Here is a 72,089-nt window from a genome sequence, read left to right on the forward strand (position 1 = left end):
GTTCTTAGGCATTGTCATTCTTGGTGCACGATGAGAGATAAAATGAGGAATAGGCAATTTGTACGTTTCCCATAGATGACGCCAATATCATGTTGTCCAATCCGAGGTGTTTTGAATTGAGGACGCAGTTAGATAGTCCTGCTAACTAGATGAGATTGAGGTGGAAGGACAAAGATGTGCACTAAGGTAATATGCAATCACGAGGGTCAGTTGTTCCCCAAGTAGGCACTTTAAACCTTAAGTCAGTAAGAAATGGGATATCGTTCGGAATGATCTGAAGAGAACAAGCTAGTCCGAACCAGGGTAACTACAAAAGATGCCAAGCTAGGTTGAGAGTAAAAGTCCTTTACCTTGAGGGGACATGCCTTTATATAATCAAGCATTCATATCGTAGTTGGATAAGGTTCGTTAGGGTTACCGGGTTGAGGTTGCCTACCGAGATTCCCAAGAGGTTCCCATTTCCTCGGTAGGGCGTGTTTCCTTGTCTACATAGAACTCTATCTCCTTGGCATCTTCCCGTGACACAACCACATTGAGTGGTGTTGATGTATTTTGATGAAATAGGCCATGAAGACTGATACATGATGACTTTGGCTAGCTTAGACACCACCCAAACACACATATGAATGTTTCTTTATTTATAGACTGAATGCAACCGTGGTGACTGCAATCGTGAAGGTGGCATGGGTTCTGCAAGGTAAGAGAGCAGGTACAGATATTGAGAGTCCTTCGTCAACCAATGCTGAAATCTATGATGAAGAACCCAGTGAAAGGTCAGAAGAGAACCAAGGTGACAAGGGGAATCACTCTAATGCCCAACCTTCACCCTATGTCACAAAATCCATTTTCCTAAAAGACTGAAGAAGCAGCAGACTGAATAGCAATTTTCCAAATTTTTTAATATTTTTAAGAAGCTGCAAATCAATATTCCTTTTGCTGAGGTTCATGCCCAAATGCCTCAATATGCTAAATTTTTGAAGGAGATCATCAATAATAAGAGGAGATGGGAGGATGAACAAACTGTCCTATTGACTAAAATGTGCAATTCAATCATCACCAACAAAATGCCTACCAAATTGAAAGACTCAGGGAGTTTTACAACTCCATGTGTTGTTGGTAGCATTGAGTTTCATAAGTGTTTGTGTGATTTAGGTGATAGCATTAATTTGATGCCTTTGTCTATTTTTAGGAAACTTGGTCTGGGAGAAGTAAAACCTACCTTGATGACTTTGTAGCTGGCATATCATTCCATCAAGAAACCTCATGGTGTGGTTGAGGATGTATTTGTGAAAGTGGACAAGTTTATAATTCCTGTGAACTTTGTTGTGCTCAATTTTGAGGAGGATTGTGATTGCACTTTGATCCTTGGCAGACCGTTTCTAAACACAGGGAAGGCCTTGGTTGATGTGTATGAAGGAAAGTTGACCATTCGAATTGGTGATGACAAAATGGAGTTTAACATGTCCAAGGCTATGAAATATCCTATAGAGGAAGAACTTTGTTTGAGAACTGATGTGTGAGAGAAGTATGTTAAGTTAGTGAGGTAGAATGAGATTTTGAAGATGATGCTGTGGATGGAAATGCTTGTGACACTGAATTTGTTGCTACACCTGAATTACTGGTAAGAAGTGCTAAACCCACTCCTCCTTTTATTGAGTAGCCCCTTAAGCTTGATTTGAAACTTTTACCATCACATTTGAGGTATGCATTCTTGCGAGATGATAATACCTTGCCTATTATTATCTCAAACAAACTATCAAATAAGTAGGAACAAAAACTGTTAAATGTGGTAAGGCATAGGATTAAGGCTTTAGGTTGGCAAATTTCTGACATAAAGGGTATTAGCCCTTCTATTGTGATGCACGGGATTCACATGGAGAACGGATTTCATGCCACAGCTGAGAGGCAAAGAAGATTGAACCCGCACATGAAGTAGTGAAGAAAGAAATTGTCAAGCTTCTTGACGTAGGTATTATCTATGCTATTTCTGATAGTTCTTGGGTCAGTCTTGTTTAGTGTGTACCCAAGAAAAGTGGTATGATGGTTGTGAAAAATGAAGATGGTGAGTTTATTTCTAAGCGGGTAGTTGATGGATGGCGTGTGTATTGATTACCGCAAGTTGAATGCTACAACAAGGAATGGTCATTTCTCTTTTATTGACCTAATGTTGGAAAGAATTGCAGGTCATGCCTATTATTGCTTTTTGGATGGCTATTCTGGATATAACCAGATCTCTATTTTTCCAGAGGATCAAGAAAAGACCACTTTTACATGCCCATATGGCACTTTTGCTTATAGGCGAATGCCTTTCGGGTTGTGTAATGCACCAGCTACCTTTCAGAGGTGTATGATGACCATCTTCTCTGACATGATTGAAGACATAATGGAGGTAATCATGGATGACTTTTCCGTTTTTGGTGATTCATTTGATCTATGTTTGGCTAACCTTGACAGGGTTCTTAAAAGATGTGAGGAGACTAACCTAGTTCTAAACTGGGAGAAGTGCCACTTTATAGTGGAGGAAGGCATAATTTTGGGCCACAAAATTTACAACAAAGGTATAGAGGTTGCCAGAGCTAAAACAGAGATCATTGAAAAGTTTCCACCTCTTACATCGGTAAAAGGAGTAAGGGGTTTTCTTGGCCATGCGGGTTTTTATAGGTGTTTCATTAAAGATTTCTCACCTATTGCTAAACCTCTTACTAAATTGTTGATTAAAGATGTCCCTTTTGAGTTTGATGATGCATGTTTGAATGCTTTTCATAGGTTAAAATCAGCTTTAGTATCTGCACCAATCATCTCACCACCGGACTGGTCTTTGCCTTTTAAGGTTATGTGTGATGCGAGTGATCAAGCTATTGGAGCCATGTTAGGGCAAAGGAAGGACAAGAAGATGCATGTTGTGTATTACGCAAACAAGACTTTGACGGATGCCCAGCTCAATTACACAACCACTGAGAAGGAGATGTTAGCAGTGGTGTTTGCAATGGACAAATTCATATCATATCTGCTCGACTCTAAAGTAATAATTTATACTGACCATGCTACTCTCAAGTACTTTTTTGACAAGAAGGATGCAAAGCCATGACTCATCCGCTAGATTTTACTCCTTCAAGAATTTGATATTGAGATCAGAGATAAGAAAGGATCAGAGAATGTTGTAGCTGATCACTTGTCTAGGTTGGAGGGTGCTGAGAAGAGAGAGGATGAGCCTGAGATCAATGAGAACTTCCCAGATGAACTCCTTCTAGCTATCCAACATTTGAGTGCACCCTGGTATGCGGATTTGGAAAATTATTTGGCTTGTGATATTGTGCCACCAGATTTTTCTTATCAGTAGAAAAAGCGATTTTTGTCGGAAGTTAAGCATTACTTGTGGGGAGATCCTTACCTTTACAAGATTTGTGGTGATAATATCATTAGGAGATGTGTGTCCAAGGAGGAGATGCTTGACATTCTTACTCATTGCCATGACTCAGCATATGGTGGTCATTTTGGTGCAACAAAGACAACTGCTAAGGTTCTAGAGAGTGGTTTCTTTTGGCCTACATAATTTCAAGACTCTAGAGAGTTGTTGCTAGATGTGATCGCTGTCAGTGAGTAGGAAATATCTCCAAGGGAAATGAGATGCCATTGACTTCTATTCAAGAGATCAAACTTTTTGATGTGTGGGGAGTTGACTTCATGGGCCCTTTTCCATCTTCACATGGGAACCGTTACATTTTGGTGGGAGTGGATTATGTCTCCAAGTGGGTTGAAGTGGTTGCATCACCCACCAATGATGTTAGGGTAGTGATTAAATTCTCGAAGAAGCTTTTCTCGAGATTTGGAGTCCCTAGAGCTATCATTAGTGATGAAGGTTCCCACTTCTACAACAAATAGTTTGATTCTCTCCTCAAGAAATATAATGTCTATCATAGGGTGGCTACATCCTCTCACCCCTAGACTAGTGGGAAAGTTGAGGTATCTAATAGGGAACTTAAGAAGATTCTGGAGAAGACTGTCAATGGGTCAAGGAAAGACTGGGCTGAAAAACTAGATGATGCTCTATGGGCATATCGGATTGCTTACAAAACCCCTATTGGTATGCCCCCTTATAGGTTGATTTATGACAAGGCGTATCACCTTCCTATCGAGTTGGAACACCAGGCCTTTTGGGAAATTAAGGCACTGAACTTCGATATGAAGACTACAGGTGAAAAGAGAATGTTACAACTTAATGTGTTAGATGAGATTAGAATGTAGGCATATGAGAATGCCTATACAAGGAGAGGACGAATAGGGTGGCTACATCCTATCACCCCCAGACTATTGGGCAAGTCGTGGTATCTAATAGGGAACTTAAGAAGATTCTGGAGAACACTGTCAATGGGTCAAGGAAAGACTGGGCTGGAAAACTAGATGATGCTCTATGGGCGTATCGGACTGCTTACAAAACCCCTATTGGTATGTCCCCTTATAGGTTGATTTATGGCAAGGCGTGTCACCTTCCTATTGAGTTGGAACACTAGGCCTTTTGGGCAATTAAGGCACTGAACTTTGATATGAAGACTACATGTGAAAAGAGAATGTTACAACTTAACGTGTTAGATGAGATTAGACTGCAGGCATATGAGAATGCCTATACAAGGAGAGGACGAAAAGATGGCACGATGCGCATATTGTTCGGAAGGACTTCTAGGTAGGTAATTTGGTTTTGTTGTTTAACTCTCATTTGAAATTGTTTCCAAGAAAGCTGAAGTCAAGATGTAGTGGACCGTTCACAGTCACTCAGACATTTTCTCATGGTGCTCTTGAATTGGAAAACTCGAAAGGAGAGCGTTTTAAGGTGAATGGTCACCATTGCAAACCATACTTTCAGGGTGAAGTGCTTAGAGAAAGGGAGATAGTGTCCCTTATTGAGCTCGTTTGATATTGCCATGTAGGGACAATTCCATTCTTAAGTGTGGGGAGGGGGGGATTAGGTGTGATGTTTAATTAATTACAACAGTCTTTTTCTTTTGAATTTCTCTGTTCTAGGCAAAGTTTTTGCAGAAATTGTGTGAACTATGCTTGGTATTAATGGTGTTAATCTTTTTGAGAGTCAATGAAAGAATGCTACTCATGCTATTTTAGGACATATCAAGTTAAAGGAATTTAGGTTGAATTTACTAAGTTGTAATGCAAAGTGCATAAATTTAGGAAGTCAATTTGGTGTGTATGATACTTTTGAGATGTGGATTAATGGGTAATTCAGCAAGGTAGCTCATGAATGAAATTACATTTACTCCTTTGGATGCTACTCATTGCAACTGTAATGGAAGTCGCCTTATTTAATTCTGAGTCATGATTTAAGGTCAATTAAATTAAAATGTGTCTACTCCAATGTTTTTGGTTGCTTAGTAATCGTGAATTTTCATCACAAATATCGATTTTTGCGTAAAATGGCAACTAAGAATAAGAGTATGCAAAATTCTATGTTTATTATATGTTGAGTAACCAGGTGCATTTGTTATCCACATTTGTATTTGCGTCAAAAGGCATATTAATAACTTAGGAAACAATAAAATGCCCCACAAGTGGTGTGTTGAAAAGCTTAAGTGTGGGGGTTCTTGCAAAAAAAAGGGGGGGGGGGGCGCTGACCTCAATGATCTCATGTGTTTGTTGGTGACTCCATTTTATTTAGTTGGTAAAATCCATGGCATTTGAATTTGCATTTGTAATTTCATTTGTTGACAATCTAGTTGAGTTGCTTATTATGAAGTGTTTATAAAGTGTTCATATACTCGTATTGATGTCTCTTGAATTTTTTGAATTTACATTGTGAGTTGGTGATTCATCCTGGATTTAGTTGACTTGTGTGCTCTTAACTAAAACATGGGCAGTGCATTAGTGAGACTCTTGTGATTAACATAGTGAACCGATCATAATTGTATTTAATATGATTTTTGCAAAGATTTTGCTTGACTTGTGTCTTTGTTACTTGGGGACAAGTAATAGTTCAAGTGTGGGGGAATTTGATGAGAATGAAAATTATCATACTTTTATCCCTTAATTTGTAATCTTTTATACTTATTTAGTGCCTAAATAGACTCATTATTCTTATATTTCGATTTAGGACACGAAATGAGGCGTTAAGTGGAAAACAAGGCTAATCGGGTAATTCTGGATAATTTCAACACCGTGTGGTAATTTGGGCATAATGCTCTCATTTGGACTCTGATTGAGATGATTCAAGATGCGTTGGAAAAATAAGGAAAAGTTATACAACTTTCATGTTTTTAGTTTTGATAGATACGGATTGTATCAAAGTCAAAATTAGGCCCGAATTTTCTACAACCAGACTGCTGACGTGCTGGAGCAATTCCTTAGCCTACAAGCTTTCATCCGGAAATTCACCACTCTTCCACTTACACGAGAACAAAGTCTTATCTGAGAAGAAGGATATAAAAAGAGGAGAAAAATAGGAGATAAGGATTCGAACCCCTAAAAGAAAATTGAAGAATGACTGCTGGAGAGAAGAGAAGGCTGCTGAAAGTGAATTGGAAAAGGATCACCGCAAGGAAATTGAAGATTGATTGCAAAGATTCATAAGTTATCTTCCTCTTTGGTTTTGCAATTTGGTAACCTAGATTAGATTAGGGTTCTTGAGGTTTCTCTATTGAATTTTTCTTCTTTCTTTCTTTTATGCAAACCATAATGAGTTTTAATTTTGATTTGTAATTAAACTTGAGCAGATCCGATTGAGTGTGTTTTATTCTTGGGGTTCTTGATTAGGGTTTCAATTTATAGAATAATTTTGGCCGAATTGTTCTTGCATCTTGGATTACTTGAATTTCTTGAGAAAGAGTTTAGGTAATCAGATCATCTAATCAAGAAACGGACTGCATGCATCTTAGACATAATTTGCATGGTTCGGTTGGCAATCATTCATACCTAAATTGATGACCTGCGAATTCTTTGTTCTTAATGCATCTTTGGTGACTAAATTTCTGATAGAGATGTAGGAATTTTCATTCAGAGATAGAGTGGGCTGCACTCGAGAGAGGCTGCTCATAATTTAGGGTTTTGCCAACCCAAGATTGAATTCACATCGGTTGGACAGCTTCAAGATTTGTTTGCTAAATCGGTTCTATCAATGCTTGTATGCAGTACTCTTCGTATCATTGAAAGTGGTTTGATCCGAAATTAATTAGGGTGGTTTGCTTGTTTTTAATTACATCATGAGTGGGTAGGTTTCTATTGTTAGGGATTAATACTTAATCATGTATTGATTTTCAGTCATTAGTAAAATCGATGAGGTTCTTGCTATATTGTGTTATTTGTACTGATTACTTATCATTGATTGATCACCATGGATTCATTCTTTAATCAAGATTATGCATCGAAAGATGATAATCAAGGTGGAACTAATAACACTTGTTCAGCCAATAATTAGGTAGAGATATCATTTGTTGGTAGGATTTCCTTAAAGGTGTATTAACAGCTGGTGTTTATGCAAAGAGGAATTCAATTGAGAGAATGGGAATTCCTTGATTGTAATTCCATTTAATTAAACATAGGTTTAACTAATCGACTATTGAGAAAGATCGCCTAGTGCTTTTAGGAAACACCTTGGAATATAATAGCCCTCGTAAGATTTTATTAGTATTGAATATTGATGATTGTGATAGGATTAATCCCTAACAACTTTGTTATTGATTTCGTTCAAGTTCTTATTTTTGTCATTTAATTTCCTTAATCAGTAGTGCTAGTATAAATTCCTTAATTCGCAACCCAATTGATTATCGCTTTAAACAAGTTGATAAGAAATTAATAGGTGGCTAAATAATTCATTCCTTGTGGGAACGATTCTGTACTCCTTACTATATTACTTGCACGGCTCCGTACTCTTGCGGATAGTGGTCAGGACTGAACAGTAAAAACCCCTTTTTTAATAGCACCAGCTCCATATCCAACCAGGTAATGCAAAAATGGCATTTTTGTTGCCCCCCTTCTTTTCTGCTTGAAGCATTTGGAATTGGCATGTGTTTGTTATTTGAGGCTATTTATAGTTGAAACGAGCATACCTTAAGAAAATATAAGAGGTTATTTTGTAAAAACACCAAATTGGCTTTCTTACTCTAGGGGTTAAAGTATAAATCATTTTACTTGAAAGTGACTCATATCCCATGTGACAATAGAATATTTCACCAATATGCATTGATCAATCCAAAACACGTTTTGAGTTCATGATGGTAACAAACACAATCCTAATGGGTTTGTGTGGTGGCTGAGATGCGCAGGGCCTTAGATAAATAAAGAGATGTGTTCATTGATCAATTGAGTTATTGAGTCATTGGCTCCTTGTATAATTAAATTAGTGTCTACAGCTCAACAATGTCATAAGTACAAGCAAGTACCAATGTACATGTATAGAAATAGTAGTGCTGGAAGAAACAAAAACAAAAAGTTAGTAGGGCTTCCCCATTTTACTTTAATGAGTTATTTCACCCAAAAGAATGGAGAAGATTGGGTTGTAAGATAGTTATTATGAAATAAGTGAAAGATAAATAATAGAAAGTGTTATTTACTAAAATACCCTTATAATTTGCAACGGATTTAATGAATCTTTCATTAGATAATAGTGGAAAATGATAGTGTTGACCCTAATGTTCAATTAAATAAATTTAACTAAAAGAAAATAGAAATAAAATACCATTTTTGCCCTTAATAAGACACGAACAACTACTCTATTAGCTATATTTGGCCAATTTTGTTTTCTGTATATAAAAGTGTTAAAGGTATATTTGGAATAAAAAATCATGGGCCTAATGGCAAAACAAACACTCCTTAATGAAAGGTTGATTAAGTAAATAAGTTCTAAAATATATGGGATGTTTTAGTAAAATGAAAACTATAAGGTAGGTTTAAGTAAATACATAAAATTATAAGGTGTGTTCTAGTAAATGACACTAATAGAAAGACATAAGAGTATACAATTATTTTATATACCACTTTTAATAATTTTTTTATAATACAAAAATAACAATAATTAATTTCAGTTAGGTTTATTCATCAAACTTATTAAACCGACCAACCCGATCAACTCGACTCAAGTTGGTCTGTTTTCTAGTATTTTATGTCGGCTTTGGTTAAAAAAATTCCCAATTTGACCAAGTTGGATCAGTTTCACTTTGGCCATTTGTAAATCGACCAAAATTGAACAACCTAACCATGGATATATATTAATATTTTATATTTTAAATATGAAAAAGTGAGAAAAATTCCATATTTCTTAGTCTAAAATGTTTTATTTCATAAATCTAATTTTTAAATTTATTTTTTAATACTTACGCTGTAATTTTTAAAATTAAATTAAATATTTAATTTTAAATCTTTTCAATCGACAGACCTTTTGTGAAAACCAACCCACTTAAGTTGTTTGGGTCGATTTTAACAAAATGTTAGTCGGTTTCAACTGACCAACTCTCCAACCTAACCAAGTCAAATTGGTTGGCCAAATAGCCTACGGCCGGAACAAATCAACTCATGAACACTTATAATTTTAGCTAAATTAATAGTCTTATCTTCGATAAATAACAATAGTTTAATCTCCAATAATTATTGAAAATTTATAGCAAAAATACACAATTATTGAAAATATATTGATAATGAAAAAATAAATTAATTATAAAAATATAATAAATACTAAAAATATATTAACTTAGTCAATAAATAGTATAATCTCTAATAAATATTAATTAATTAATAAGTTATGACGAAAATACAATAAATACAATAAGTGCAATAAATTAAATTTAAAAATTTCACTAATAGTTCCAATAAATATTGAAAGTTTTCTATTAAACAAAAAACCAAAATAAATTTATACATAATCATTGAAAATAAATTTACACAAAAACATTAAATAATTACTAAATATTAATTTTAGTATATATAATTATATAAAAAATACATATTAAGAGTTTAAAATTATTATTAATAAATATTATTTTTTTTGAAATTTATTTTCTCGAATTGTTACTTGATATAAGTGAAATTATTTAGTTACAATATTATGCAAAAATATTATATTATTATTAATTTCAATATTACGTTATAATTAGTTTTCCACTTTTCAGAAATTTTTTAAGTTTATTACATAATTTCTTTATTTTAACTATTTAAAATCTAGTTATGTTAAACATTTTGTTATTTAAAATTACATAGTTATTTAAATACTTAAATAATATGTAAAATATTTAAAATTTAAAATATTAGTTATTTATGAAATTTAATTATCCACAAAATCATAATTTACACTATTATTACATAATTTAATTATTAATTTTAGAATATATTAAATTATTATTAATTTCAATATTATGTCATAAATATTTTTCTGCTTTAAAGAAATTTTGTTTAAATTTATTACATAATTTCGTTATTTTAACTATTTAAAATCTAGTTATGATAAATATCTAGTTATTTAAATATTTAAGTAATCTATAAAATATTTAAAATTTTTTGTTATTTGAATATTTAGTTTTATTTATTTAAAACTATAACATATTATTAAATGTTTGAAAAACATTTAAATTGATGATCCAGATAAACATAATTTAATTAGTTAGTACATAATTTCATGATATATTTTGTAAAAATATAAAGTTATTTGTTAGATAATTTCGTTATTTAACTATTTAAAATATTGTTATGATAAATATTTAGTTATTTAAAATTTTAAATAAGATATAAAATATTTAATTTTTTTTGGTATTTGATTTTTATTTATTTAAAGCAATTATATATTGTTAAATATTTGAAAAGCATTTAAATTGATAATCTGAAAATCATAATTTAAATTGTTAGTACATAATTTTGTGATATATTTTGTAAAGATATGAAATTATTTTTATGTTTTTAATAAATATTTTAAAGTTATTATATTATTTTGTTAGAATATTTATATAATTCTTAAATTTTTTAATCCAAACTTTTTTTAGATAGATATAGATAAAAATAGGGGAGAGGATAAATAGGAATTAAAGATAATTTTGGAGAAAGTGGGGGATAGGGGGAAAGGTAGTTTAGGAGAAATTTTAGGAGAAGAGATTATTTAGGTTTTTGGGAAAGTGCATCTCATTGGTTGTTTAAAAAATGACATGGAATAAAAAAATAAAAGATTCAAAAAAAGGAGAAAATTTCTTGACCACTTTGTTTTAATATATACTAGTGGAGACCCATGCGATGCACAGGATTTGGTAAAAAAGGTTAAATAATGCATTTATAAATGCTCCTAATTAGATACTGTAATTAATAATATTAATTAATTAATACTGTTAAATATTAAAAATTATGAAAAATAATGCAATTATAAATACTTCTAATTAAATACTGTAATCAATAATGTTAATTAATTAATACTGTATTTTTATAATACTGCATTACAATAACAAATTAATATTATACTGTAGTTATAATAATATTATATTTAACTAAATACAAAAATACTACAATTAATTAAATATATATTATATTAATTAATATTGTATTTATTAATTAAATGAAATACTGTATGTAGTTAAGAGTAATTTAACATTAATTAACAGTAATTAAATTACATTTTACAATAATTAACAGTTATTAATTAAATGAAATACTGTATTATTCTAACAATGTTTATTATTATTATTATTATTATTATTATTATTATTATTATTATGTTTTTACGGATATAAAATTGCAACAACAGACTGATAATAGCAAAATAAAATTTAATTACACATCAATCACATAAATAACATAAATATTTCAAACATTTTAAACTAGATGGCAAAATCAAAAACACAAAGTATCTAACAAAATTTCAACAACAAATTGAAAACACATCAATCACAAGCAAACATTTTCAAATAGATGGCAAAAAAAAAAATCTACACCATTTTCAAATAAATAAACCAAGCATTTTAAACACAAAATGTTTATAAATAAATGCCTTAATTAATAACGTTAATTAAATAATACTATTAATTGTTAAAATACTGTAATTATAAAAAAATACTATTAATTAATAAAACTGTTTTTCAATAAATACTGTAATTATTAAATTACTGTATTTATTTAAACTACATTAATTTCTGGAAGTTATCATATTTTCAGAAATATATTGGTAATTTCTTTGCTAAAACTAATTAAATGTAATTTTTTGGTAAAACACAACATAATTAAATTAATAAAAATAATTACTCACCCTTAAAAAATAATAAAATGATTCAAATTTAATAAAAAATAAATAATCAATAAAAATTAATGGTTACTAATTAATAATATTGAACTAACACGAATAAAAAATAATTAAATACATAATAATTGATAATAATTACTAAAAATAATTAATAATTAATAAATAACATAATTAAATTAATAAAAAATAATTAATTACTATTATAAAATAATAAAATGATTTAAATTTAATAAAAATGAAAATAATTAATAAAATTAATGGTTACTAATTAATAATTTAAAGTCATATAACATTAAAAATTTTGAATAAATTCCATGTTTGATTAATAAAATCAAATAACACTAAAAAATCAAATAATTGACATGTAAGCAGCAACGAGCCATGTACAAAGAGGAAAAGCAATAGAGGAATTTGCCATTGGAGAAGTAGATACCAACCCAGAAGATCAAACCAAAACCCAGATTGATCAAAGAAGAAACTCGGAGCCTAGTACTCAAGGAAATCCAATCTAGGCCAAGAAAAACGCCGCCTCCATTGATGAGAAGGGATGCATTTTTCTGGGCTTTCAAGACAAATAAACTAGTAATGTTCATTCTGATGGGAAACCAGAAGTAAAAGAGAAATAGAAGCTCTCATCGATTTGAAGCCATCTCAAATGCCCAACATTGGTGAATCTGAGCCGTGTTAGTAGAAGAACGACAAGTGCTCAATGAGCAAGAAAAAAATAAATTCACCTTCGCTGCTGCTTCAATGCTTGATAGGCGACTGATTGAAACCCTAAAATATAGAGAAAATGATGAGAGCTTGCATTTGCAACAACGAAATAGAAAAATGAGCCGAGAAAGTGGATTTGAGACATACCTGGAGTAGAGCTTCGAATGTTTAATAGGTATTTATGTGCTCGGGTTGGGTTTCTAGAAAGTGGTAATTTCTAGATCGAATGTTTTAGGGTTGGGTTTAAAATGGGGCATAACGTGTCATTTCCAAAACAATGTTGGGTTTTGTCTTTTGGCCACACCTGAAATGCATCTAAGTGCGTTAAGGGCCGGGCCAACCTCTTTGGATTTTAGATATACAAACGAGATTGGCATCTGAAAAGTAAATATTTCAGACTTTAGATCTCTAAAAAGAGTTATCAAACGGAGCCTGAATTAGAGATAATTTAAGAGATAAATAGGAGTTAGAGATAATTTAGGAGATAAGTAGGAATTAGAGACAATTTAGGAGGAAGTGGGGGAAAGTGGTGTCACTTGGCTAAACATTAGAAAAGAAAATCCCTCTTTCTTTATGATTGTTAGAAATAATTAGGCATATGTTATTTCCTTATTGGTTTAATAGGTATTTATGTGCAATTAAAAAAGGAAAAAGAAAACAAAAAATTAGAATGGGGTTTCCTGTGAGGAGAGCTATGCTGACATGGCATGACCGATTTTAATATATATATATATATATATATAGATGCTCGGGTCCAAATCGGTTCAGAACATGCTAGACTCGGTTCTGACTCGACAATAATTGGGATAATTTCACAGGATTTATTAAACAAATTTTCTGTTAAATAAAAAAACAAAATAAATTTATACATAATCATTGAAAATACATCTATCACGAAAAAAATAAATAATTACTGAAATACAATAAATATTAACTTTAGTATATAAAATTATATAATAAATAGAGATTAAGAGTTTAAAATTATTATTAATAAATATTAATTTTTTTGAAAGTTATTTTATTGAATTATTACTTGATATAAGTGAAATTAGTTATTTATAAAATCAAACTACCTAACCATGAATATATATTAATATTTTATATTTTAAATATAATTTTTAATATGAAAAAGTGGGAAATTTCCCATATTTCTTACTCTAAATTGTTTTAATCATAAATCTAATTTTAAATTTATTTTTTAATAATTACACTATAATTTTTTAAATTAATTAAAATTTTTAACTTTAAATCTTTTGAACCGACTAACCAAACCAAAAATCGACCCAAACCAATACAACTTGAGTGGGTCGATTTTCACAAAAGGTCAGTCGTTTTTAGTTGACCAACTCCCCAACCTGACCAGGTCAATTTGGTTGGCCAAATAGCCTACATCCGAATTGAACGAACTAATGAGCACTTATAGTTTTAGCCAAAATAATAGTCTCATCTCTGATAAATAATAATAGTTTAATCTCCAATAATTATGGAAAATTTATAGCAAAAATACACAATTATTGAATTTATAATGATAATGAAAAATACAATAATTACAAAAATACAATAAGTACTAAAAATATATTAACTTAGTCAATAAATATTATAATCTCAAATAATAGTTTGATCTCTAATAAATATTAATCAATAAGTTATAACAAAAATACAATAAGGACAATATATTAAATTTAAAAATTTTAATAATAGTAGTTTAATCTCCAATAATTATTGAAAGTTTTATGTTAAATAACGAAACAAAATAAATTTATACATAATCATTGAAAATAAATTTATCACAAAAAAACAATAAATAATTAATAAATACAATAAATGTTAATTTTAGTATATATAATTATATAATAAATACAGATTAATAGTTTAAAACTATTATTATTATTATTAATAAATTTTAAATTTTTTTAAAAGTTATTTTCTTGAATTAGTATTTGATATAAGTGAAATTAGTTATTTACAATATTATGAAAATATTAAATTATTATTAATTTCAATATTATGTTATAGTTATTTTTCTACTTTTATAAATTTTTAAATTTATACATAATTTATTTATTTTAACTATTGAAAATCTAGTTATGTTAAATATTTTGCTATTTAAAATATTTAGTTATTTAAATACTTAAATAATATGTAAAATATTTAAAATTTAAAATATTAATTATTTATTGAATTTAATTATACATAAAAGCATAATTTATACTATATATACTATTATTACATAATTTCATTATTAATTTTGTGATATAATAAATTATTATTAATTTGAATATTATGATATAATTACTTTTTACTTTGAAGATATATTTTTTTAATTTATTACATAAATTTGTTATTTAAAATATTTAAAATCTGGTTATGATAAATATTTAGTTATTTAAATATTTAAATAATCTATACAATATTTAATATTTTTTTGTTATTTGAATTTTATTTATTTAAAGCTATTACATATTGTTAAATATCTGAAAAACATTTAAATTGATAATCTAGAAAAACATAATTTAAATTGTTAGTACATAATTTTTTGATATATTTTGTAAAAATATAAAAATATTTTTTATGTTTTTAATAAATATTTTAAAGTTATTATATAATTTTATTAGAATATTTAAATGATTCTTAAATTTTTTATCCAAACTTTCGTTAGATAGATGTAGACAAAAAGTAGGGGAGAGGATAAATAGGAATTAGATATAATTTAGGAGAAGAAACTCTATACTAAATTAGATATAATTTTGAAGATAAATAGGAATTAGTGATAATTTAATAGATAAATAGGAATTAGAGATAATTTTGGAGAAAGTGGGGGAGATAGTTTAGGAGAAAATTTAGGAGAAGAGATTATTTCAGTTATTGGGAAAGCGAATCTCATTGGTTGTTTAAAAAATGACATGGAATAAAAAAATAAAAATTCAAAAAAAGGAGAAAGTTTCTTGACCACTTTGTTATATATATATATAACGAGAGAGAGAGAGAGATGACAGTCAGAACTGTTTATGGGTTGTTTGGTTTCCTGCAGAAATATTAATTTGGTTGTCTCCAAATTTATGTGTTAACAAGTTTCATAAGTCATAAACTTTTAATATTTGTTATTTTGTGTCTATTTTGATGTAAAATGGTTTTAAATTAAAAAATAATCTAGAACCATTTCATGCAATTATAATTCAAAATGCAACATCACTGTCTCTGTTGGCCACTGTATTTAGAGATGGCAATTTTATCTGTACTCATGGGGCCCCGCCTTGCCCCAGTCGGAGCAGGTTCGGAGAACCCTGAAACTATGGGGATCAAGGATGGGGTAGAGATGGTATTTATCCATTCTGCTCTGTCCCTGATCCCGGCTTCAAATTTATCCCGATTATATTACATAACATAATATATATAAAATTATTAATATATGTTAATATATATTAAATTATAGGACAAAAGACTTAATTAATACCCTAAGTTTTCATAAATTGATTTAAATGTACCATAATTTTTTTTTAAATAGAGACTTAAATATACCTTGTGGGTTGATCCCATTAGAGTTAAACATACTTTCCATTAGTGAAACATCACATGTTAACTTATTGAAAATATTTAAAATCTTTTCTGCCCTTATATGCTTTGCATCAAATTTACATCTCTTCCCCATGAGACCTCAAGCTATTAAGAGGATTGATTACTAGATTCCCAACACCTGTGTCCTTAATGAAATCCAAGACAGTTTTTGAATTATCTAAAGGCCTAGTTCCCTTACCACTGAAATCTCCTTGGAAGTAAATCAATCTAGACAAATTAAAAATAACAGGGTGTCTTGGTTGGAAAATCGTCAGATTTGCTTTGGCATTTGAGGTGAGTATTGAAGATTCAACGGACGTTCATGTGATTCAAAACAAATTATATTGGTTGAGAAATAGTTTTAGATGCCATTTCTTTTCGAGGAATTCTATCTTAAACTAGCAGTCATGACCCTGGATAATCTCGTCTTTTTCCAAAATGGAAGGAAAAACTAGCGAAAGGTATTTATATATTTTGAAAATTTGACCGGAAATGAAGGGCAAAATGTCATAAAAATAAGAAATAGTTCTTAATAGGTTTCAAAAAGATAAAAAATAAATAAAATTGTAAGTATACAAATAAAAATAACTGGGACAAGACGGGAAAAATTTGCGATCTCTATTCCCACAGGAATGGGGATAAGATTAGGATTTATAGTCCTGCTGGGATTCGGGGCGGTTTGGGGTTGGGCACGGGGCAGGCAAAACCCAGCCTCGCTGCGCCCCATTTCCATTCCAGCTGTAGTACCCTGGTAACGTGGCTAGTTGGGACTCCAGATCTCCTGCCCACAAGATCTCTACCTAAATCTACTTACAATACACTACTCCTGTGCACTAGGAACATCTTCTCATGCAGAATACTATGTAGGTGGATGAGATGTTCTCTATATTTAATTGTGATGTTATGTGGGTAAACGTGGGCAAAATTCTTGTGGGAAGGAGATTTGGACTCATTGATTGGAACATGTTGGGAGAGTTTTGTTGGTAAGAGATCTGATCTCCAATAAAACACGAACATACCAGCCTTCTTACTTTTACTTAAAACAAATTCAAGCATCGCATAACGCTGATGTGTAATGTATTGGCATTTCATTTTGTTCCCATGTAGACAAAATTTTGTCCCTAACTCTCCATAATACCATGAACTGAAAAATGCATGAAAGTCTGTGCTATCATGGGAAGAGTTTTGACCAACCAATGCTCACCCATGAATTTTGATAAATAACATTGATTGGCTATCACATTTATGATTCCAGTTGACTGGTCAGAAATGTTTAGATGCCATATCTTTCCCAAATCATAGTGGATCTACAAAATTATATAAAAAATAAACACAAATTTAAGTTTTCTTTTTTTTTATTTTATAATAATATATCAATAGAGTGGCAACTAGCAACTATATTGTGTTTTATTCTGTGGATGTTTCATGATTGTCATTTATCAAAACACCATCATATCATTGTCAAATAAACATTTTTCTCATCATATAAGTATTGATATTTACAAAAGTAAGTTTTGTTTTATGTGTGCATCAAACATCGGAGGAAGCTTCATTTTAACATTTCTCCCAACGATTGAGCATTTATGATATGGCACCTAGTGACACCTAGTGGCACCTAATTGTCAATAAACATTTTATCAAGTACTTTTCACTATTTTGAAGACAAATCAAGTACAAATTAACATTTATTTAGGAAAAGAAACTATACCAAACCCATACCATATATCTCATATCATAAAAAAGAAAAAAAAAGAAAAGAAAAGACTATTTATCTCATCACCATTATTGAATTTACAGATAATTAAAATGACCCAAAAGACACAACAATACAGGGCGGAGACGGGGGGGTGTTGGCGGAGGAGAACCATGGGCCCCTATGCCTTCAAAATTCCCTTTAAATTTATTTAAGTTTCAGTTATATATTAGCCCTTTTACTCATGATTCCTAACTTTTGGCCCCCCTATCCATGTTTTTTAGGTTTTAACCCCCTCAATAAAAAATCCTAGATCCGCCCTGCAACAATACAAATTAAATGTAGTAAAAACCAGCTAGAAGTGCCTTGTGCCCAACACCGACGCCCATGACATGATCTAGTCCTCGCCAAGATCTTGCTACATATGTCTCTCATTTCTCAACACGGTGGCATTGGTGGTGGTGGTATCAGACTCCCATTCACACTGGAACCATTCTTCACTATGAAAGCTGTGTTCATATCCCAGCTAGCATGCCGATCAAAATGACAATGCATGAACCACACTCCTGCAAAACATCACAATCATCCAAAACCATTAGTAGTTAATTAATTAATTAGGGGTTTATCTAACCGCCGGCCGGTTGAGTCCATAGGTTGGTCTTTCCATCGACAGAATTAGTTTGATCGTGCAATAGATATATATACAACAGAAACTTACCAGGATTATCTGCTCGGAATCTGACTGCAGCCCATCCATTCTTAGGGACAGAGACGGTGTTTATCAGAGGTGGATCAACTATGTTGTAGCTAGAAGGGTCGGTGACGTTGTTAAACTTTCCAGAACCGCTTCCAAGAAAATAGAAGCTATACCCATGTAAGTGCATTGGATGATTCTCCGGCCCGTTCAAGTTGGTCCCTTGGAACACAACCTCCACCGTAGTGTTGTACTCTAAAACCGTCACCTTAGTACCTTGAGTCGCTGTCAGAAGACTCGACGGCAGATTGTCGCCCGTATAGTTAAAAGGATAAGGTGGCTCACTGGGGAAATCCGTTGTGTAAACCCCAGAAATCGATTTGTAGTAAGCTTCTAATATGTCGATTGATGGGTTCACGAAACTTTGGTTGTTCAAGCTTGAAGAGAGTCTTGTTCCGCCGGGGCCTAAGCAGGTGCTTCCTGACTCACAGGGCAATGTGCTTACAGTAATCGTTGTATAGATACGGAGATCGTAATCCTTTGGGACGTCGATTGGATGTTCAGCGCTTGCCAAGCTTCTGAACTGATTGGTGAAGCTGTCTGCTGTGTCGGTGTCGTTGTGGGCGGGGAGGGATGGCATCACCGGAGACGATGAATTGGTGTAGTTTTTATATGTTAAAATGGCCGTGCCGGTGGTGGTGTCGTAGGGAACATTGCCACTGGCGTAAACTGTTACGGCCATGTAATACCGAGCCGGAGTCTGATCGGCTGTTAGAATGGCGTCCATGGTCTGTCCGGGAGCTATCATGATGGTTTCGGTGGTGATGGGTTTGATGTAGGCTCCATCAGATCCCACAACAGTGAGGTTATGTTGAGCCACTTTGAAGAACATCTCTTCATTCATTCCGGCATTGATAATTCGAAGCAGATATCTCATTCCCTCCTCCACAATCATCTCAAATGTTCCTGATGATGAATTGATGATGAGCACACCATGCATCAATTTAATTAATTAATTACCTATATAGCATCATCTCCATATCTTTAATTAATCAACAACGTTGTCAAATCTGATGCCCAGCTACCTGGATTTGTGCATGAATAGGTTTCTTTGTAGAGATCCCCCGGTAATCCGTTAATGGTGTGAGCATTTGACTTGTTTGGTTCTCCTCCGGTTTTAAGGGCATCTTCAATAATCTCCATCACGTCTCCGTTGTACCAATTTCCTACACATACAAACAAAACAAGGATGATTGAGTAAAAAATAATTAAGTGGGTTCTCAATATGGCTCAACTTCAACTTGAATCTGGTCCAACCTGACTCAGGTTAACTCCGGCCACTAGGGTTAAAACCTATATGACTGATCAGTGGGGTAAAGCTAGTTTAGCCGGACGAGTTAGACCTGCTCAACCCGGTCGGCCCAACTTCATAACTGATTTTTTTAATAGAATTAATAGGGCCTGATGGAGCGCTATCCGGCCGGTCTTAGTTGTCAATGATTTCGCCTCTGACTGGAGCGACGGGGAGCCTGAAACGGAGAAGATGAGGGAACTCCGGGGGGAACCTGATGAGATAGCTCCGAAGCTCAAGTTAGTATTCTCTCAAAGGCAAAGTAAAGACTAGATGGCACAAAGTTCACATGCCTTGTTGCTGGAGGTTGGGGGCCTTTTATAACCACTTCGCGCACTCACTCCGAAGCCCCTGTCAGGTTGGGTGTTGTCTTTTCTGTTGGGATAGAACCGCCACTGCTCTTTGTCAGAGCCGTCTCTGTAACTGGAGATGGCGGCGTCAAGAGGCGGTGGCAAGTGACCGTTTGGAGTGCGGCCGTCAAGTGTTAGATCCCAACTCAGTCAGGTGCGCCGCCCTTGGGTACGGACTTCCTCAGTGTCAGGCATGGTACGGTTTGTTTGGTTTTGGCGTCCTGGGGGCGATGTGGTGGAGTGGTGAGCGAGGCGAAGTCTTGAGTTCGGAGGTATGTCCTATATTGCTATAGGGCAGGCTAGTTCGGTGAGGTGTGTCCCGAACTGCTATAAGGCAGGCCAGTTCGGCGAGGTGTGTCCCGAACTGCTATAAGGCAGGCCAGTTCGGCCAGTTCGGGTTACTGTCTGGCTTGGGGCCGAAGGGAGAGTTCGGGCTCTTAGTAGGGAGTTTGGACCGCTGGTAGGGGAGTTCGGTCCGCTAGTTTCTCCCCTTGGTGCTCGCGCCTTAGGCATGCTTTTGTTCTGAGCTATTGCCTTTGCCACGTGTTGCGTATCTGCGAGCTCGGGTCAAATCTTCCTTCATCAATTGCCCCCCACTCCTCGTGCCAAGGGTCTTGCCCTAGTGTGGGGAGTTTGTGAGGTGGTAGGTGGATTTGTCCCGTTCTTCGAATTTTGACAGCGCGAGGTGCTTTGCCAGGGTTCTTCGGTTTTCTAGAGCGTCCAAAAAAGGCGGGAGACGTGCCTACTGCTTATAAATGTTGACAAACGTGGCAGCGCGTGTTTACTTTAAATTTCAAAAAATCGCGCCGCTGTGACGTGACAGCGGGTCTTTTAATTTTGAAAAAAGTGCGCCACTGCCGTTTTGAGGAGACGTGTGCTAGTAGTTGTCAGTTGTAGAGAGACATGTGCAGCGCGTTGTCAGTTTCAGAAAGACGTGCGTCGTCGCGTCATCGGTTTCAGAAAGACATGCACTGACATTTCGTTCTTTTTGGAGAGACGTGCGCCAATCACATCTCGATCTTGGGGACGTGCGGTCAGCGCGAATGCGGGTCGTCGGATTGGCTTTGATCTGCACTGTTGGTCCTTGGTTACTGTAGCTATAAATAGTAGGGGACCCTAGTCGATTTGTCACTTCTGCGGTTTGCTTCTTGAGCTCGCATCCAACTTTTCAGCTCGCATCCAGGCCTTTCAGTTCGCATCTAGGCTTGTTACTTTGCCTTCAAGGTTTTTGGCTTGTTCCAGTCTCCGGAGCCTTCGAAACTTTCTTCCGGTGAGTACCTTCCTGAATCCACCTCTTTTCCTCGATGTCTAGCTTTGATAGCTCAGACGATTCTTCAAGTAGGACTGGTGTAGGTTCTACAAACTGAGTCGTATCCCTCGATTGCCTTAGTGATCCTGAGGTGGAACTTGAGGATGACCTCGAACCCGTAGGCCGAGCCGCTTCGGGCCGTTTGACGTCTATCTCTCGTCAAGGTCGGATGCTAGACAGGTTTGGTCCTTCGACCATGACGCCCGAGGGGCTCCAATCTCTACTCGTCTCTTACAATCTGCCTAGGGGGTATACCTATTTCATTCCTTCGGGTAGCTTTCCTTGGGAACACGGTCCTAATGAGATTGTGATTTTTCGAGAGCGGCTCGCTACGGGGCTGCGACTGCCTTTCCACCCCCTTCTCGTCGAGGTCATAAACCACTTCGGCGTTACCATTGGCTAGCTTCATCTGAACTCTATTCGAAACTTGGTGGGGACAGTCTCCCTTTCTTACGGACAGAACTTCCCTCTAGACTTGGAGATATTCTCCTCTATTTTAATGCTCAAAAAACAAGCGGGTTCTCTTCCCGGGGGAAGGCGGACGTATTACCTGTCTCATCGCCCGGGATTCAAGCTTCTGCACGAACTTCCTAACAAGGTCCCAGTGTGGAAGCGGGATTACTTCGGGGTGTGAAGTGCACAAGGGTGGCCTTTCTGGACCGGGTGGGGGGAGGCCGCTCCTGATTCTGGTGTCACTCTCGATAAAGAGACGGTGAAGGGCCTCCGGCAATGGGCACAACAAGGTTTAAAGTGCTATCAGTACTTAATAGGGGCAAACTCTTTGCGGCCGGCCTGAGTTCGGGTAGCTTTTTTTTTCAGCTCAGGTTTCTTGTTTTCTTTGTTCTTTCATTTTTCTTGATGCCGAACTCTTTTCTACAGGTGTGATGGACGCAGAGAGGACTTGTGGGGGGCACCTGTTCCAAGTCATGAAGAGGAGGAAGCGGGTCACCAAGCGAACTCGCACCGAGCTGCCCCATGATGAGGAGCCTCAAGTTCCAGGTCACTCGTCAGAGGATCTGCCCAAGGAGCCCGAGGTAGCTCCTCCGGTGCATGAAGCAGCCGGGGTGCCTTACGCTGAGACCACTTACACAGGTGCTCCCGCCTACTCCGGGTCCGCTCATACGCGGGCTGGGCCCTCGGGTTCGAGAGCTCATGGGGAGTTCAGGAGCGTGTTGTCGCCGAACTACGCTCTTCAGAAGAGTAGGGAGGCTACTTTCCATGAGGAGATCGCGGCGTGGACCGATCTTCCCTTGAATCAGGTTGTTTGTTGTACCGTAACTCATGTTATGGTGGTAAGTCAGATTTCATCTGAATTCTTTATTTTCTATCCTTCTTACTGTTGTCGCTCATTTGTTTCTTTTGGTAGGTGAACTCTTCTATTCACACCTTAGCGGCCTAGGTGGAGAGGAGCTCGCGACAAGCGCGAGCTGCTGAGGCAGCCGCTCATGCTACTGAAGAGGCTGCTTGCGTTGCTATGGCCAGGCAGGCGATGTCTCAGCGGGATGCCGAGGCCATGGGGGTAGTCGTGAAGCATATGGCGGACCTGAGGCTGGACCTGCAGCATCAGGTCGAATACCTTCAAGAGGACATCAGGGAGAAAACGTAGATTTTTTCCCAAGGTATTGAAGATGCCAAGAAGAAGGCCGTTGAAGATTACATTGCCTCGCTGCGTTTTGACGACCTGATGGTGGATTCTTATAGAAGGGGATTCAAACTGAGCCGATGGATGATCCGGAACATGTATCCCGACCTCAATGTTAGTGCCACATCCACTTCGCATATAACTCAGGAGATGGCCAATGCTGCCGATGGCGAGCCAGATTCTGAGGGCGAGGCAGGGCCTTCGGGTGTCATTGAAGTGCCTTCTGATGGGGAAGAAGTAGCTCTGGGCTTGTAAATTTTTTTTGTACTCTTCCTTCTCTTGCAATGAAATAGACAATCTTTTTGGTTAAGTGTTCTTTTTTCCGAACTGATAACATGCCCGACATGTTTCGGTGTTTAATACTTAGTCTTTGCTCCGCTTTATTCTTTTGATTGATATTTTGCCAAGTTGATAATATGCCTGACTTTTCTTTGCTCGCTTATGCTGAGGTTCCTTTTGTTGGCTCTGCATCTTGGCCCTAAGGCTCTTGTAGCGATTTCGTCCACTTCGCTTGGAGGTTTATAGGTAGTATTGCCTTAAGTTAACAATGTTCCACGCTCGGGGTACTTGTTTGCCATCTAAGGTTTCGAGCTCGTACGCCCCCCCGAGCGCTCTCTTTACTTTATAGGGCCCTTCCCAATTTGGTCCAAGTTTGCCCACGCCGGGTTCGGGCACCATAATCTGACGGAGAACCAGATCGCCGACTCGGAAGCTTTGTTGCATTACTCTGGCGTTGTAGTACCGAGCTACCTGCTACTAGTAGGCCGCTATCCGGATGTACACGGGGTCTCTTACCTCGTCCAGTAGGTCAAGGTTGGTACGTAACTCATCTCCGTTCGTCTGATTGTCATATGTTTCTAGTCGCAATGTTGGTACTTCGATTTCCACCGGGATTACTGCTTCAGTGCCGTAGGTGAGGTTGAAGGGGGTCTCTCCCATGGCAGTTTTCTCTTTAGTTCGATGAGCCCATAAAACACTTGGTAGCTCTTCTGCCCACAACCCCTTAGCTCGGTCTAGACGTGCTTTCAGTCTGCGTAGGATGGCTCTATTCATTACTTCTGTCTGTCCGTTTTCCTGCGGGTGTGCGATCGATGTGAAGTTCTGCCGAATTCCCATACTCTAGCACCATTCTTGGAATTTGATATCCTCGAATTGTTTACCGTTGTCGGAGATCAGTACCCGAGGTAGCCCGAAGCGACATACTATGTTATTCTAAAAGAAGTTTTGTATGTTTCGGGCTGTGACTGTTGCCAGAGGTTCGACTTCTATCGATTTTGTGAAGTAATCTACTGCCACCACTAGGAATTTTCTCCCACCTGTTGCTGGCGGGAATGGCCCCAGGAGGTCGATGCCCCATTGTGCAAAGGGCCATGGGCTGGCGAGGTATTTGAGGTCAGAAGCAGGCTGATGGTGGATATTGGCGTGCTTCTAACACTTGTCGCATTTTCTGACGAGCTCGACGGCTTCCGCCTTCATCGTTGGCCAGTAGTATCCTTGTTGAAGTGCTTTTTGGGCGAGTGCTCTGCCCCCTAGGTGTCCGTCGTACAGACCTTCATGAGTGTCGCGGAGTACGAGCTCGGCTTCGGTAGGTCACATGCAACACAAGTAGGGGAGCATGTAGGACTGTCGATACAACCGTTCGTCAATTATAACATATTTGGCTGCCTGGCGTTGCACCCTCTTGGTCGCATTGCGGTCTGCAGGGAGGGTTCCATCTAGCAAGAAGCTTGCGAGTGGGTTGATCCAGCTCGACTCTGCTTCGAGGACGGGAGCGACCTCCTCTGCCCCACTGAAAATACTAGGCCGAGGTAAGTCCTCTATGTACACGGTTCTCATGTTGTTGTGACTTGTGCTGGCTAACCGGGACAGAGCGGCAACCTAGTGTTCTCTGACCTCGGGATTTGCTTGATGAAGTGTGAATGGAAGTTGAGCAGGGCCTCTTTTACTTTCGCCAAGTATGCGATCATGGAGAGCTCGCGTGCTTCGTACTCGCCCGTAATTGGTTGACCACGAGCTGGGAATCGCTGCAGATGACTATGTGCTTTGCTCTTACCTTTTGCGCTAGGTTCAGCCCGACTATCAGTGCTTCGTATTCTGCCTCATTGTTAGATGCCGCGAACTCAAAGCATAGTGCATATTCCAATTTTGTGCAACCCGGGCCACATAAGACTATTCCAGCCCCGCTGCCTTGCTGGTTCGAGGAACCATCTACGTGAAGGATCCAGGGCTCCTCATCCCAGTTCGCGCTTGGCCTGACCAGGAGAGATGCCACACAGGCCGCTACTTCATGGGGTTCAGACTCTATTGGCTTAGGAGCTCCGGGTTCGCTCGAACTGGGGACCTCGGGCTCAACCTATTGAGGGGCTTCGAGGCTAAAAGTGCATTTGGCGATAAAATCTGCTAAGGCTTGAGCCTTAATTGCGGTCCGTGGTTTGTACTGTAGATCGTACTCGCTAAGTTCGATGGCCCACTTTGTTAGCTGACCGGAGACCTCTGGCTTCAGCAAGACTTGTCTTAAGGGTTTGTGGGTTAAGACGACGACGGTGTGAGCTTGGAAGTACGGGCAGAGTTTTCGAGCTGAAATCACCAGTGCATATGCTATTTTTTCTATCTGCGGGTATCTCGTCTCTGCTCCCTGCAGAATTTTACTGACGTAATAGACGGGCCGCTGGACCCGATCTACTTCCTTTATTAGTACCAAACTGACCACCTCGTCGCTTGCCGAGAGGTATAGTTCTAAGACCTCACCCTCCTCGGGTCTGGCTAAGGTTGGCACAGTGGCGAGGTAGGTTTTTAGCTTGTCAAACGCGAGCTGGCAATCTCGGGTCCATTCGAACCCGTTGCCTTTGATTGTCTTGAAGAAAGGCAGGTAGTGGTCTGCCGATTTGGACATGAAGCGGCTCAGAGTGGCTATGCGGCCGTTTAGCCTCTGAACTTCTTTTACTTTCCAAGGTGGTCTCATATCAATGATGGTCATTATTTTGTCTGGGTTGCCCTCAATACCACACCGGTTGACAATGTACCCTAAAAATTTACCCGAAGTGACACCGAAGACACACTTGTTTGGGTTTAGTCTCATTTTATATTGACGCAGAATTTAGAAGACAAAATCCAAGTCTTTTATTAATTCCTGCGAGAACTATGTTTTGACGACCATGTCATCTACATAACATTCTATTTTCGTGCCGATTAAGGGCCAAAAAAGCTTATTTACAAGTCTTTGGAAGGTCGCCCCATCATTCTTTAGTCCGAAGGGCATGACCATGGCGTCCAGGAAGCTTAGCAGTTCATGTCCCGGTCGCATCCACTAGGCGGTTAATTTGGGGCAGGGGGAAGTAGTCTTTTGGGAAAGCTCGGTTCAAGTTAGTGTAGTTGACGCACATGTGCCACTTGCCGTTAGCTTTTTTCACCAGCATTGGGTTGGCTACCCAGCTCGGGTAATGAACTTCCCTTATGAAGTCCGCTGCGAGGAGCTTTTCGACTTCGTCGTCGACCGCCCTCCAGCGCTCCAGGGCTAAGTTGCGTTTCTTCTATCTAATGGGTCTGGCTACAGGGTCAGTGTTAATTTTGTGAGTTATAAGGCCAGGGTCAATACCGGGCATATCCGTCGCAGACCATGCAAAAATATCTAAATTTTGAAGTAAGAAACTTACCAGTTCGGTTCGTAGAGGCTCCTTAACGGAAGCACCGATCTGTAGCGTTCGCGTTGGATCTGCAGCCGAGGTCGGGACTGTGACTGTTTCCTCAGTGGGCGAAGCTCGTTCCTCGCCCTGCTCCGTAGGCCGCTCCAGTTCGAGGTCGTCGGCTGCCTTGGTTTTTTCCTTTAGGGCGGCAACATAGCATTTGCGGGACTCAAGTTGGTCGCCCCGCGCTACCCCCACACCAAAGTCCGTGGGGAACTTCATTGCCCGATAATAGGTGGAGACCACTACGCGCAGAATGTGCGTAATTTGCCACCCTATTATGGCTTTGTATGGGGAGGGGGTCGCGACCACCAGGAAATCGTGGTCGAGTCTTATCGCGCACGACCATGTGCCGATTTCCACAGGTACTGTTATCTTCCCCAGGGGCCTGACTTCCTCTCCGCTGAAGCCCACTAGAGGAGTGTGCACGGGCTTCAACTCGCTTTTCTACAACTGTAATTGGTCGAACGCCGATTTGAAGAGGATGTCCGCCAAACTGCCTGAGTCCACAAGTACGCGCCAGACTTTGAAGTCGTTGATCCTTAGTTTTATGACGAGCGCGTCATTGTGGGGATAGTGAACACCTCGCGCGTCGTCTTCTATGAAAAAGATTGGTTCTTCTATCTTCGGCCTCTTTGGAGGGTTTTGCTCCTCTCGGGCTGCCTTGCGAACTGACGTCCGTGCTACTATCGAAGTGCAACCTGCTACCACCGAACTGCCCACTATTACGTAGATGGTTCCCCGAACTGGCCTCTCTTCTGGGGGAGGTCGTTGCAAGGCTTCGGCCTGTCTGCTGCTCGACTCGGGGGCATCCTTTCCGTGTTCCCCTTGCCGACCTGCTTTATTATTATTGTCATTATGTACAAAATTTCTTAAGTATCCATGACGGATGAGTCCCTCTATCTCGTCCCGGAGATTATTACATTGCTCGGTACTATGATCGTGATCTTTATGAAAACTACAATATAGATTTTTGTTCCTTTCGTTTGGGTTGCTCTTTAGGCGAGGTGGCCACTTTATGTAGGGGCGTCCTTGATCGTCATCAAGATCTCGGTCCGCCTTGTGTTCAACGGCGTGTAATCCATCCGAACCGCTAAGGGAGCTTGGGACGGTTAGCTCGGCTTCGCCTCTCAGGTTTGGCTTCTTCTGTCGCCTGGGTTGGAGGGCTCGCCTTCTCTTTTTCTTTTTTCAACCCCGCCTTCGGCTCTTTGGTTGATCTCATCCTCTGTTCTCATGAACTTATCCGCAAGCTTGAGGAAGTCGGCCATGGTTGCTGGCTGGCTGGCCACCATGTGCCATTTGAATTCTTTGTGCGTTACCCCTCTTTTGGCCGCTACAAACTGTACCGCAGGGTCTAACTGCGGGATCTGCAAGCATGCTTCATTGAACCGCTTGATGTAGCTCCGGATGGGTTCTCCTTCTCTTTGGATTACCCCGAAGATACTTTCCTCAGTTCTGGGGCACCGCTTGCTGGTAACAAAGTGTGTGGTGAAGATCTGCACGAATTGGGCCCAACTTCTTATTGACCCGGAAGCTAGGTTCCGGTACCAGGTGCGGACCACCCCCCTGAAGGTGGTGGTGAAGGTCATGCACATGCATGACTGGAATGCATCGACGTGGTTGTTGGGGTCAAAGGACCCATCATACTTGTCCAGAGATGGAAGTTTGAAGTCTCTGGGCAAGGGGACTGCCAGAAGTTCCGATGAAAGGGGGGAAGGAACTGAGAGAATTGGGACAGTTTTTACCTCGTCCGAGCTCGTCTCTTCCTTGCCTCTGAGCTCAGGTAGGATACGGGTAGCAGTTCGGCGACTTCGCCGGTGCCTTCTTTGAGCGGGCTTGGTGCTGGCGCTGCTGGCCTCCGTGTTGCCAAGCTCGATGGGCCTGGAATGCCGGCCTGCTGCTAGGGCGCTGAACCGGTTCTCCGTGAGTGGGAACTCAGGCTTGGAGCAGCGAGGTGACTTTGTGGGCGAGGTTCCTGACCACCCGCGAGCTGCGAGGCGGGGGTGATTTTTCTTTGCTTTTGGCCTAGGGACGAGGCCTAGCTATTAGGGGGGTTCTGGGGTTGGAAAGCTTCCCCTCGGTGAGGTCGTCCACCTTGAGGGGAGGCCTTAACCGGCTTCGAAACAGGGTGTCGGGGGGTAGCAGTGACTGGTTTAGGTGTAGCTGAGGGAACTGCTCCTAGTAATGGTGCTGGGAGAGGTGGTGCAGTACCTGGTGTTGCTGGAGTTGATGTTGCTGGAATTGTTGCATTTGGGATTGCATTGTCCGCATGCATTGCATTAGATCGCCTAGCTGGTTCTGGCGGGTTGCTAGTGGGACAGCAGATGGTTCAGCGAAGTTTGTTTCAATAGGGAGTGGAAGAGGGATGTTCAACGAAGGAGGATTCAGGGACGCCACTGCTTGTGGCACATTCAAACTGGGGATCCCATCCACTGAAAGAGGGATGGTGAATTGCCCAATGCACACCACGGGAACATGGAGTTGCTCTCCGATGGTGGCCGTTTTTGTTCCACGTCTGGCACTGTTAGAGGAGGCCATGGGTGTTGGAGTTTTTGAAAGAAGGGTAGATAAGAGAGATTTAGAGGGAGGCTTTTAGAAGCGTTTCCCACAGACGGCGCCAATTGATGGAGCACTATCTGACCGGTCTTAGCTGTCAACGATTTCGCCTCTAACTGGAGCGACGGGGAGCCTGAAACGGAGAAGATGAGGGAACTCCAGGGGGAACCCGGTGAGATAGCTTCGAAGCTCAAGTTAGTATTCTCTCAAAGGCAAAGTAATGACCAGATGGCACAAAGTTCACATACCTTGTTGCTAGAGGTTGGGGGCCTTTTATAACCACTTCGCACACTCACTCCGAAGCCCCTGTCAGATCGGGTGTTGTCTTTTTTGCTAGGACAGAACCGCCACTGCTCTTTGTCGGAGCTGTCCCTGTAACTGGAGATGGCGGCGTCAGGAGGCGTTGGCAGGTGACCGTTTGGAGCGCGGCCGTCAAGCGTCAGATCCCAAGTCAGTCAGGTGCGCCGCCCTTGGGTACGGACTTTCTCGGTGTCAGGCATGGTACGGTTTGTTTGGTTTTGGCATCCTGGGGGCGATGTGGTGGAGTGGTGAGCGAGGCGAAGTCTTGAGTTCGGAGGTATGTCCTATATTGCTATAGGGCAGGCTAGTTCGGCGAGGTGTGTCTCGAAATGCTATAAGGCAGGCCAGTTCGGCGAGGTGTGTCCCGAACTGCTATAAGGCAGGCCAGTTCGGCAAGGTGTGTCCCGAACTGCTATAAGGCAGGCCAGTTCGGCGAGGTGTGTCCCGAACTGCTATAAGGCGGGCCGGTTCGGCCAGTTTGGGTTACTGTCTGGCTTGGGGCCGAAGGGAGAGTTCGAGCTCCTATTAGGGAGTTCGGACCGCTAGTAGGGGATTTTGGCCCGCTGGTTTCTCTCCTTGGTGGTCGCGCCTTAGGCGTGCTTTTGTTCTGACCTGTTACCTTTGCCACGTGTTGCGTAACTGCGAGGTCGGGTCAAATCTTCCTTCATCAGGGCCCAATAGAGAGCATCTATAAAAGTAGAATAGATGTGGTTGGTTTATGGAATTTTCATTAGATTAAAATACTCCATCTTTAATGTTTGAATCAAAGAAGGAGCAACGGTAAATATGTAATTTTGTTTTTTCTCAATTAGTGCTCATTAGGAAATGACTCATCTTTCTCATTTAATGCTTATTACAAAAAAGACACAAAACACCATTCTTTTTGTACGTAATTATAAAACAAGTCCATGACAAAAAATTTATTTAACATTCCCATTTAATGCTTGTAAGGGAAAATACACAAAAATCCTTCTTTTTGTTCAATAATTATAAAACATAGTATTGCAATTGCTAAAACTTCCCTTGAAGTTTTTGACCGTTGCACAAACTTTTGATAATTGCAATCACCTCTCCTAAACTTTTTGACACAATTGCAAGTAAACCCCGTTGTAAAATCTTCTAACAAGAGATATGAAAATGTCCAAAATACCCATGTAATTATTATTGAAGCTGGTTTGTACATGAAAAAACACTATAAATGTTATGAACAACAAAAAAAGAGCTTAAAGTTGCAATTTTACCTTTGAGCAATTGATATAAAGGGTAAATTTGAAAAATACATCAATTCCAAAAAAGAGACTAGAAGGGATTGGGGTAGTGATTGATATGAAGAAAAAATTTGGAAAATAAACATTTTGTTCAAAAGTAACTACATGGGTATTTTGGACATTTTTGTGCTTTTTGTTTTAAGATTCTAATAGATGGTCTATTTGCAACTGTGCCGAAAAGTTCATGGGAGGTGATTGCATTTACCAAATGTTAAGGAGGGTTCAGCAATGATAAAAAATTTTATGGGAGATTTTAGTAATTTACCCTTTCATTTATTTAAATTAAAAAACAAATATAAACCTGAAAGTATATCTTACTTATGTTCTCAATAGTCAATGTTGGGCCACGTTAACCACTATGAAGAGACTTCCAACTTGCAAATGGATGAGCAATTTACTCTTTAAACTATTTTCTTTTTTTTATTTTTTTCATTAGTTAAGTTCTTGATTATTAAGGTTGCAGATGGTTTTATCTTCTTTATTCCCACCATACAATGTGTTAATTTTTCATTTCCGTTATCGTAAAATCCGCATCATTGGATGTCAAAATATTTACAAGAATAAGTGATATTTTTAAAAGTTGAAGGAGTTGAAGTTGGATTTATCATTAATTCTTGCAAAGGTAACGAGAATTCAAATAAAACGTATGTGATAAAAATTATTAATTTTATTAATGAACCATAATAAATAAGAATAATAAGAATTTTATTAATTCTCATTACCTTTTCAAGAATTCTATTTAGACATATCTTTATATTTTTGAACCATAATAAATATGACAAGTAAAAATAATTTTTGAAAATATAGAAATATAAAAATAATTATAAAAAGTTTTAAAAATATATTATCTACTATCATGATCACATTTTTCATGTATACATACCGAGTATAATGGGTACTTCTTGATGAGGATTGTCGAAAGGATAGCTGGTTCCGTTCTTATGGTAAATCATGATAGCCCCATGGACTGTGGCTCGAGACCAGTCGCTATGTGCATGTATGGTTCCTTCCTCATCAGAGAAAATAAGCTGGTAAGTGAAATTTGCTCCTGGTTGGATTGGGTACTGAGTCACGTACTCTGGCCCATCTGACCATGGATTACTTGGCTGTTTCAGTTCGTGCCTGTGAGCATGACAAAAAATAGTGCTACTCTCAGAAGAAAGGATCTGCTAGCTTAGTTAAGTGGGGAACTGATTAATAACTGTCTATTTTGATAAAGCTATCTACAGACTATATATAGGGAATAAATAATGAATCAGGACAAAAGTAGGTCAGCATGTTTGTTCTATATGTCTATGGAACAGACTAATTAATATATATGGTTACTGTATGAGTTGGACAGAAAAAATTTTGCACTCATGCACTGGTTATTGAGTAGGTAGTAAGTAGTAGGCATAAGGCAGCTGATGAATCGATTTGTTGGCAAAAGTTCCAAATTGTGCAAATAGTTGTGGTGGGCAGTGATGCCATTAATGATGTCTAATGTTTATAATTAAATCAGCATTTGGATTTGATGGAGATTGGAGATGTTCATTGCTGATGTTTGGACATCACATCATCTGTTTTAATAATTTGATTTTAAAATAATTAAAAATAGGGGTTTTTATCAATAATCATGATTAGAGTTTGACAAAAAAATTCATGTCAGTTATCCATCTAATACAATTCTTCTCCTTTCTCCTTTATCCTTTATATGGGACCATCCGTAACGGTCTTATTTATTTTAACTTGGAAGACAGTGATTAAGATGGGGTTTGATTTCAAGTCTCTGGGCTCTCTACAACCAATAAAGTCAATTGGAACTATGGTTTTCAAACTGCAGTTGATCGGGATGGTTGGACCGTTTTTCTCGGGAGTCGTCTAGGCAATTGGTTTTATTTTATTTTAAACTTGATCTTTGGTCAAAAATTATTAAAAAAGTTAATAATCCGTTGATTTAGACAGTCGAATCATCGATCCATTCAAAGGTTTTTGACTGTTTTTTATTTTTAATTATTTTTTATATATTTTTTAATTTATTTGTCAAAACGGGTCATTCATTCGAACTGGATGGTCGAACCGTTGACCCAAAAACCAGTGGCCAAAACAATTTCATTTCCGGATCATTTTTTAAAACCATAATTGGCACCTTTTTAAACCAAATATTCGAGTGAAACTTTGTCATTATAGATCTGCCTGCATTGGCATCTGTCGTAAACACTGCATTTGTAACAGGCTGTATAACCAATCATGAATAAACACACCAGTGTTCCACAAACATAAGACTCACATCACAGTAGATCCAGAATCCATTTTACAGGTAAAAAAATATCTGTATACAGTATCAAATTAAATTATAGATGTAAAAATGAAGGTCCAAAATACCTGTATACATAACAAATGAATTACATTTTCTTTTACTTTTTTTTTTACTACAATGGTTGCTGTCGGACTCATTTTCTCTATAGCCCGACATTTTTTTACTACATGATACGAGAAGAGCTTTGATCAATCGAAGCCCATTTGTGAATATTTTGATGAATGCCATTTGATTTATTAATACGTTTTTTATACCAATTGATTGGTCATAAGTTTTTCGAATATCATATCTTTCTGGTATCATAATTAAACTTAATAAATAAATAACCAATAGAAGAGACTCCATAACCCTTTTAACTTTTGTGTATTTTGTAATTATTATCAGTCATATTTCTTTTTTTTTGTTAATCTTTTTTGAAGGGCTACACAACGGGGGGATAGCCCATCTCCCAATCCCTCAATCCATAACCCCCAACCTAATTGCTTTTGTGGCCACAAAATTAAGGCTCAGTTTGGAAAGAGTGCAAATACAAAACATGTATAATACAAATATATACAAAAAATACGAAATATAAAATTTTGCACTCTACTTATTTGTATTTGTACTCCTTAAAACTGAGCCTAAATAAAGCTATCAAAATTCAAAAGCATTGGGGCTTCCATCTGATGCCAATCATGTGTGAGCTTTGTCTAGTTAAGCTCAATGTCTATTTTTTTTTCTTCCTACTATACTTTTCTATGATAATAACTCTTTTTTTTTACCTAGGCAAAAGTATATTAATTATTTAACATTAGTACAACATCAGATCATTAATGTGAGCCTTGCATATTATATTTACAGGCATTAAATCTTAACTTCATTATTAAAGAAGTCAAAGACTTGAACTATTCTTTATGACACAGACATTACCAGAGGTTGAAACTTGAAAGCAAGAGACATTTGCACCAAAAAACTCCTGCATGTGTCTACCAATTTTAATAATTAATTTGTCCAACTAGCAGATATATCCTCTATTTAATTAGTCAGGTCTAAGTATTACAGCTTAATTTTCATGCAAAGATAAACTAAAAAGACAAAGAAGAAGAGGAAAGTCTAGGCATACCAGTGAAGAGTGATATTATAAGTTGCTTGGTTTACAACGTTAATAATGGCGGTATCTCCTTTGTAGACATGCAGCTCTTGCCCAGGAAACATGCCGTTCACCGTCAAGATAGGCTTGGTATAACACAATCGAGAGTAGTTTGTTTCTGTCAACTACAACAACACAACAATTAATCAGCATATTCCTGATCAGTCACAGCAGTAAGAACATAAGCAGCAGCAGTGATAGTAATAATAAGAAAGAGAAAAAAAAATGATTTCCTAAATCGGTCACTTGTCCAAATCCAGATCTGATCACATCATCCCTGTCTCCAACTTGTAGTGATTTCCTGAATTAATATTAACAATAGAAAATTCAACCATAAGCCAGGATCAAGTTTATTTCAGGGTCTTCTCGATTAATTTTGGTCCTTGACAGTAGGGCAGGGCAACCAACCCAGCAGTTCAGTCAGTTAGGCCTTTATATATATATATATGAACTCTAGCTATCACCACTGGCCCAATAACCTGTTACTCAGTTTAATTTTGCTATGACAAAGCATGAGGTTAGGATGGTGAATGGGGTATATATTGTGGAGAGAGAGAGAGAGATGGGGGTATTCTTTGAGCTTTTGGCCCAGAAGAAGTTGATCAACTGTGAGATACAGAAAGTCGACACAGTCTGCTCCCCAAGGCCAATCAAGAGATGGCGTCCTCCATGGAAGAGAGGCTTTTATCTTCACGCGATAAAAGCGTTGAAATATGACTGTATTTTGTTTGATCTATCTATCATCCGTGGCAGGAGACAGGAGGAATATGGATGAGCAACGTAAGTTGGTTGTTTTGCAGGTTCGCCAGTCTGGGATAGACAACCCTGCACATACAGCCCAGATTGTCAAATTTAGACGTACAGCTAAATTTTTTCCAGACTGCAGCAGGATTGGTAAGCGACAGTGAAGGTGCATCATTCCAACAGAGACTGGAAATGAAAGAACATCAAGATAGCTTGGCTGTGAAATGTGAATCGATCTCGACTCATTCATTAGTCTCTCACAGCTGCAACTAATAGAATTTAGAGGTGGATGTGTAGGGCCTGAGAATAGAAGCCCACCTCTCTCTCATCTCTGGCTGAAATAATGAAATGCGATGGGGTGGTGGCGGACACTGGGGTAGGGCTGTAGGGGCTCTAATCCGGCTTTATGAGTAATTAGCAAGTAATCCATGGACCATGGCTGCTGCTTCTAACTAGAAGATGAAAGCAGCTGGGTTGGGACTTGGGAAGACGCCCCATCGATCGATCCAGATCACCAATTCACGAACATATATAATTCTAAAATCAACTGGACAACCAAAGATCTAATTACTTACGACCCAATCGTGCCGATAAACCGTGCCGGCAGCCATGCAAAGCAACCCATCAAATAACCTCCTTGATCCCATCTCTCTCTCTCTCTCTCACACACACACACAATGAAACCTCTTCCCTTCTCAGCTTCTCTTCTGGTGGTCATTTCAGCATTCTTGGGTGGCTTTTATAGAAGTTTGAGATTCAGCCCATGTAATAATTAATGCTACATTTACATTTATCTCATCACATGCAGGTTTGAGAAAAAGAGAAGTAGACGACATTCACTTTTGTCTTGATCCTGTACGAAACTAATTGAAATCCACGTTTCTGTTTTTCGTGTTATATTCCTATTGCGTTTTCTTCCATCTTCGTGTTATTTGTGAGTGCCGTTCTTCTTTTTAAATTCAACAACATGAGTTTTAATTTCTCCATATGGAATTAACCTCTAACACCAATCCAGATGCACCAGATCTCCTAGACTTAAGGTCCAGTGCTAGGAATTACAGTAACGACTGAGAATTCATCAAAATTCGTCCATTGGGTTTTGAGTAGCAAGCCTGATCATCACATTTAACTGTTACGTTGTCCCTTTATTTTCTCTAATTATTTGGAAAAGCTAGATGAAATATATATTCAACCAATTGAGCCTGCTTTTTGCACTTCTTTCTCAAAGTTGAATACAATATATTTCTGAGGGCTGATGCATTTTCTTTTTCCTGCATTTACTGCAATAAGCAATCAATATGTGCCAAGTGTCCTCACTCCCATATATATATTACTGTCTACTGACTTTATTTATTGGGTTTCTGCTAATATCACTAAAGAGTAGTGTTTTTATAAAATAATTAAAATAAGATAATTATTTTGGAAAAATATAAAAAAAGGGCAGTCGCACAGTTCATCATCTTTCTCTTCCTCTGCCTTAGTATTTGTTGGATTTTAATCACATAAGAGATTAAATCTAATGGGTTTGATTGGTCAATTACAAGAGAAATTGCACCTGCACACTTGGTTGGAAAATCAGTTTTTCTCTTACAAAAAAAAAACCTAGTTTTGAACTTGTCCCACATTGGATAATTACAATGTTTGTTTTCAGTATTTCAATAGGAGCTGATTTGCACTCCTTAGAATTAGTAGAAGAGAGTATGGGGATTCGATACCGCGCAACACACGCGCATGCGTGTGTGTAGTGCAATGAGGCGCTTTAGAGGTGCACTTTGCTCGCACGCACCCACGTGGCTCGCAGTGGACAACTTTGGTTTTGGTGCGTTGATGACCGTTGATCGTTGATCACGATTCGATCGGGTGTGATCAAGAGGCACAATTCAAAGTTAACAGTCACCAACTGTTAACAACTTTTTAAACAGTCATAATGGTTGAAATTGTGATTGTTCAAGGTGACTTCTCTAAACCAGCACCTATCTTTTGTATCCTGGGAACGAATTTGCCTGTAACCTAACAACAAACTCAGTAAAACTAAGTGGGGGCAAATAATGTTCTAAAGACAGTGTCTTCAGACGCGCCTCAGAGCTTCTCCTCCAAAGTTACAATGACCCCATCTTCCCTAAACAATTTTTAGAATGTTATTCTACAATGGAGGCGGAAGCAAGCATGACTTCGATCAAAATGATGAACCAAGATCTTGTTCGACTAGACCAGTTCGATGGAGCAAATTTCAGCCGATGACAAGACAAGATGATCTTCTTTCTGACCACACTAAAGTTATACTATCTGTTGGACCCGAATCTGCAATCACTTCCTGAACCCACTAACAAAGACTCTGAGAAACTAAAGAAGGAAAGAACAAAACGGGAAGATGACTCACTTCTGTGCCGATGACACATACTGAATGCCTTATCAGACCGGCTCTACAACTTCTACAAGGAACTTACACCTCCAAAAGAAATCTAGAAGGCCCTGGAATTCAAATACAAGCTGCAAGAAGTAGGTACAAATAAGTATCTTATTGTAGAATATTTTGACTTCACCATGAACGACCATAAACCTATACTAGAGCAAGTTCATGAACTACAGCTGATAGTCAATAAAATTCGATCCTTTAACATCATCCTTCCTGAATCTTTCCAAGTGGGAGCAATCATTGTCAAACTTCCACCCTCTTGGAAGGATTACAGGAAGAAGCTTCTGCACAAGGCTGAAGAACTTACCTTGGAGCAAATTCAGCAACACTTTCGTATTGAAGAAGAGTTTCGAATTAGAGACAGTAGGGATAAGACCCTGACCGGTATGCTGAAATCTAAGGTAAATTTTGTGAAAAACAGATCGAAGAATACTAACCCTGCATTACAAGTAAAGAAGAAGGATGGGAACTTCAAAAAGAACAACAATAAGAAATGATCCTACTATGTTTGTGGAAAGAAGGGGCATTATGCCCGAGTCTGTTGACATCGGAAAGGCGGAACCAAGTCTGCAAACATGGTAGAAGACAATCTCATGGCCATGATTACTGAAGTCAACATGGCAGAATCGTCTTCTGGATGGTGGTTTGATTCAGGTGCCACAGTCCATGTTTGTAAGGACAAGTCCTTATTCAAGACATATGAAGAAGTGACTGATGGCCAGGAGGTACAGATGGGAAACCAAACATGTGCCAAAGTTGCTAGAAGAGGCAACGTAGAGTTGAACTTCACCTCTGGAAAGACACTGACTCTCTTGAATGTTCTCCATGTTCCTGACATTAGAAAGAACTTGGTCTTAGTAAATCTTGTTTGTAAGAGGGGATTCAAAGTTGTCTTTGAATCTGACAAACTAATCATATCCAAGAATGGGATGTTTGTTGGAAAGGGATATGGTTGTAATGATATATTCAAATTAAGTATTAATGAAGGAAAAGTTTATGCTTATATTCTTTCTCTTTATGGCATGATAGATTAGCACATTTGAATTTTAAATCCATAAAGAACATGAGCAAACTAGGTATAATTACTTACAGTAATGAATCAACTGAAAAATGTGAAATATGTGTAAAATCTAAAATGGTTAAGAAACATTTCCCTAGTGTTGAGAGAAATTTTCAACTTTTAGAACTAATCCATTCTGACATCTGTGAACTCAATGGTGTATTAACTAGAGGAGGCAAGAGATACGTCATAACATTTATAGATGACTTTTCTAGGTACACCCTTATGAGAACTAAGGATGAAGCCTTTGACATGTTTAAACTATATAAGACTGAAGTTGAAAATCAACTAGAAAAGAAAATTAAAATCCTTAGAAGTGATAGGGGTGCTTAATACTTTAAAAATGAGTTTAATTCTTTCTGTGAAGAATTTGGAATAATACATCAGTGTTCTGCTCCCTATACCCCTCAGCAGAATGGCCTGACTGAAAGGAAAAATAGAACACTTACAGAAATGAAAAACTGCATGTTGTTAAAAGCTAATGCACCCTTGAACCTGTGGGGGGAAGCACTCCTAACAGCTTGCCATTTACATAACAGAATTATTTCCAGAGTTAATAACAAATGCCCATATGAATTATGGATAGGAAGAAAACCTAATTTAGCATATCTAAAAGTGTGGGGGTACTTAGCATATTATAGAGTTTCAGATCTTAAAAGAACTAAATTAGGAATCAGAGCTAAGAAAAGTATGTTTGTTGGATATGCAGAACATAGCAAGGCCTATAGGCTTCTAGACTTAGAGTCTAACATAATAATTGAAACTAGAGATGTTCAATTCTTTGAAAATAAACTATGTTCTAAACCTGCAGAAAATAAATCCACAGAAAATGACAGAGAAACTCAGATCTCAATACCTGTTGATAATAATTTGACTGAAAGAATAAATGACACAACTATAACACCTACAATAGAACTTAGAAGAAGTCAAAGACAAAGAACGGAAAAACACATAGGTTCAGATTTTATCTCTACTCAGTCAATTGTATTTTTGGTTGAGGCTAATAGAGAGAAGATTTTAAATAAAATATCCATTGTCCTAAACATTGAAAATAATCCAAAAATCTATAGTGAGGCCATGACCTCTAGAGATGCTACATTTTGGAAGTAAGCTATAAATGATGAAATGGATTCAATAATGTCAAATAACACATGGGTACTAGTAGATCTGCCTCCAGGATCAAAACCAATAAAATGTAAATGGGTGTTTAGAAGAAAATACAACACTGATGGAACTGTGCAAACTTTTAAGGCTAGATTGGTAGCCAAAGGATTTAGTCAAAATGAAGGAATTGATTACTTTGACACCTATTCACCAATGGCTAGAACAACTTCTATTAGAACACTTATAGCATTAGCATCCATTTATCGCTTATCTGTTCACCAAATTGATGTTAAAACTGCTTTCTTAAATGGTGATTTAAATGAAGAGGTTTACATGGAACAACCAGAAGGATTTGTTCTTCTTGAAAACGAGAATAAAGTCTGTAAACTGGTTAAATCATTATATGGATGAAAACAAGCACCTAAACAGTGGCATGGGAAATTTGATTCTTGCATTCTAGCTTTTGGTTTTAAACAAAATAGTGCTGATAGATGCATCTACTTAAAATTCACTAAAAATTATGGAGTAATCGTGTGTCTTTATGTGGATGATATGCTTATTGTGTGTACAAATATGGTTGGCATAAATGAAACTAAAAACTACTTATCCTCTGTTTTCAAGATGAAAGATTTAGGAGAAGTAGATACCATCTTGGGAATAAAAGTTAAAAAGCATAGTAGGGGTTATGTATTAAGCCAATCACATTATATTGAAAAAGTACTTGAGAAATTTAAGCATTTAGGGTTTAAAGAATATAGCACGCCATATGATTCTAGTATAAAGCTAGTAGAAAATACTGGTAGAACAATTGCACAACTTGAGTATGCTAGTGCAGTAGGGAGCTTAATGTATGTTATGCTTTGTACCAGACCTGATATTGCATTTGTAGTAAGTAAATTCAGTTTGTTTGTTTTATTGTTATTATCCAGTTGTACTAGAAGGGTACACTGATGCAAGTTGGATTACCGGTAATGGAGATAACAAGTCCACATTTAGATGGATTTTTGTCCTTGGTGGGGGTGCGATCTCTTGGGCATCCAAGAGACAAACTTGTATATCTCACTCGACCATGAAATCCGAATTCATAGCCTTAGCGACTGCTGGAAAAGAGGCTGAATGGATTAGGAATTTATTATTGGATATAAAACTTTAGCCTAGTCCTATGCCTCCAATTTCCATTTACTGTGATAGTGAGGCAACTCTGTCAAGGGCCTACAGTGGTACCTACAATGGTAAGTCCAGACATATAAGTCTGAGACATGAATTTGTTAGGCAACTGATTCACGATGAAGTCATTACTATAACTTATGTGAGGTCAAGTAAAAACTTGGCTGATCCTCTTACCAAGGGTTTAACCAGAGAATTGGTAAGAATGACAACCAAAGAGAAGGGATTAAAACCATTTACTTAGTCACCTGTAATGGTAACTCAACCTGAACTGAAAAGCCATCGGTATTGGGTTTAATGGGTAACAACAAGTTACAGCAATGTGACTGTTAGTACTGACATTGAGAAATTTCCCATCACAACATAAACAGTGTTGTCCGTTATGATGAGAGGTTGAGATAAACTCTTAATGAAGTTCTGAAATGTGTCAAATAACGGAGCACATAGTGGAACTTCACCTATGTGAACATAGAAGTGGTGCTGCTTCTCATGAGGGTTTGGGTTTGCTCTCGGGATTGTTCATGAAACCAGGAAAGAAGCACATGGCCATAACAGTACTGAGCAAAATTTGAAACTCTTGTAGAGACTAAACATTTTTATGTGTATAGGTGTCTCCGGTCTGTCTTGAGAGTAGTTGGTTTAAGGTCTAACCACCAATAACTTTGACAAGGATCTGAGATAACTATACTAACAAGATGTTTAAGTTGATAAACACATTTTGTATGCGAAACTGTGTCATAGTAGTTTGGATTGAGAGAGAACTATGCAATTGATCAATCAATGTGGGGGATTGTTGGATTTTAATCTCATAAGAGATTAAATCCAATGGGTTTGATTGGTCAATTACATGAGAAATTGCACATGCACACTTGGTTGGAAAATCAGTTTTTCTCTTACAAAAAAAAAAAAACAAATTTTGAACTTGTCCCACATTGGATAATTACAAGGTTTGTTTTCAATATTTCAATAGGAGCTGATTTGCACTCCTTAGAATTAGTAGAAGAGAGTATGGGGATTCGATACCACGCAACGTGCGCGCACGCATGTGTGGCACAATGAGGCGCTTTAGAGGCGCACTTTGCTCGCATTTCGCATGCACCTGCGTGGCTCGCGGTGGGCGGCTTTGGTTTTGGTGCGTTGATGACCGTTGATTGTTAATCACGATTCGATCAGGTGTGATCAAGAGGTACAATTCAAAGTTAACAGTCACCAACTGTTAACAACTTTTTAAACAGTCACAATGGTTGAAATTGTGACTGTTCAAGGTGCCTTCTCTAAACTAGCACCTACCTTTTCCTCATACATCCTCACAAATTATTTAAGGAGCATGAATCAGATTCCAAAACACACAATTTCGAAATTCACTATCCCTCTCTTTCTCAGTCCGGTCTGCTACAGTCTCACAGAAGGTTTCTTTGGAGACTCTTCAACTTTGCTGGTTGTAGATTCTCGCCCAAGGCTCTGTTGTATCCTGGGAATGAATTTGCCTGTAACCCAACAACAAACTTAGTAAAACTGAATGGGGGCAAATAACGTTCTAAAGGCAGTGTCTTCAGACGCGCCTCAGAGCTTCTCCTCCAAAGTTATAGTGACCCCATCTTCCCCAAACAGTATTCATGCCAGTATTTCAATGGATCAACGTGTCCCGACAGTGAAAGCGAACGAAAATGCAGGCCATGAAGGATACCGTCTCAAACATTGCCGACTCGGCCATGGTCGGGGTGGACAAGCCCAAAGAGCAGGTCTGTTTGTTCCTTTTTCTATCTATGCCGTCTGATCGATAGGAAACGCGGCCATTGCCGGGGAATAAACGCCACACAAAGAACAGGAGAATGCCGACTGCGTTTCAAATGCCAAATTTGTGTGGCGCGTTTCAAACGCCACACGGGAGGAGAATGCCGTGCTGGGTGAGTCGGTTTAAACGCCACACAAAGAGCAGGTTCGTTTGTTGCTGGGTGATAGTAACAGAGGAGGCAGTGGTAGAAACGCAGGCAACACCGGTTTGGCGTCTGGAGACGACAGCCTAAGTGCTGGGTTTACAGAGAATGAAGCCAACGCGGGCTGGTCAAATACGGGAGGAGAATGCCCCGTATTTGTTGTGTTAGCCCTTGTCACTGAGCTTTAAAGCTCAAAATGAACAGTACGATTTTTTTTTTTGATATATATTTTTTAATTTATTTTATTTTAATTATTTTATAAAAATATTATTTTTTATTGATATTGAAGACAAAAAGTTGCGTTTATCTTATCTGCTATAAACCCTTATTTATGGGAAGATTTTGTCTAAACTAAAGTCTATAACCATAAATACCTAATTGCCAACCTGGTTTGATATTCTTTAGGTTGTATTTGGTGGATTAGCAAACTTGGAATGGTATAGAAAGTAAACTAATTAAATCACTGTATAGTTTAAAACAAGCACCCAAACAATGGCATAAGAAATTTGATTCTTGTATTCTATCTTTTGATTTTAAGCACAGTAGTGTTGATAGATGCATTTACTCAAAGTTTATTGAAAATTATGGTGTGATTGTATGTCTTTATGTTGATGACATGCTTATTATAGGTACTAATATGGTTGATACTAATGAAACAAAAAACTAGTTATCCTCTCTCTTCAAGATGAAAGATTTAGAAGAAATAGATACCATTTTAAGAATAAAAGTTAAAAAGTATAATAGGGGTTATGCATTAAGCCAATTACATTATATCGAGAGAATACTTGAGAAATTTAAGCATTTAGGATTTAAAGAATATAGCACACCATATAACTCTAGTATAAAACTAGTGGAAAATTCTAGTAGAGCAATTACACAACTTGAGTATGCTAGTGCAATGGGAAGTCTGATGTATGTTATGCTTTGTAGTAGACCTGATATTGTTGTTGTAGTAAGTAAACTTAGTCAGTTTATAAGTAATCTCAGTGTAGAGTATTGGAAGGCAATTAACAGAGTTCTTGGGTACCTCAAAAGGACATTAGAACTTGGCTTATTCTACTGCAATTATCCAGCTGTACTAGAAGGGTACACTGATGTGAGTTGGATTACCAGTAGTGGAGATAACAAGTTCACTTCTAGATAAATTTTCATCCTTGGTGGGGGTGAGATCTCTTGGGCACCCAAGAAGCAAATTTGTATATCTCATTTAACCATGGAATCCAAATTCATAGCTTTGGCGGTTGCTAGAAAAAGAGGTTGAATAAATTCAGAATTTATTATTGGATATAAAACTTTGGCTTATTCCTAAGCCTCCAATTTCTATTTACTTTGATAGTAAATCAACTCAATCGAGAGCCTATAATGGTATCTACAATGGTAAGTCCAGGCGTATAAGTCTGAGACATGAATTTGTTAGGAAACTGATTCAAGATGGAGTCATCACTATAACTTATGTGAGATCAAGTAAAAGCTTGGCTGATCCTCTTATCAATGGTTTGCCTAAAGAACTCGTAAGAATGACAACTAAAGAAATGGGATTAAAACCCTTAGTCACCATTAATGATAACCCGACCTAAATTGAAAAATATTAGTATTGGGTTTAATGAGTAATAATAAATTACTATGATGTGACCGTTAGCATTGAGAATGAGATTTCCATCGCAACATAAACAACGTTGTTCGTTATGATGAAGGTTAAGTTAATTGCTTAATGAAGTTCTGAGATGTGTTAAGTAACGGAACACATATTGGAATTTCACTTATGTAAACATAGAAATGATACTGCTTCTCATGAGGGATTGGATTTGCTCTCAGGATTGTTCATGAAACTAGGAAAGAGGCACATGATCATAATAGTGATGAGAAAAATTTTAAACTCTTGTAGAGACAAGACATTTTTATGTGCATAGGTATCTCCAGTCTGTCTTAAGAGTAATTGATTTAATGTCTTACCACTAATAACTTTGACAAGACTCTGAGATATCTATACTAATAAAAGGTTTAAGTTATAATACACATTTTGTATGCATAACTATGTCATTATAGTTTGGATTGAGAGAAACCTATGTAATTAATCAAAGTGAGGGGATTGTTAGATTTTAATCTCATTAGAGATTAAATCCAATGGGGTTTGATTGATTAATTACATGAAAGAAAAACACACACCTGCACACATATCTTGGAAATTAATTTTTCTCATATTAAAACCAATTTTCAACTTATTCCACATTGGAAAATTCTCAAACTTGTTTTAAGTTTTTAAATAGGAGCTTATTTACAATCCTTAGAAATATAAGAGTATTGTATGGAGGTCGACTACTGTGCAATGTATGCACACATGTGTGTGCGGCACAATGAGGTGCTTTAGAGGTGCACTTCGTGCAAGCGCAAAGAGTAGCTTTGACTTTTGGTAAAAGGTTGATCGTTGATGTTTCAATAGTCATGATTCGATTGAGTGTGATGAAGATGCACTATTCAAAGTTAACAGATATTAGCTGCTAACTACTTTTTAATGAGCTTTTTCTGAACCAACACCTTCCTCCATGACTTTCAGGAATTATTTAAGGAGCATGAATTAAGCAAATAAACACACAGACTTTTCAGAAATCACTCTTGTTTCTTTCAATTCGATTTGCTACTATCTCACAGAAGGTTTCTTCGAAGACTCTTCAATTTTGCTAGTTATAGATTCTTGCCAAATGCTGTTTTGTTACTTAGAAACGAATTTGCCTATAACCCAATAAAAAACTCAATAAAACAAATAATATTTTAAAAACAATATCTTTAAGCATACCTCACAGCTTCTCCTCCAATGGGTGATCACTCCAATTCCCAACAATCATTTCCAATAATGCGTGATCACTCCAAGTTCAGCCATGAAACGAGCCATCAATATCCATAATAGAATTTTATTCCACTGCGTAATGGATATGGATCTCCAGGGGTTTGAAGTACTCAATTGGGGTGGGTAATAAGATCCTTGCCTTACATTGAACGGATGATCATATTCTTTTAACTACGTGAACATACAGATTGACAAGAGCATTTTTTAATCCCAATTACTGGGTCGGTCGGCTTATGGGATTTCTTTTTCTGCCATTGTGCTTTATCATGACTCAAGAATCATGTTTTCACACGACGGATAAATCATTGATTGGAATTTGAGGATAAAGTCCTTAAATGACAAAAATGAAGCAAGAACATGTTTCATACGGATGTAGGACTTGAAGACATAGAAGGCCATATGATTCATGTAAGAAAGCTAAGCTCTTACACACGTCTCCACCGTCTATGTTATGTGGTCGGTACAGTCTGTACCGCTCCGTAACAGGCGGTGGGTAGATGGAACATATAAGAATCAAGTGCTCTTGTAATCATTATCAAATTTCATAATGCAACTTAATAATTGTGGTTTGTAATATTATTACTTCAGTGTGGGCTCACGTGGGCCATCAACATTTTAGACTAACTCAGCCCAGTTGCACCCAAAATTATCTTAGATTATTAGACCTGCCAACTTCGTCGGGTTTATCCGACAGAACCGAACCAATTTATGTCAATCCTGTTCCAAAATCCAAATTGATTTTGACCCGAATCAATTATATAATAATAATAATAATAATAATAATAATATTTAAATTTTTTTTTTTGTAATTTTTATTATGGGGTCACAAGGGGAGTCATACTTCTCTCCAGGGGTGTCAATTAGACTGGATTTGGTCAAATCTAATTCAATCTAATGTGAGTCCTTTATAAATGGATCAGGTCCAATCTAATCCAATGAATGTTTTGGACCAATGTGGACTGATCCAATTCAATGTCTGGACCATCCAATCTGTTCAGATTCATTTTGATTTAGATTAATTTCAACTCAAACCTGATCCATTGATACATATATTCTTATCTTACATTAATGGACTCGATATTGACTTAATTCAACCTAATCCAATATGAATTTGTTACGGACAACCAGGTCCAATCCAATCTGATAAATATTTTAGACCGGATTGATCCAATCCAAAATATCTTGTTGGTCCGTCCAATCCGTCTAAATTGGTTTTGGACTGGATGGGTCCAATTTAAAACCGGTCCATGACACCCTTAACCTCCCCCATACCTTAAAAACCATCATAATGCCCATTTTAATCTCTTTTAGATTTTGATCTCTACCTATGTTTATTACCTTTTACCCCCTTTAATGACAAATCCTAGTTTTGTCCCTGCTGATACGCTTTATCCCAAACCAGACTCGAACCATTGATAGCTCTGATCTGAAGATAATGTGTCAAAATACGGATTATAGCTACACGGAATGAGGTAGGGAGGGTTCAACTTTCAACGCTCAATTACTGAGAAAATTCGGAAATATAATATGTTTTGCTTGGGATTTACGGTTGAGTCTTGGATCTTGGTGCTGCACACTAGGCAGCTGATACTCGTGACCATGTTTTGGATCAGCCAGTTGGACAAATATTTTTGTACTGAGACCCTATGTGTTTGTGAACTTTGTGCTGCTCTCCAGATTCTCTAGTCTGATTGCATTGGAACTCACCAGTCACCACTCCTCCTTCGTTCCATGGGGCTGCACAGCAGGGTAGCCCATTCTTAGCTGAACGCCATGGCTGTTCAACTGTCTGTTAAACCAATGATAACGTTTCACGTTAGTAATAAAATATATGGGAGTGGCATCTTTTTCAGTAGGGTTTATGAATTTATTACTAATATAAAATATTATTATTGGTTCATACAGCCAACTCAATAGCTTAAACTAATTCTTACCTAAACCTCCAACTCTGGTGCAAGTGGTATTTGATCCCAAATTTCTACTACAAGTAGCGGAAAAATTTACCAATTAGTTTTTATCAGAAAAATGAAAGAAACTACAATTCCGGAAAGACATGATACCCGAAGGGGGCTCTCACCAATCAAGATTCCCATGAATTTTGATAAAAAAAAAAAAAAAACCCACCTAATTCGTTACCAATTTTATGATGCCAGTTGATCGAGTAAGTTAGTGATATGTACAGATGGACAAAACATTGTAATATGCACACAGAGGAGGGTAGATGATGAAATGGGAGGAAAAGGTTCACTTTTTGGAACTCATCCTTCCCCAGAGGAGCTTTGTAACCTCTCTAAGTAATGAAAGTTTCTTCGGTTTGTCGAGAACAAAAAAAAAAGTATTTTTGATATGGCATCATTGTGGATTCAAAAAAAATAAAAAGTCCCAACGGCCCAAATTAGAGCTCATCTGTTGATGTTAAATATTTGCAGTACCAATCCTTTGTTAACATTGATTTTCCTTAAAAGGAACAAAAATTGTAACGTTTGCAAGTTAATCATACAACATAGATGCCCCATCGTCTTATATTCTTATGACACTTTTTCACTGCCCACCTGGATGATAGGGCTTCTCCATTTATTAGCCTCTCTTTTCTTTTGGGATTGATTAAAACTTAGCTCAGGTCGGTTGTTTCAGTTGTACTTTTTAGTGCTTTTGGATTTGAATGAACCAAACCGAAAGAAAAATTAATCTTGGTCTCCCTCATCCTCACATATTATTCAACCGTGATTTCTGAATATCAATCCTTGGGAAATTTAATTGGTTTTTTTCGTGGCCATGTGGGAAGAAGAAGAAGAAGAAGATGGGGAGGAGGAAGAAATAAACAAACTCGCAAAAAGTTTTCATTAAATCTCGCCATGATTCTCCTTAATTAACCATGGGGATTCCCTATCTGAACTAACAATTACAAACAGGAAAGCAAGAAAAACAAAAGGCATCCATCGCATATAAATAAAACAGTGCCTTTTCTAGTTTTCACCACAACTCATCTTCACACACCCCCAAACCCACCTCCCCTTACCCTTATTGTAGGACTTAGATGATCCTTGTTGCTTTAATTTCTGAATCATCTGCACACATCACACCTGATTTATCTACAAATTAAGTATAAAATCGACCATCGACCCTCAAGAACTCACAATATTGCAAACTCTGGGTTTAGACTTATCCAGTATCGACCACATCACCTGAACATCCTCATAAGCGCATGCCATCACCTCACCATGTAAATCCATGGTACGAGACTCATTCTCTGCAAGGACCAATAATTCCAATAAGAAACCAAGACGAAGATGAAGATGAACGAATTAAGACATGAAGATGAAGATAAAATTGAATAATACCTGGCTGAGATTTCTTATCCCTCGGGCTGTTGAAGAAGGTACGAGCTTTTCTGAAGGGGGATGTAATGGTGCGAACCCAAGAAGCCATTCTTGTTTTGCTGTTGGAGTTGGGGTTTGGAAGGAAAATCAGAAAGTAGAACTGAACAAAGGTGATTCAATCCTTAAGGATATATATAAGGGAGATGGAAAGAAAGAAAAGGTATAAAAATGGGTTTGCAGGATAAAGAGGAGGCACGATCCGTGAGATGGGCCTGAGGGATAAGACAACCTTTTCTTTTTTAAAATTTCTTCGTCCTCAGTCTGATTGCTTGAGCACATGGTCCACCCATCCCTAAACCAAAGTCACTAATCCCATTCTCCAGTCCCCACCCCACCCTTCTTCTGCATCCTGGATATGAGGTGCCTAACTTTTTTTTTATTTTTCTTTTTCTTATAGAAAGAAATCAGAAATGAATTAATGTGTGGGTCGTGAGGCAACACAGTATACATTATACATCAAGTCATCAAGTGAAATAAAAATAAAATAAATCTTATTTTGTTACAAAAGGATCCTTTCCCTACATACAAGAAAGCCGAAACATGTGAGGAAATCCTTTTTATCATGGAAAGGAACCAAAGTTGGTTGTATTCAGGGATTCAAAATAATTGGGCGAGGCTGTCAAATGTCAATGTTGGGGTGGTTGCCCTTTGCCGACCAATAATACATCTCACACACCCACACACCCACATACATCAATAAACTGTTGGACCAACATAGATGTCCTCAAATATATACCGTGTGTAGGGGTAGCTATGAACCGAGCTGTTTACAAGTTCGAATTCAGTTTGGCCTGGTTTAAATTGAGCTTCGAGTCAAATTCGAGCCTAATATATAGACTCGTTTGTTAACCGAGTTGAGCTCAAGCTTAATATAATATGGCTCGTAAGGCTTGTGAGCCTAGTCGAGTACATATACATAAGGTGTCACCTCAGCTCGACTACTGAATGAGACCTCGGCTACTAAGAGAGACCTCGGTTTGACACCTTGGCAACTAGGGAGACCTCAACTCAGTACCTCTTAAACTAAGGGAGACCTCGATTCGACACCTCATCAGTTAAGGGAGACCTCAGTTTGGCAGCTTAGCTCAACACCTCGATTGAGGGAGACCTCAGCCTGGCAGCTTGGCTCAACACCTTGGTTGCTAAGGAGACCTACAATTAGAGGCAGCCGAGCTCGAACCTCCAAACTTTTGACTCAAGCCGAACTCAAGCTCAAGTCACTAGTTCGAACCAAGCTCGAGCCTGATAATTTATGACCGAGCCGAGCTCGAATAGGTAGATATTCAGCTCGACTCGGCTCGAATCCACCCCTAACTGTGTGTCCCACTGCTCACACCCCATAGGTAGAGGCCATCAGCCCAGCCCTATCTTTTTAGGGTCCGTTTGGTTCGTAATCAGTATTGAAATTGGAATTGGAATGATTTATTTCCATAATTTATTTTGATTCAAATAAAATTTAGAATTGGAATTAGAATCAATTGGAATAAGATTTCATTTCCACAGGACGAGAAGAAATTACTATTCCTTAGATGGGGAAATATCATTCTAGGAATGATCCCTTTCAATTCCGATTTTAAACCCCTAATCCCATGAACCAAGCGGGCCTTGAATCTTTGATTGTTTTATCCTTTGAGCGGTCTAATCCGTCCCATCCCATGGTCGGTTCGGGAAGGATAATCAGATAATGGTTGAGCTTGGGGTGGATATTAATTCCTTTTACTGGGATTTGGGAATTGGGGAGGCCCATGAACCGTACTCCGGCCCATCCGACACATTGCCGACCACCCCGGACCCTGCCACTCATGACAAATCAATACAGATATTTTGATACACATTATTTGTTTATTCATTCATTTCATGTAACTATTTTAAAAAATAGAATAAAGAAGATATAGCTTAAAGTTAGATGCAGGTAGCGTATAAATTGGATGCAGTTATTGTATCAAATATTGATTCTCGGCCCCATCGCGTAGAGAGAGCAAGTAATGAAAAGTGATAAATCCATGATGCGCGGGGGAAACACTCCACACCCCACCTCTGAGTGTGGATTTTGTTAATCGCCCGACATACAAAAGGAATCTTGAACGAATCTGTACAGTATGGGAAAATGCCCCTGAATTTATTATATTTTATAAAAATATATGTATAAATCAGGCGGTCAACAATCAACATCCATTTTTAATTACTTGAAGTCGGAGGGCATGATTCCTTTAACATCGGCTCTGTAAGCGGTATTACACAAAGTACAGCCCCTCTTTGTGACTTTGTCTTCTAAAGTTCTTTTCCACCTGATTTTACTTAATTTAGATGGGTATGATTTATTTATATTAATAATCAAGGCAAGAACTGGGTTCAGCCTCCCTTAATCATATATTAAACAAAATTGTCCATCTTCTTAATGGTCAAAATAACCTTGATTAACTACTACTCAAACTGTTGGCTCTAACTTCAATCCTTTGCTTCTTTCCACAAATCTAATCATTTATTTATCTCATTATCTGTTACTTAAATGAACCCCCAAAGAAAGAAATAAGGGAATATAGGCAAAACAGATTTTACCACAATTTTTATTATCTTGACAGACCTCGGGCTCCAAAGCCCATAATCAATACGTCTATATCTTGTCTTGGATTCGTGAGAAACACACCGACAAGGAGCCTTGGGGCTAGGTCCGAGATGGAGAACATGAGTCGTTGCGTGTTAAGCCCAGTACTTGCTTTGCCGCTATACTGCTATCGTCTTTAGGAGGAGGAAAGAAATGAAGAGGGAACCAACCAATAATTTAACGTTTGATACGTCCATCATCATCAATCAATATTCAATCCTCCTCAGCACAGTCTCACAATGTGCTCAGTGTCTCCAAAGTCCAAAGATTGGGTCCCTACAATTTTACCACCCGTAAGCCGTACTCCATCCTTTGTACCGATTTGTACGTGTCGGACAACTTGATTTTGGGCCCATTACACTAATTTCCAAGGCCCACCCAACCCACGACCACATGGAAGTTGGAACAATGGCCTTTCGGCTTTCATAAAGTGGGTGCTGGAACGTGGAAGGTCGAAACTGGAAAACAGGGTGACCCCAATTTACTTGGGGAGTTTGGATAAGGATTAAGGAAGAAATGGCAAGGAGGGATGCAACTTGGGCCACTTGGCCCAAAGGATACGAGTTGGGGACTCTACCCTTGAAGCCATGTGATCATTCCTGTCAAATGTCAATTACATAAGTTCACCACACTATCTATCTCTTGCATGTGGAGCCCACTTCTGGACAATCAAGACCCCTTCCATCACATAGGGACAAAATATAGTTTTGTCAAATTACCATATAGTTTATATATATCCACAACCAACTGGGTTTTTTCCATATTACCATATTGTAACTAATACTTTCTCTGAATAATATAACCATCCTAATGATGGGTAAGGGTGTAAATGGACCGGTCTTGGATTGTACCGCATTTAGTCCAAAATCAATTTAGACGGATTCGATGGACCAATAAATTATATTGGATTAGATTAATCTGGTACAAAATATTTATTAGATTGAATTGGACCTGATCCCTTTGTAACAAATTTATATTGAATTAGGTTGGATTATGCTAATATCTGGTTCATTTATATAAGATAAGAATGTGTCAATAGACCGAATTTGGGTTGAAACTAATCTAAATCAAAATGAATTTGAACAGATTGGATGGTCCAAACATTGAATTGGACTGAGCCAAATTGATCCAAAACATTCATTGGATTGGATTGAACCTGATCCATTCATAATGGACTCACATTAGACTGGATCGGATTGGACCAAATCCAGTCCAATTGACACCCCTACTAATGGGCAGACTTTAATTTTTATTCTTAACATAAGTAAACCAATTATTTATCAAAAATATATTAAGGATATCAATAAAGCTGGATGTATTTTTTTTTTAAGACAAGGACCAGCTCAACTTTATGATTCTTTCCAACTCGCAATTGATATCCGCAGTCCGCAGTAGTAGTGGTTTTTACTAGCAGTATTTTTGCTGTTTAGAAAGTTGGGCTTCATCTCTAAACAAACCAATCTATTTATGCCGCATGGATGGACGAGGTTGATTGTGAAAATTACTATCCACTAAGGAGTTCAGATTTGCACCTCACATGCGCGCCGCCCCACATTCGTAAGAAAATAACTGCTAGTAATGCTGAATTAAATGGGAAAAGCTGAACTGGCTGAACTGAACGACTTATTGAAGTATCAGACAAACCCCTTGGCCTTTGTTGCAAATGAAGATTGATCTAAACAACAGAGAGCAAACATTAGACAATAGTAGAGTGCAAGCATAAGATCAAATGAATGAATGAATGAACAATGAGTCAATGACCCAGTTATAAATAAAATTTTCAACTACTGTTGGATCTCCAGTAGGTGATATTAGACAAAAAAATGGATAATATAGAGAATTGAAAGACACCATGTGCATTCATTGAACCATAAGGCCATGTACCCTTCAAAATAAAGTGATACAAATTCAGGGCTGAGTCCAAATCTGGTACCAAAATTGTCAAATACTTAAGACCCATGTTGATTGTTCTTCATTTCTTGCTGTAAGAGAATATTTGTGTTGTGAATGGTATTGATCACCAAAGTGGAAAATCTGACTAATCTGATAAGAAACTTCGACACCTAAATTATTCTATCGACAACTTCAAATTGTCATAGAATCAGTTGGCACAAAGGCCACAAATTAGAAAAATCATGTCTTTTTTTGCAATCGGTAACATCATTATCTTCCAACCCCCAATGAAAACACGAATTCCACCCATTAAATAAAAAAGAGATCACCTTGGCATTTTGAATTTAAACAAAAAGTATATTGGGAAAAAGATTTTCTTGAGCAAAGAATCTTTTCCTCTACTACTGGCCGGTTTCTTTGAGCAAAAAGATTTTGGCCTCAATCTTTGCTTCCTTCCTCCATTTCACTGCAGACTCGAACTCTCCCATGGTTGTCCTTTTTTATAGCTTGCACTATTTCCTCAACTTCAAGAAAGTCAAGGGTCACTATGTTTTTTTTCTCATTAAAAATTTCCTCATATGGACCTAGGAATTATTGTTTATTATGTACAGATTGGGTCCTATGTTAATGAGTTTTAGTAATATACAAATCCTACAACATGGCTTGATTTATTTGTTGTACTATACTTCACTATCATACTAATTTAATCCAACTTCAAGTTTTAGTCACCAATAAGCATCACATCAAGCATACTGATAATGCCAAGTACCATTTGTCCATGCTCAAACAACATACTGAATCAAGCATACCAACAAAACCAAGTTTAAATATTCCAACATCACAACATTAAAAAAAAATCCTGAAATCCAATAGAGCCTTCAACCTAAATTAAACCATTTTTTCACTTATTTGATGCTACTACATCATGAGGAAATGTGTTAAATCTGCCAAACAATACCGTTTTTCTGATGCTGAATTTGATGGAGTAGATACCCTTTTATTTGGACACAATTTGATAGAGTAGATACTCCTTATGTCTTCTCTTAACAAGTTAACATAAACTAAGCCACTGTCTTATTGGACTATTCAATCTGGACTGGATTGGACTGTACTGTCTAAAATAAGTTCCAACTTAAGAAAGGGCAGCCAAGAACCTACCACTGCAGGATCTGGTCTGAAGTGCTTCATGTAGCATTTCAAACACTTTAATCATTGTTTTAGCAAAAGAGTAATAGCTAGATGCACTGCATTAACAAATTCATAAATAAGAATCATGACACTTGAAACATTGTATTGCTAAATGCAATTCACATTCCCACTTTCTTTCTATTTTCTTTTGTTGATATGTCATAAAATCCTTTGAAAATTAAAAAAGTTACAAACAAAATATTCCACACAAGAAGAAGATCAGATTAATTTAAATTAATCAACAGCGGGAGGAATTAAAAACTATCAATTCTGAAGTGCCAATCAAATTCCATTTTGTCTGAAAATTAGTAGATCAATTTAGATTTAGATAATATTCAATTTGATCCAATTCATTTACACATCTAAATTCTAAACTAAGAGCATATTCTGTATATTTAATTTGATCCAATCTAGAGTATCTTTTTGTTTTATTTCAAGAATGAACCGAACAACTCTTATCTTCCATTCAAGCCCATCTGAAAATGTCCATGGAGAATGACTAAAAATCTCTTCAATGTCCAGGGAACTGGAATCAATAAAACGAACACAACACAAAAAATACGTGAAAGACAGAGGAGAGAGGAGATAATAAAATTAAGAAATACTTGAACGCGGGAGAAATGTATCACTGGAGAGAGAGAGAGGCGAGACAGAGTATACCACTGGAGAGAGAGGAGTATACCATCGTGAGTACCGCTGGAGCTGGGAAAATATCGCCAGAGAGAAAAACTTGTCTGATTGTTTGTTCAGTTGCCAGAGGGAGCAGTGGAACCCTAACGAACTTCTGAAATCTCCAAGTGAGAACTGGACCCCTTTCCATCAACGGTTCTGCCCAAATTTAGTCAGCAATATATATTGACCATTTATATTTGGACTAGTCCGAGTCCATGCAACCATTTGGACCTGTCCGTTCCGTCCATAACACTTTTCGGTTGGACGGGTTCAACCCAGAACCGATCCATTGACACTCTTAATTGGGAACATCTCTCATACTTGTCAATGAGAGATGTTTCTGTTACATGGTTGGGATTTGCTGTAGAGTATGTGTGGAGTGCACTCTATGGGGTGTAAATATAAATTCTCCAATAGGACTCTGGAATTCTTACCCATAAGAACTCTATCTATGTCTATCTACAACACATCGCATTGAAAACATCTCTCCATACATAATACTATATAGAAAAATGAAATATTCACTACCATGGAGCAGAGTCTTTGTGGACAGTATATATCGACTCCTTCCATTAAGAGGGGACCATTTGCATTATCAATATATATTCGCTAGCTTCCAAGAAATATCTTGATAATTTTGACTTGTTACCCTAGCGGCCTAGCTCCATAGGTTTCCCTTGGCTCTTGCTACCTACTACTACAATGGGCCGTATTTGGGGTCCAAAAGCCCAAAACCCTTGTCATGCGATCGATCAGAAAAGAAGGAAACGTTCTTTTTGAACAAAGTGAAATCCAACCATTAGAAACGTTGATCGCCTCGACCCAACCAGACTTTGTCCCAAGTCCCAACTATATGAGGTTGGCTTTGAACAAGCAATAGAATGTTGGGTAACTGACCAGTGGATTAGAGGATTGAAATTAACCTGTGGACAATTCAGATGGTCCCCTACTTGGTGGATGGCTTGGAGTGGTCACATCATCCTTATATGTGGTTTATATATGGTAGGTTATGCAAGGATTAAGAAAGACGTTACCTAATCTTAATCTGATCAAATAGGAAAGCTCTGTAGATTAACCCATTTATTTCTGCTGCGTGGATGAATTTTCTAGCTTATTCAAACCATTCATTATGTGGAGGACCCATTGGATCAGTTACAGGGCTGTCAATGGATTGGATATTAGTTCAATCCAATCCACTCTGGTATGAATACATTACATTGGTTTTAATTTAGATCGGTGTAAACCAAATTTAGTCGATTGACACCCGTACTTATCTAATGTTAATGTATGGGATATTGGTTGAATCTAGCATAATCCAATATAAATTCATTACAAACGGAACAAGTCCAACCCAATCCAGTAAATATTTTGGACCATTAAGTCTGTAATGGTCCAATTAAATATATATTATTAGTCCATCTAATTCATTCAAATTGATTTTAATTTGGACAGACTCAACTTAAACCCAATCCATTAACACCCTTAGTAGTCAGCTATGTGCTCATCCCACCTATAATCCATGTCAATGTTATGTGACTAAGATCAGGCCGGATGGACAAACTATTTAGCCAAATCGCTGGTAAAAGTTTTGGGTTTTTATATGAACACCATTATCTCATTTTTCGATTTAATGAAATCCGCCATACCGTCATTTCACTAGAAACCTAGTGCTGAAACGATCGAATTGGGATCTGCTCTTCAAAAAGTGCTCTTCACACCAACTTTATAATCACACTCCACCATATATTACGAACATCTCTCCATGAATATTAAATATTAAATACAAAATACAGGAGATATTTCCAATGTATGGCTACGACATGCTGTGAAATCGGTGTGAAGAATGCCATGTAAGGAGCAAATCCGGACTCTGCTGAAACTTGCAAATAGGCCCCTCCGGTTAGTTCAGAGTTGAAGGCCATAAAATAATATTCTTGTCCCAAAACCCAGAGCCTAGTGTTAGAACGATAACAACAAACTCATTACGAATTAGAAGGAAGCAGGCAAAGTAAAGCTACTGAAGTCTACAACAATTTCATCAAATCTAAAATCCAATTATGTTTATGGATAGCAAAAGGAGACTCATACAACTGATGGCTTCTTCATGATATAGAAACTGAATGTTGGAACTACTCATAGTTGGTGGGAATCAGGCAAGGTAGAATCTTGAAATGATCTTCGTCTTCGCTGCTCAACGGATTCGTTTCCATCCTGGTTGGCATTCGCAGGTGTAGCCAAACATGTAATTTAATGACTTGCAAGTCCCCTTTCCACAGTTTACATCTTTGCATATCTCCTCTATGCACCTCAATTAAAATTGCAAAGAAAATTCATCAAATAAAGGAAAGAAAACGCAAATGAAATATTCCATCATTAATCACACCTAGGGGTGCAACTTAGGCGGGTCCAATCGATTCCTCTGAAATTTTACACGGGCTAGGTTTGGATTTTTGGTTATTCGGATGGACTTGTGCCCAAGAATTTGGGCTTTTTATTTTTTGGTCAGAGTCCAGACCTAACCCTTAGGTAGCCTGAACCCTACACTTTAGACATTAAAATTTTCATTTGTTTCTAAATGGGCCCTACCCCATAAGCTCAAATTTGCTTTTGGGCCTTAGTATGGATCCTTCTATTTAGACCATGCCCCATACTCTCAAATATGTACCCCATAAGCTCAAATTTGCTTTTGGGCCTTAGTATGGATCCTTCTATTTAGACCATGCCCTATTCTCTCAAATATGTGCATGGGCCTTAACATTTGGGCTTTGTTGTTACAAATCCATTAGCATGGTGGAAGGGTCCTTGTAAGACCCACTTTGAAGTAAAACTTAAATTCAACTTCAAATTTGAATTTGAATTATAAATCTTAGTGATTTATGGAAATAAGCAATTAGAATCTATGTCAAGTCCTAAAAATGAAAATCTAGTTAATAATTGAAGAGAGAATAATTGATCGAAAATTATTCTCTCCATAAGTGGCAAATTGTCAATTTTCTTCTTTATGAAAGGTAACTAGAGCCATTCAAAACTCTAGTAAATCAAGGCGCATCTTTACATAGATGGAAGTTAGCCATGATTAAAGAGAGAATAATGGATGACAAGAAAAGCTAATCAAGTCCTTAATCAAGGGGATTAAGAGATTGAACAACAAAATCTATAAATAAGGGTTTTCATCAAGGAAGGAACCTTTGAGAAGCTAAGTGAAGTGAGAAAGCTCTTGGGAAGAAGGAAGCACATGCACTATCTTCTTAAGAGCAAAGCCACAACACTCTTTGTTGGCGTTCTTTCTTTGGATTCTGAGAGGGGAGAAAGTTGGTCAATGGGATTTTGGTTCCCATTAACTAAAAATCCCATGTTCCTTTTTCAGATTTATGTGGAGACCAAGATAAGTTTATTTTCCTAGGTATCACTTACCTGATACCCATCTCCTAGGTGGGTAAATAACTTTCCCACCTAAGGGGAAAGTTGTCAACACTTGAATGAGACAAAAATGCCCTTTTTAATAATGGATTTTTATGGATAAGATGATCATTGCCTTATTTACAAGAGAAAAAGAACATGGCTAAATGCACTTACCCGGGTAAGTGTTTCCCAGTAAAACTTGAAAGGATGAGAGGTCCATTATATGAATGGCCGAACCCTGCAGGAAGGTTGGCGAAATTTCAAAAATTTCTCTCTCTCATCCAGGAATCGCATTCCCTATTTTAGAAAACTGTATTTTCAATGATCAATCTTGAACCAAACCGGACCAAATCTGAAACCAAAAGGGAGGAGAGGGATATACCTGATACGGAGTAGCAGTAACTCTCAATGAAAGTGTTAACACCCAAGGAGAAAACCAAAACCCGTTTCCATTGAAGATGACACAATGTGTGGTGAAGCAGGATCAGTAGGACGATCATTCAGCAAGAACTAAATTCTTCAACAAGAATGGAGTAAAGGGCTGGTGAGCACGACTTCAAATTGCCTCTTCTACCAAAAAACAATATCAAGAACAATTCTTGATTACTCCCACAAGTGGAGATCGAACTGGGTAGGGGCAGCAAGAATAGGAAGAACTCTACAGACTGCTATAATGCCTGTTGTGTATTTTGCATGTCCACCATGCTCTCTTATTTATAGCCTTAAAGAGACAATCTCTTAATCTGATTAGGAGTTTCCTAATCCAAATCTTTATTTGGATCTGAACTCTTTAAGTGATAAGGATAATCTCTTATCTTATTTGTAGTTTAAGATCAGTTTGATCCTAATCAAATTAGGAGTTTCCTGATCCAAATCTATATTTGGATCTAAACTCTTTAAGTGGATAAGACTTATCCTTATTTGTTGATCCAAACCCAGATTTGCCCTATTTAATTAATCTAATTAACCCAATTCGAATTAGGCTTTAGGCCCATTAAGTTTATGTGCTCACTTAACCTCCTAACCTGCCACCTAGTTGGCTCTCTTTGTATGGCGTGGGACACAAACAACATTGATCTACACATTAGCCACATGGATTCAGCCCAGCCTTTGTTACAAGGCCTGGCCGAATTCATTGTAGGAGACAGTGAACCCTTGAGTCCATCACCATGAGCTCTTAATGGGCCCAACATTTACGTTAAATGATCCTTGGGTCTAGCCACCTTATGAAAACCCAAGGACTATGGGCAAATGCAAGATTAGCCCATCAGGTATTACCCTCAGTGGTCTTACACTTAACCTCTTAGCCCATAATGATCAAACACTACTCAACAAGAGAGGACCTCTCTCTCGGCTACAAAGAACAATGTTGCACTCTCTACTCACATGGATCTCAAGAATTAAAACCTTTTGCAAACATTTTGAAAACATAATGTATATATATGTATATCTCTATATAAATATATTTTGCAAAAACAAATTGCAATGGTTGAAATCAAATATCGACAGTTTAGGTTTCCATCAGAGAGAGTGCATCCCTGATCATTCACTTTATCCGACAAAGGGGCTGATCCTGTCACTATGTTCACCCACTCAGATGAATTCTTGGGCTGTCCCAACATACCTAGGTTTTGACCCCCTCTAAGGATCTCACTGATTGGCACATCAAAGGCAGTCCAATCCGACACCTAGTGCAATATCATAATCAAGTCTAGGGGTTAGGTGTAACATTCTGATTTTGCCCATCTATCTCCAAGGTCCAGAGCGATACTAGAATTTTGGTTTGGTTCAGGGTTTCAAGAAAACCCACATTACATGTATCTCAAGTCTCACCCTAGCAGATGAGACAAGTCACCCAAACCAACTTGGCAGTACATCAGTGTCAGCCTTGGTAGGATAAATCTCCCTAGATCTATCCAATGGCTGTGAAGATTCTAAACTAACACGAGTCTCATATGTATCCAGTTTAAGGGTATTACATAGAAACACACCACAATGACACAAATCAACTATGTACTTTATTCATTTACAATAAATGTCAAAAGATACATCAATTTGATTAGAGCTAAGGGCATAACTGTCTAACAGCTCCCACTTGCACTTAGGTCCAATCGGGTACAAGCTGGAGCCCCATACTTTCCATGTGTTTCTCAAACACTTTCTGTGTTAGTGGCTTAGTTAATGGGTCAGCTACATTTTCCATTGATGCTACCTTCTGAATCAGGACATCCCCTCTTCCAACTATCTCCCATAGTACATGGTACTTCCTCTCGATGTGCTTTGACTTCAAGTGGGCTCGTGGCTCCTTAGCCTGAGCAATGGCTCCAGTGTTGTCACACAACAATGGAATGGGTGATGTGCTAGATAGAACTACTCCTAATTCCTGAATGAATTTCTTCATCCAAACGACTTCCTTAGTAGTTTCACTTGCGGCAATGTATTCGACCTTGGTTGTGGAATCTGCAGTGAACCCCTGTTTGCTACATTTCCAGCTAATAACACACGATCCTATCGTGAAGATATAACCAGATGTAGACTTTCTATCATCAGGATCTGACTGGAAATCGACATTAGTATACCCCTGGATCTGTAGTGAACTACCATCGAATACCAAACAAAACTCTTTTGTCCTTCGAAGTTATTTTAGTATGTTTTTCACTGCGGTCCAATGCTCCTGCCTAGTGTTAGATTGGTATCTGCTTACCACACTCACTGCCTAAGAAATGTTAGGACGAGTGCACAACATGGCATACATGATGCTCCCTACGGTTGAGGCATAGGGAACCTCTTTCATGCCCTTAATCTCTTCAGGAGTCTTGGGAAACATATATTTGGAGAGAGTGAATCAATGCCTGAAAGGAACATTTTCTTTCTTGAAGTTCTCCATGTTGTATCTCTTGACTATTTTGTCAATGTAAGTAGACTGGGATAATCCTATTATCATCTTCGATCTATCTCTATAGAGTCGAAGACCCAGTATGTAGAAGACTTCTCCAAGATCTTTCATGGAGAATTGCTGTGAAAGCCACACTTTCACCGTAATTAACATTTCTACATCATTCTCAATGAGTAGAATGTCATCTACATACAGAACTAAGAATATAACCTTATCCCTACTAGTCTTCCTATAAACACAGTGCTCATCCGGATTTTGCTCAAAGTTAAACAGTTTGACAGTAGAGTCAAACTGAATGTTCCAACTCCTAGAAGCTTGCTTAAGTCCATATATAGATCGGTTGAGTTTACATACCATGTGTTCCTGACCTGCAGCTATGAAACCTTGCGGTTGTTGCATATAGATATTTTCAGTAAGATCTCCATTCAGGAACAAAGTTTTGACGTCCATTTGCCAAATCTCGTAGTCATGGTAAGCTGTAGAACCCTAATGGATTTAAGCATGGCTATAGGCGAAAAGGTTTATTCATAATCAATTCATTCCTTTTGAGTGTACCCTTTTGCCACAAGACGAGCCTTGTAGGTTTCAACTTTACCATCGGGGCCATTCTTCCTCTTATAAATCCATTTGCAACCAATTGCTTTTACCCCAGGGTCAGATCTACCAAAGTCTAGAATCCATTGGTCTCCATTGAGTTCATCTCAGCTCTCATGGCATCTACCCACTTCAAAGAATATATGCCCAACATAGCTTCCGTATAAGTCACGTGATCTTCCTCATTGGTCGTGGCTTCCACCAAGTAACTTTTTTGGTCATAACCATAACAAATTAGAGGCCTGGAAACCCGGGTAGATCTTTAGGTTGGTTACACAATCAAAATTAACTTTGATGCATCTTGCACGAATGGTTTCAAATGTGCAGTGGTGGCCATTGCTAGAAATTGTGGTGGAAAAGTTCTAGATATAAAGGCGTATTTTTTGGGTGAGGCCACTATCAATATGGCCGAGGCCTGGGCTGCATGGGAACCCCATAACCTAGCGTTAAACTTCAAAGATTTTCCCATAACTATAGAATGGGACTCCAAGCTTGTTATCTCATGTCTGCATGGAGAAACTCAACCGCCATGGAGCATAAAAAACATCATTGAAGACTGCATTGCCTTGAAGACCTAGTTCGAGTTTGGTTTGAAGTACCGTCATGTCTACCATGAGGCGAATCAAGTTGTAGATTGGTTAGCCCATCAAGCCCAACCCTGTCCTATAGTTTTCTTAATTTTTAACTTGCAAGATCTCCCTCCTCCTTTGGGTTTTATTTGTAATTGTGATTCATGGGGACGTGCTACCCCCGGCTTGTGTAGCACCAATTGGATCTATCAAAAAAAATAAAAAATAAAAAAATAAAAAGAATACAAGCAATGGACATCAATGTTTTAAAAACTGACCTGGACTGAACCACTTTGGCCACTGGTTGTCGGGTTAGTCGTTTAACCTTCTTGTATGAATGGATGACTTGTTGCAATTTAAAAAATAAAAATAAATAATTAAAACAAAATGGTCAAAATCATTGTTTAGGTCAAATAGATCAACGGTTTGATTGCTTGGGCCAGTGAGTCATTGACCAAGTCAACAACTTTTTGACAAAAGAGTGGTTCAGGAGTGGAGTGAAACTTGTTGACCGGATGATTTTCAGGCAGAATGATCCAATTGTCTGGATCAATGATGGTTCAAAACAATGACGCACATCTCCAAGTAAGTATTAACTATACATGATATATGATTTTTTTTTATTTAATGACACAAAAATCAAGATAAATATCCACTTTACATAATATAAATTAAACATCTAAATGAATTCTAATACAAACAATTCTAAGTGACACACAACCAATCCATTATATATCTAATGGATAGTGTAGAATCTAAACCATGCATTATAAAGCTCCATGTAGGGAAGATAGAATGTTTCTTATATAGTATTCACATTATTTAATCATATACCTTCGTTTATTATTTATTAATATTATTGTTTTGTTGTTGTTAATAATGATGGTGATGAATACGAATAATTTAAGTAGATTTCTTAATGGGTCCTAATTATAATTATATTCCCTTGCATGATGCGTGGATGTGGCATCTAATAGGTCTCAAAGGACTTCCGATCTGTTACCCACAAATCGTTCCCACATTCATATCTACAGAGCATCACCACCATATATTGGAAACATCTCCCATGAATGACAAGTGATAAGGGAGATATTCCCAATGTACAGTTATCATGTCTCGTGTGGATAGAGATGCCGGACAATCTCGTGGGTAGTAGTTGTCATGTTTCAGTGCTTATTAGCTTTTGATTTGAATTTCCATCATTTTATTTTTCGTTAAATTTTTAAATTTTTTGGGAAAACTTCTTAAGCTAGCCGATCCATTATTTCCAATTCTTTTTAAGAGAATTGCTCTGTGAAAACAAATTTTAAAGTCCATTATTATTATTATTGAAAACAATTTATTATTTATCATCTGGCTGATACATATGCATATAAATTAAATATTGATGCTAATTATCACAAATCATCACCATTTCTGCCGCATAGCTCTTAAAATGCTTTGTATATTTGCATGCTTAAATCAAATTAATTCAAACTCCTGCATCATATCAACACAAGTGATTACAAAAATATTAATTATTTCTATGAACTAGAGAATGAGAGATAGACACATCATCCATTCATGGCACCATATAACGGCGGACCTAACCCAAAATAAAAAATAAAAAATAAAAAAGAAGCAGGTTCCATTCCAAGCATATTTCTATAAGTAACACATTCATCAGTCATGAGACACAGTCACAGGAGTTGTTGTACGGCGTGGGAATTGGGGTGGACAATGAATGAACCTCTCTCCCCTCAGTCCCTGACCCTCCCTGCCTCAACTAGAGTCTGATAGATTCTCTTCCTGAAAAGGTGGTTTTTGAAGCCTATTTTGGTGGGTTTGATTTGAATTCAAAGGTGGAATCTGTGGAAGCAAATTTGAGCACTAATTCACTATCCCCCTCCGAGAAAGTGAAAGGTGTGTAGGTTGAATTTTTCAATGCTTAATTAATGGCCCCATGCAACGAATACGAATCTTCAACAGTGATCTCTCTGCACCGTAGAAAACACACAATGCCCAGTTGCAGACTTATTGAAGCTGCAGGTCACTCTGTTACAACGTTTACCTCTTGCTATTTTCATTTGTAATAGGGCCTCCCATTACATAGCAAAGTTTGCATGTAATAACTGGTGACTGACTGATGCTTCTGAGTAGTGAAAATTGAACAAAAGGAAAGTTGACTAATTAAGTATGTATGGAGAACAGGAGGCGATCTAGAGCAGATTGCCGATGGCCAAAGGATCTAGTACTTTGAGTCTTGAGACAACACTATTAGTATTCTATTAGAATATTACTACATGGTATGAATAACACCCTGGTTGCAAAACTAACCTTAGCCTAGGTAACCTGCTAAACATGGGATGGCGTTATATATCACCATACACCGGCAGGTATCATGTTAGAAGGGAATCCCTGTCCAAACGTTGCTTCTCAGTCTCTCTTCACCTGTCAATCAACAAGACATGGTCGACATTATGTTTCAAATGGAATCAATAAGAATTTCATCCTCCTCTTTTTCCTATTATTATTATTATTATTATTTGGTGGTTATTATAATTGTCAATATTCAAAAAAAGGAAAAGTACACCCAAGACCGTCCAACTAAAAAGGTTGGGTTCTTTTAGCTTGTGGCTTGCAGTTTCTAACCAACTGATGGATCTCTGACTCATTGTAGCACAGAACTAGGAAACCGAAACCCTCTGCCATCAGGGTTGGAGGGTTAAAGGGTATGGAGATGGGCTACGCTCCGATGTGACCATGAGGCCCAAAGAAAAAAAAAATGTGCCTGCAGTTTTCCTGGCCATGGCAAGGGTTATAGATTCTGAGATTCATTCCATCCATCTTGTAAAGAAAACTCTCCACTCTCTACGTATGTATTTGGAATTGTAGGCGTTTATTCATTAAATGTTTGTATTTGATTTGTTTATAAAACTGAGAAAAACAATAAAGAATTTATTTATTAAGGCGCCACAATAGAAAAACAGTGAATAAATACCTATCCGTGGGTATGTGTACTAATAGGGAAATGCTGAAGTGGTGCCTATGTGACAGCATTTATTCAATAAATGCCCATGGTTCCAAATACCGCTTACATCAGTCAAGTGTATATAAATCAGTTAGAGGTGTAAATCAGGCTGTTCTGGGCCGGCACAGAACAGGCTGAGTTGGGTCATGCTTCTCTCCCTAAGATACATTGGGGGCTCAGCCCTGCATGGCCCATGGCTCGAACCTGCATGGGCCCGTGACATGCCGTGAGCCAGGCTGGTCCATAGGTTTAAGCCTTGGGCCAGGCTGGGCTGCAATCCAGGCCAAGCCATGTTTTTTAAAAAAATTTGAAAATATACAAAAAAAGATCTTAAAATTTTATTTTATATCAGTTTTGATGTATACAATATTGTTTATATATGCAATAATAAACTGAAATAATATAATAAAATTATATATGTATATATGGGCCATGCCGGCATGCGGGCTGCAAACGGTATGGCCCACTCAGTCATGCCATATCGTATCGGTCCATGGACCTGAACCCCAGGCCCGGCATTGGCCCATACGATCGTGCCATGTCTAACATGGCCTGTAATCTATTGTGCCGGGCGACAGATGGCATGACCCGATTTACACCTCTAAAATCAGCCTATCCCTCCCCACCATTATTGCACCATTGCCCCATAGAATATGACAGTAGAGATATTGATCATTACTAAATTTTATGTTCAGGAGACGATGAATATTGCTTAATTTTGTTTGCCATGTGGAAAAGACGTACGGTCTCAGTCTGATGATAAGAGCCAAATGGAGGAGGTGATGCGAAGAAGAAAACAACGCCATTTCAAGTTGCCACCTCACATCAGTCGTTGCATGCCATTTGTCTACTTTAACAACTTAGCTTCAAAAGTTGTTTCTCTAAAAACATAAACCAAATCGCCTAGCTAGCTAGCAGCTGGAGCGCCTGATTTTTGGTTATACCTTATACCATTCTTTTTCAAATCTTTAAGAATCTAAACCTTTGGTTGACAATGACAAGATATAAGACCAGATATTTTTCTCTTTGACAGGTCTCATCCATGATAGACCATGCATGAAGAGATATCTCTCGTATAAGGTAAAGTGCAAGAATTAGAATCCGCATTTATATATGTTGAAATTTGATGCATGTAGTAGCTAGTATTGCTTGCTAAAGATTAAAGAACCAAAGCATTAATTGGTTAATCTGAACCCTTATTTTTTCTTTTCCTCGTAGGACAGGATGTTATATAATTTGTAAATGCAATGCGGCCTTGACATGCTAAAAACGTTTTCCTCAAAAGCTTAAAACTGAATCAGGAAATTCAATTTTAATTGGGCAACTGGCTAGAAAAGACAACAAATAAATATAATTAAAACATTAAAGAAAGAGAAAAGGACAGGAGAAAGCATTACATAGTGGAGTAGAAAGGTGGAGATTGGTGGGATTAAGACCATCAATCGTTCTAAGGCAGCACATGGTAGAACCACCAAAAGAGACTCACAAGGGATCTAAGAAAAGGAGAAGCTTCCCAGAATTAGATGGTCATCCTCCTTCCATGTAGCAACTCAAAAAGAAACAAAGCCCAAGATGAGACTTACTTTTAGCCTGGCAGCCTGGCCTGGTGATCAGAAGTAGTAGTCCTGATCACTAATTGTTTCACTTACACAGTTTTTATTTCTATACCCTCCAGAGTCTATACAAAGAAACCATCACTCAAAGGGGAAAGAGAATTAATGAAGGCTAGCTAGATAGAGATTAGGGGTGTCAATGGATCGCTTTTGGATTGGATCCCGTCCAAATCAAAATCAATTTGAGTTTATATTGAATTGGGTTGGATTGAAACAATATCTGATCCATTGATAGAAGATAAGAATATAGGTCTTAATGGACGGAGTTCGGGTTAGAATTAATCTAAATTAAAACAAATTTGAACAGATTAAACTGTCAAGACATTCAATTGGACCAGTAACCAAAATGATCCAAAATGTTCATTGAATTGGAAATGATCCATTTGTAATGGATTCACATTGGACTGGATCGGATTGGACCAAATTCAGTCCAATTGACACCCCCCCTTAGAGATCCAATTCTAACTGGGGAGGGTCTCCTCTTTCTTAAAACCTTAGAATCTTTCATTGTAACATGTCTCTTTTCAGATCAGTGTTGAGGGTTTCATGATCTAAAAGGTGCAAGCTAGCTAGTAACCAGTCGCCTATGCCATGGATGAGTTGTACACCATGAGCAAGCATAGGGTTCCATGGGCCGGGCATTCTAATTAGACATTTAACACTGTAAATTAAATGACAAGTCACAAGATCATTAAGGCAATAAGGACTCGAATCTTGGCTTTGGCCTTTGGGGGGGTACTGTCTGACCAGTGCTGCTGACCAGTCTTATATATCTTCATTATAACACACAAACGCAAAGTTACCAAGAATGGGCCATCATATAGATTAGGGACAGAATATGAATCATTTGAAGCATGATTCACAGAGAACCCTAGATGCATAAAGAGCGGGCGGAGGAGAGGGTTTTCAGCCAAACCCAGAAAAAAATTCTTACCCTATATATGTAAGATTCTAGTGTCGCTTATTGGTGAAGAAAATGCCAAAAAGTTACATTCCCCTTGCAACGCTACTGATGACTGATATCAAGTAATGTTCACTCAATTCAGAAGTATCGGGACAACCCTAGCCAGTGGTTATTACTGGTTTACATACACACCCAATTGCACAAACACTGTGCAATACATTGATATGTTGACAACAACTTTTGCTGGTATAGTTTTGCATTGTCTGTGCCATCTGTGTGCCATTATGCGAATGTGATCCAGTCCTCAAGCACCACGTGGCATTATGACCATACACAGTAGTATTCTTGTCGGTCAACCTTCTTTACCATGCTGTAGTACTGATCATCAAGCTACCTACATCGATCTATGTTGAATTATTGTTGAAAGAGCTAGCTAGCTAGCTAGCTTTTGATTAATTAAAGCAATGTACCCTAAAACCAACTGGTTTTGTATTTTTTACTATTTGTTGGTTGATTCATTCTCAAGCTGTACGTTCATACTTCATCCGCAATATACAACAATCTCTTGTAAAAATATCCACAAAAATCTGTACTTTGAATGAATGGAAGAGAAGTTGAGCGCCGAGGAAATACGGAAAGAAGAGTGTGCAAAGAAAAGAATGAATAAAATGCCAAAAGAAAGGAGGAAAAGGGTTGCAAGAGCCAAAAGGAAAAAGAAACAGAAGAAATTAAAATATGTAAAACCTGCTAGCTACGTTTGTTCATCTTTAATTTGTGATTCAAACTGCGAGCAGTGCCAAATACTACTTGCTTCACAGTAATTAAAAAGAAAAAAAAAAAAAAAAAAACCCATTACACGACTACTACTTAATATTTGTTATATATGGCAAGATCAAACTCAGAGGCTCAGTAAGTGGTTGATATATAATTTGATATTGGGCACCTCAACAAATTGAATTTTACATTCGTATATAAAGCAATTGTATACTCTGTAGTTTACATTGATGGGCATGCAGGTGCTTAATTTATCTAGCCTTCATCCGAATGTATGTCACTGTTCATTTGGTCGATGACCAATGTCAGCTAGGACTGATCTTAATCCCCCATGAGTAATTTTCAAATGAAATCAAGTGTTTAATTACCCAAAAAAGAAAAGTTTCAGTAGCTTCCCCTCATCTTACACGAGACGACCAATGGCTCGAAGGATAGGATCATTGATGAATCAATTAATTGTTCAACGAAGAAGGAAGAACAGCCTAAGAATTGCGCACTGGTAATTACCCAACTATATATGGTGGATCTTTCCTTTATTGACAAATCAATCAACAAAAAAGCAGGCATCTTCAATTCTTCTCGCCAAAAGCAACACTCCAATCCATAATTTTCTACTTCCATCCCCATATCTCTCTCTTTCACTCACTCTCTTTCTGATAAAAGAGCGCAATCTAGCTAGAACCTAACATGTTAAAACCAGAACTCCTCAGAAGGACAGACAACCGAGGAAGAAGCACACATGCTGCCTGCAAGTATGAACTCTGGATGGCGCAATATGGTAGCGAGATCAGTCACCTAATTACAATGTGAACTGCGGCCACCAACGCCTGCTCTATATTCCTAATCGTAGCTACTTGAAACTAAATTAAGAGACAACCCATTACACAATGGAGAACAGATATTACATATGAATCTCAGAGTGCATAATTAAAGAAATAAGGTAGAGAGTACAGGATCATCGAACATAAACATCATTTTTTTTGTACAAATATGGTACGTAATAATAATTCACAAACTATTAAATACGCATACAGGATTAATTATTACAATTAATGGGACGAAACGAAATCAAACAATCATAGAGAAGTAGAAGAGCCACTAAGCCAGGCCAGTCGGTCTGTCGTCTGATCATATATATATATCCATGGTCGGTCAAACTTTAACAGTTTGCCACTCAGAGTCGGAGACACGGGTTGCGTAGAACTTGGCAATGAAATCGGAGGCTTTCCTGTCGATGTCTCTCTCACCCACCCATCGCCCTCTGTCTTCATCGCTGGAACGTACCCGTCGGATGTTTATTGCATCATCGAAATCGTCCTTCTCATACGACCTCCTAGACCTGAAAACACTGAAGATGGAGAACAAAGAGGATGGCTTCCTCTCCCTACCGTTTCTCTTGTTGCCACCCATGACTCACTATTACTGCTTTCTCTCTCTCTCTCTCTCTCTCTCTGTGTTTCGAACTAAACACAGCCTAAGTAGAATGACACCAAGGGAGGTGTCGGGCTGTGTGTGTGTGTTGTATTCGCTTTGGGTTGGTTCCAATGGCAAGAAGACTCTCTTTATTTATAAGCGGAGTAAAAGCAACAACCCTAGCTCTCGGGTCTGGGTCTGATCAAATGGAGGAATCTTAGGAGGTTCTGAACCGTTTAGATCAATATGGATGGTGGAGATCGACTGAATTGATGACCTCGTATAAAAGATACCATTGTGGTAAAACTTCACGAGGATGTAAGTGTTATGCTCCTCTACTTTCTCAATTTGGCCCACGCCCTTTCTTGTTGTTCAATGCCAAACCTTTTTTCGGTATTTCCAGTCACTTTCTTACCCACCCAAGTCCTAAACCCCCAAAGGAGGGAAAAAAATTTTAGAAAAGAGAAAATTATAAATAATAAAAGAAAGGAAAAGATCATCTTCTACTTTTTCAAAATGCCATCTTCTAATTATTAGTATTCAAGACTTGGCTTAACTTTGCTAGCTGTTTCCTTCCTTTCTTTTCTATCTCCACCTCTTCTTCGTCCACAGGAAGGCATGGCAGTTCGGGTACTTTCTAATGTCTGTACTTTTTTTTTTTTATTTGTCTTAATTAGTTATTCCTAATTTCCTAGCCAGTTCCTAGCTCCTATATATTATTGATGGGTCGATATCAGAATTAGCCTTATTTCAAGCCAGAAAAAGTTTGGGCCAGTTAATTCGGTTCCATCGACTCAGGAAAGTTCCTCGGACCTCGACCAGAATTAATTCCAAATCTGATATATGACCAGCTAACCAACCTGTTGATCGACTTGGTTTGGCTGGTTTTAACACAAGAGTTAAGTTGGGTAGTATCTAGCCTGGTTCTTAGGGCCCGTTTGGGAGGGCTTAAATATTGATTTTTGTTTTTTTGACTGAGCTGCTGAGAAGCTACCAAATTGATTTTTCAGTTCATGTAGATTTTCGGTTTTTTGGTCAAGTATGGCTTTATGGCTTTCTATATTGGACTTACCATTTTTTTTTTCTGCTTCAAAAGGGTACACAACATGGGGTAGTCCATCCCCCAAACCCATGCATAAACCCCTCCCAATC

General features: G+C 37.8%; 2 protein-coding genes and 1 long non-coding RNA gene across 3 annotated transcripts; all 3 read right to left on the reverse strand.

Annotated features, from left to right (window-relative positions):
* Window positions 1-18,238: 18,238 nt before the first annotated feature.
* On the reverse strand, window positions 18,239-36,213 carry LOC148860946 (laccase-14-like). The gene is made up of 7 exons (XM_088984990.1): window positions 36,170-36,213; window positions 34,998-35,052; window positions 34,725-34,876; window positions 32,207-32,445; window positions 19,950-20,090; window positions 18,889-19,830; window positions 18,239-18,736 (listed from the first exon to the last, which is right to left on the reverse strand). Exons 1-7 carry the CDS (start codon window positions 36,211-36,213, stop codon window positions 18,609-18,611), a joined length of 1,701 nt encoding a protein of 566 aa, XP_088841116.1. The 3' UTR covers window positions 18,239-18,608.
* A 12,629-nt stretch (window positions 36,214-48,842) lies between these two features.
* LOC148860947 (uncharacterized) lies at window positions 48,843-49,597 on the reverse strand. Its single transcript, XM_088982651.1, has 2 exons — window positions 49,366-49,597; window positions 48,843-49,274 (listed from the first exon to the last, which is right to left on the reverse strand). Exons 1-2 carry the CDS (start codon window positions 49,451-49,453, stop codon window positions 49,150-49,152), a joined length of 213 nt encoding a protein of 70 aa, XP_088838777.1. The 5' UTR covers window positions 49,454-49,597; the 3' UTR covers window positions 48,843-49,149.
* Window positions 49,598-53,273: 3,676 nt separating this feature from the next.
* On the reverse strand, window positions 53,274-55,924 carry LOC148860948 (uncharacterized). Its single transcript, XR_016112382.1, has 2 exons — window positions 55,773-55,924; window positions 53,274-53,684 (listed from the first exon to the last, which is right to left on the reverse strand). It is a non-coding gene; the product is annotated as an uncharacterized LOC148860948 (long non-coding RNA).
* Between the last annotated feature and the right edge of the window lie 16,165 nt (window positions 55,925-72,089).

The sequence above is a fragment of the Nelumbo lutea genome, chromosome 4 (genome assembly GCF_056320005.1).
Source record: "Nelumbo lutea isolate HS-2025 chromosome 4, American lotus-T2T, whole genome shotgun sequence".
Lineage (NCBI taxonomy): Eukaryota > Viridiplantae > Streptophyta > Magnoliopsida > Proteales > Nelumbonaceae > Nelumbo > Nelumbo lutea.

Bases quoted from the DNA above. Each gene is read 5' to 3' on its own strand.
- LOC148860946 (XM_088984990.1), bottom strand. From the start codon at position 36,213: ATGACCACCAGAAGAGAAGCTGAGAAGGGAAGAGGTTTCATTGT. The intron at 32,446-34,724 runs GTATGCCTAGAC...TCATGCTCACAG, and splicing joins TATAATATCACTCTTCACTG to GCACGAACTGAAACAGCCAA. The intron at 18,737-18,888 runs GTAAGTTTCTGT...GATGTTTTGCAG, and splicing joins ATTCCGAGCAGATAATCCTG to GAGTGTGGTTCATGCATTGT.
- LOC148860947 (XM_088982651.1), bottom strand. From the start codon at position 49,453: ATGGCTTCTTGGGTTCGCACCATTACATCCCCCTTCAGAAAAGCTCGT. The intron at 49,275-49,365 runs GTATTATTCAAT...TGGTCCTTGCAG, and splicing joins GGATAAGAAATCTCAGCCAG to AGAATGAGTCTCGTACCATG.